Below are 62,416 nucleotides of genomic sequence, written 5' to 3' on the forward strand. Positions count from 1 at the left end.
GCTGTAACTAGGTCTATTCTACTGATATAGATATTAGTGGGTTGTAACTAGGTCTATTCTACTGATATAGATATTAATGGGTTGTAACTAGGTCTATTCTACTGATGTAGATATTAATGGGTTGTAACTAGGTCTATTCTACTGATGTAGATATTGATGGGTTGTAACTAGGTCTATTCTACTGATATATATATTGATGGGTTGTAACTAGGTCTATTCTACTGATATAGATATTAATGGGTTGTAACTAGGTCTATTCAACTGATATAGATATTAATGGGTTGTAACTAGGTCTATTCTACTGATGTAGATATTGATGGGTTGTAACTAGGTCTATTCTACTGATATATATATTAATGGGTTGTAACTAGGTCTATTCTACTGATATAGATATTAATGGGTTGTAACTAGGTCTATTCTACTGATATAGATATTAATGGGTTGTAACTAGGTCTATTCTACTGATATATATATTAATGGGTTGTAACTAGGTCTATTCTACTGATATAGATATTAATGTGTTGTAACTAGGTCTATTCTACTGATATAGATATTGATGGGTTGTAACTAGGTCTATTCTACTGATATAGATATTAATGGGTTGTAACTAGGTCTATTCTACTGATATAGATATTAATGGGTTGTAACTAGGTCTATTCTACTGATATAGATATTAATGGGTTGTAACTAGGTCTATTCTACTGATATAGATATTAATGGGTTGTAACTAGGTCTATTCTACTGATATAGATATTAATGGGTTGTAACTAGGTCTATTCTACTGATATAGATATTAATGGGTTGTAACTAGGTCTATTCTACTGATATAGATATTGATGGGTTGTAACTAGGTCTATTCTACTGATATAGATATTGATGGGTTGTAACTAGGTCTATTCTACTGATATAGATATTAATGGGTTGTAACTAGGTCTATTCTACTGATATATATATTAATGGGTTGTAACTAGGTCTATTCTACTGATATAGATATTAATGGGTTGTAACTAGGTCTATTCTACTGATATAGATATTAATGGGTTGTAACTAGGTCTATTCTACTGATATATATATTAATGGGTTGTAACTAGGTCTATTCTACTGATATAGATATTAATGGGTTGTAACTAGGTCTATTCTACTGATATAGATATTAATGGGTTGTAACTAGGTCTATTCTACTGATATATATATTAATGGGTTGTAACTAGGTCTATTCTACTGATATAGATATTAATGGGTTGTAACTAGGTCTATTCTACTGATATAGATATTAATGGGTTGTAACTAGGTCTATTCTACTATACTGATATAGATATTAATGGGTTGTAACTAGGTCTATTCTACTGATATAGATATTAATGGGTTGTAACTAGGTCTATTCTACTGATATAGATATTAATGGGTTGTAACTATGTCTATTCTACTGATATAGATATTAATGTGTTGTAACTAGGTCTATTCTACTGATATAGATATTGATGGGTTGTAACTAGGTCTATTCTACTGATATAGATATTAATGTGTTGTAACTAGGTCTATTCTACTGATATAGATATTAATGGGTTGTAACTAGGTCTATTCTACTGATATAGATATTAATGGGTTGTAACTAGGTCTATTCTACTGATATAGATATTAATGGGTTGTAACTAGGTCTATTCTACTGATATAGATATTGATGGGTTGTAACTAGGTCTATTCTACTGATATAGATATTAATGGGTTGTAACTAGGTCTATTCTACTATACTGATATAGATATTAATGGGTTGTAACTAGGTCTATTCTACTGATGTAGATATTAATGTGTTGTAACTAGGTCTATTCTACTGATATAGATATTAATGGGTTGTAACTAGGTCTATTCTACTGATATAGATATTAATGGGTTGTAACTAGGTCTATTCTACTGATATAGATATTAATGGGTTGTAACTAGGTCTATTCTACTGATATAGATATTGATGGGTTGTAACTAGGTCTATTCTACTATACTGATATAGATATTGATGGGTTGTAACTAGGTCTATTCTACTGATATAGATATTAATGGGTTGTAACTAGGTCTATTCTACTGATATAGATATTAATGGGTTGTAACTAGGTCTATTCTACTGATATAGATATTAATGGGTTGTAACTAGGTCTATTCTACTGATATAGATATTAATGGGTTGTAACTAGGTCTATTCTACTGATATAGATATTGATGGGTTGTAACTAGGTCTATTCTACTATACTGATATAGATATTGATGGGTTGTAACTAGGTCTATTCTACTGATATAGATATTGATGGGTTGTAACTAGGTCTATTCTACTGATATAGATATTAATGGGTTGTAACTAGGTCTATTCTACTGATATAGATATTGATGGGTTGTAACTAGGTCTATTCTACTATACTGATATAGATATTGATGGGTTGTAACTAGGTCTATTCTACTGATATAGATATTGATGGGTTGTAACTAGGTCTATTCTACTGATATAGATATTAATGGGTTGTAACTAGGTCTATTCTACTGATATAGATATTAGTGGGTTGTAACTAGGTCTATTCTACTAACACAGATATTGTATTTTTCTAAGATACTTTCAACCGTTCTGTCGTTTTATTAATAAATGACGGCTTCTGAAGAATTCTCTGATATTAATTTTAACATTCGGTTTTAGTGCCTCTAAAGGGGGTATGATGGAGGGTGCCAAGCGCACCGGTTAGAGTGCGTCAAGAACTGCCACTCTGCTGGATTTGCCATGCTCAACAGTTTCCTGTGTGTATCATGAATGGTCCACTACACCAAAGGACATCCAGCCAACTTGACACAACTGTGGGAAGCATTGGAGTCGACATGTGGAGGCGTTGTGGTGCCTTCTTCACGACAGATAAAGACATATTTAAGTATTGTATTTTACATAATGGCGCTGCCAGTCCACCAGGTGGCGCCGCTCGAACATTCTTTGGGGAGAACTCTGTGTGTCTGTATGTTACCTCCTCTCTGTCCATCATGTTGCATTGGATCCACTTATTGCCTTGGTTTCTGTGTTGGAGATGGTCTGTTCATTCAGCACTGGATCTGAGGGACACAGAACATGGTAGTCTGGAGACCATCTCTTTCCAATTCACTCTTCATCAGTACAGGTCAAAGTTTAAAGAGATGGTGAGAGATTCACTCTTCATCAGTACAGATCAAGTTTAAAGGGATTGTGAGAGATTCACTCTTCATCAGTACAGGTCAAAGTTTAAAGGGACAGTGAGAGATTCACTCTTCATCAGTACAGGTCAAAGTTTAAAGGGACAGTGAGAGATTCTCTCTTCATCAGTACAGATCAAAGTTTAAAGGGATGGTGAGAGATTCAATCTTCTAAAATTTAAAAAGGAACTTGTTTCAAGATTTTCCTAAAAACAGGAATCTGGTGCGTGCACATGTATTCACCCCTTTGCTATTTATCACCTAAATAAGATCTGATGCAACCAATTACCTTCAGAAGTCACATAATTAGTCAAATAAAGTCCAACAAAGCCCTTTGAAACGAGAGAGAGAGAGAGATGTTATCATTATAATGCCTTAAAGTTATTCAGAAAACATGTTACATTGTATCAGAAAGTCAACCAAGTTGTTACTATCGCAAATATACTTTTTACAAGAGAAATAGTTATGTTTCTCACAGGTCAGATGCCTCAGATCATTTAAAGACTTCATACTGGCAGCGTACAAGATAAAACTATTATGCCATCACACAACAGAACACTACAACTGGAACAACACTCTCAGAAACAGTTGCACACAAAGAAATGGTCAAACCACATTATAAAATACCCTGTTTCTTAATGAACATGTTTGTTATTTACGTGCCAGTTCAGTTACTGTCAGTCCCTCCCTGTTTCCACCAGTAACTCTGTGCAGAACTGTGAACTCTGGCTTCAAGTTATTACAAACATTTTGAGAATGACAATGAGAGAAGAGTGCTGCAGTGTTTGTACTTAGAAAACCTGCAGTCATTTGCATCATACAAAGTTCTGGTGACAGAACGGGGAAGTGAGAGTTAATTAAAAAGAGACGTCTCTCTTTACTTGAATCTTTCTGATCTGAACTGAAACAGGATACTTGGTTCAGTGCGTGTGTCAGCTAAATATGTATCTTCTACTGAACCCTAATAAATTATATAGATAGAGAGACATGGGTCAGTCAGTACAATTATATAGACAGATGGGTCAGTCAGTATGATTGTAGTCAGATGGGTCAGTCAGTACAATTATATAGATAGAGAGACATGGGTCAGTCAGTACAATTATATAGATAGACAGATGGGTCAGTCAGTACAATTATATAGATAGAGAGACATGGGTCAGTCAGTACAATTATATAGATAGAGAGACATGGGTCAGTCAGTACAATTATATAGATAGAGAGACATGGGTCAGTCAGTACAATTATATAGACAGATGGGTCAGTCAGTATGATTGTATAGACAGATGGGTCAGTCAGTATGATTGTAGTCAGATGGATCAGTCAGTACAATTATATAGATAGAGAGACATGGGTCAGTCAGTACAATTATATAGATAGAGAGACATGGGTCAGTCAGTACAATTATATAGATAGAGAGACATGGGTCAGTCAGTACAATTATATAGACAGATGGGTCAGTCAGTTTGATTGTAGTCAGATGGATCAGTCAGTACAATTATATAGATAGAGAGACATGGGTCAGTCAGTACAATTATATAGATAGAGAGACATGGGTCAGTCAGTACAATTATATAGATAGAGAGACATGGGTCAGTCAGTACAATTATATAGACAGATGGGTCAGTCAGTACAATTATATAGACAGATGGGTCAGTCAGTATGATTGTATAGACAGATGGGTCAGTCAGTATGATTGTAGAGCCAGATGGGTCAGTCAGTATGATTGTATAACAGATGGGTCAGTCAGTATGATTGTATAACAGATGGGTCAGTCAGTATGATTGTAGAGCCAGATGGGTCAGTCAGTATGATTGTATAACAGATGGGTCAGTCAGTATGATTGTATAGACAGATTGGTCAATCAGTATGATTGTAGAGCCAGATGGGTCAGTCAGTATGATTGTATATCAGATGGGTCAGTCAGTATGATTGTAGAGCCAGATGGGTCAGTCAGTATGATTGTATAGACAGATGGGTCAGTCAGTATGATTGTAGAGCCAGATGGGTCAGTCAGTATGATTGTAGAGCCAGATGGGTCAGTCAGTATGATTGTATAACAGATGGGTCAGTCAGTATGATTGTATAACAGATGGGTCAGTCAGTATGATTGCATATCAGGCCTACAGGAAGTATTCTGTCATTTTGAATACAGAACATAATGGAATCATTTTTCTATAATTTCTTGAAATTATATTTTACAGTAAAAGGCTGTTTCTGCTGAGTGTGAGTAGAGATAGAGTAGAGAGATAGAGTATACAGTAGTTTAGGGAAGTTGGTGTGAGTGTGGGGAGAGTACAGTAGTCTAGTGAAGTTGGTGTGAGTGTGGGGAGAGATACTGAGTCTACAGTAGTCTAGTGAAGTTGGTGTGAGTGTGGGGAGAGATACTGAGTCTACAGTAGTCTAGTGAAGTTGGTGTGAGTGTGGGGAGAGATACAGAGTATACAGTAGTTTGGTGAAGTTGGTGTGAGTGTGGGGAGAGATACAGAGTATACAGTAGTCTAGTGAAGTTGGTGTGAGTGTGGAGAGAGATACAGAGTATACAGTAGTCTAGTGAAGTTGGTGTGAGTGTAGGGAGAGATACAGAGTCTACAGTAGTCTAGTGAAGTTGGTGTGAGTGTGGAGAGAGATACTGAGTCTACAGTAGTCTAGTGAAGTTGGTGTGAGTGTGGAGAGAGATACAGAGTCTACAGTAGTCTAGTGAAGTTGGTGTGAGTGTGGAGAGAGATACAGAGTCTACTGTAGTCTAGTGAAGTTGGTGTGAGTGTGGGGAGAGATACTGAGTCTACAGTAGTCTAGTGAAGTTGGTGTGAGTGTAGGGAGAGATATTGAGTCTACAGTAGTCTAGTGAAGTTGGTGTGAGTGTGGGGAGAGATACAGTAGTCTAGTGAAGTTGGTGTCAGTGTGGGGAGAGATACAGAGTCGACAGTAGTCTAGTGAAGTTGGTGTGAGTGTGGGGAGAGTACAGTAGTCTAGTGAAGTTGGTGTGAGTGTGGGGAGAGATACAGAGTCTACAGTAGTCTAGTGAAGTTGGTGTGAGTGTGGAGAGAGTACAGTAGTCTTGACCGGTCCATTACTGCCCATAGTATAACAAAACATTTCCTGTCCCTGTTTTTGTGAGAATCCAGGGATGGGTTTGGATAAATGTAACCGCTCTCAAATTCATAGACAGAGCTACGGATGGAAGGACTGACCATCCACGATGTCAACATTATAGTTTTAACCACCTTCTCTGGATATACAGTGGGTGTTTACATTTCCTATGTTTTAAATTATAGTAAAATAAGCTTATATTCTGGGTTCTGATGGGGTATGACAGTTCAACTAAACTCAAGAAGCATTTAGAAGTTATATTCATCAAGATTTCATCAATGCGTGTATATCATTAATTTATTAGTTCAATAATGGATATAGCAACTGTAGAATGTTTTTGTTATAAACTCGACCAGGGATCAAACCACCAACCTTCCAAACTGAGGGAAGACACAAACCACACCACACTAAATCTGAGATTAATTTATAAAATATTATATGATTTAATTTCACTATGATGTAAAGGTTAACAGTATACTACAGGTTTTTAATCAAAATACACACATCCTAAAATCTGCAATTAAAAGTTGAAAGACACATAGTTGATTTCAAGAATGACTTACAAACTAGTTGGTTATGATGTAGAGAACTTAATTTAATCTGAACAGTTGTTGTATTTGATGTAATGTATCATATAGTATATAGTCCACTTTAATATCCTTCCTTTGACATGCAAATCTCCAGTAAATGTATTCTGAGTATTTCAGAAAATAGCAGCTCTGCTGAACATCCTGGAGGAAACAGAGTTACAGAGAATTGAAGAAGAGGAACCTGAAGGGCAGAATGTTGGTTCTTAGAAAGACATTCAGAGTGAATGAAGGAATAGAGGGGAGATTCCCCCGTCAATTGTTAATGGGTCTGATGGACCAGCTCTCTGTATGAAAGACAGTTCAGATCAGACCTCAGACATAGAACCAGAGCATCAGCTAGACTTCTGACACAGAACCAGACCAGAGCATCAGAGACCAGAACATCAGAGACCAGAACATCAGAGACCAGAACATCAGAGACCACAACATCAGAGACCAGAACATCAGAGACCAGAACATCAGAGACCACAACATCAGAGACCAGAACATCAGAGACCAGAACATCAGAGACCAGAACATCAGAGACCAGAACATCAGAGACCAGAACATTAGAGACCACAACATCAGAGACCACAACATCAGAGAACGTCTCAGACAATACAATCTTCAGCATCTCAGCCATCTCTGAACCATGAAGACCCTGACTGCTCTACTCCTCCTGGGACTGCTCTGCTCCCTGCATACGACGTCTGCAGGTGTGTGTTTGTGTGTGTGTGTGTGTGTGTGTGTGTGTGTGTGTGTGTGTGTGTGTGTGTGTGTGTGTAGCAATGCTGTGTAATACGCTGTTGGAGACCTGGAGATCTTTATGTTAACTGTGGTTTGTTTACAGGTGTCATCGCGTTGGAAATAGCACCTGACTGCTGTATGAAATTCAGCGCGAGGATCCCTCTTCAACAAGTAGTTTCTCTCAGAACAACCTCCAGTAGCTGCCCTCGCAAAGCACTGATGTAAGTAAGCATAGTCTACTGTAAACTGTAAACATCTGGTCTAGCCTGGTCCCAGATCTGTTTGTGACTTCACGTCAACTCCTTGTCATGCCAAACAGGACCAGGAGTGACAAGGAGTTGGTATGATAGCACAAACACACCTGGAACCAGGCTACATCCAGGCTACACTGTACAAGACAAGACGGAGCATTCATATTACAGACTGGATGTTCTGAGAGACAATGTGTTGTGTATCTGTTGCAGTTTCACCACAGAGAAAGGGAAGACATTTTGTGTTGACCCTTCTGAAGCCTGGGTCCAGAGTCATGTGACCAAGATTGAGAGCAGATCGACTACTGCCAAGACGACGATGATGTCATCAACCACCATCACCCCCTAACACCCTAACCCTTGTTGGTGCACTTTAAAGGGAATAGGTTGCCATTAGTGACGCAAACCTTGTCATGCATGTCTATACCCTATCTGAGATTGGTATGGATTAGGTTCAATGTTATGTACTAGGTTAATACCCTATCTGAGATTGGTATAGAGGAGGTTCAATGTAATGTACTAGGTTAATACCCTATCTGAGATTGGTATAGAATAGGTTCAGTGTAATGTACTAGGTTAATACCCTATCTGAGATTGGTATAGAGGAGGTTCAATGTAATGTACTAGGTTAATACCCTATCTGAGATTGGTATAGAATAGGTTCAGTGTAATGTACTAGGTTTAGGATATACTAATTGTTTATTTTTCTATAACTGTAAAAATATTTGACATGTAACTATTCAGTAACCTATTTAATATTTTATATTTTGTAAAGCCGTTGAAAATTTCAAACATCCTGCGAAAGAGTGGTTCATATTATTCAATTAATGTATTGATGGATATATATGGGTTGTAACTAGGTCTATTCTACTGATATAGATATTAATGGGTTGTAACTAGGTCTATTCTACTGATATAGATATTAATGGGTTGTAACTAGGTCTATTCTACTGATATAGATATTAATGGGTTGTAACTAGGTCTATTCTACTGATATAGATATTAATGGGTTGTGTACATGTTCTCAATCTGCAGCTGTTTAAATAAATCAAGTACTCTGAATAATTCTCTGACATTCATTTCAGCATTCTTAATGTGTTGAGAATATACATTAAGTTTCCCAAAAATGAGGAACACCTATGTAATATTGAGTCTCCCTTTTGACCCTCAGAACAGCCTCAGTTAGTCAAGGCATGGACTCCACAAAGAGTCTCATGTGTTCCACAGCGATGCTTGACAGTTCTGTCAAGTTGTTATTTTATTTATTTAACTAGGCAGGTCAGTGAAGAACAAATTCTTATTTACAGTAACTGCCTTTTTCAGGGACAGAACGACAGATTGTTACATTGTCAGCTCGGGGATTCGATCCAGCAACCTTTTGGTTACTAGTCCAACGCTCTAACCACTAGGCTACCTGCCACCCCCAAGTTGGCTGGATGTCCTTTGGGTGGTGGACAATTGTTGAGACTCACGGAAAACTGTTGACCGTGAAATGTTCCTAATGTTTTGTACACTCAGTGTATGACTCCCTCTGTCACACGCCATTTCAAATCCCTCGCATCGATCGCATCAAAACTGACTGATGCCATCTACTGGAGCAAAACGGAACTAACTTCCTAGACATTTCATTTTTATTATAGACTGGTATAATGCTGTAGTAACAGTCTGTTACTTTATGAACTGGTATAATGCTGTAATAACAGTCTGTTACTTTATGAACTGGTATAATGCTGTAGTAACAGTCTGTTACTTTATGAACTGGTATAATGCTGTAATAACAGTGTGTTACTTTATGAACTGGTATAATGCTGTAATAACAGTCTGTTACTTTATGAACTGGTATAATGCTGTAGTAACAGTCTGTTACTTTATGAACTGGTATAATGCTGTAATTACAGTCTGTTACTTTATGAACTGGTATAATGCTGTAATAACAGTGTGTTACTTTATGAACTGGTATGATGCTGTAATAACAGTGTGTTACTTTATGAACTGGTATGATGCTGTAATAACAGTGTGTTACTTTATGAACTGGTATAATGCTGTAGTAACAGTCTGTTACTTTATGAACTGGTATAATGCTGTAGTAACAGTCTGTTACTTTATGAACTGGTATAATGCTGTAATTACAGTCTGTTACTTTATGAACTGGTATAATGCTGTAATAACAGTGTGTTACTTTATGAACTGGTATGATGCTGTAATAACAGTGTGTTACTTTATGAACTGGTATGATGCTGTAATAACAGTGTGTTACTTTATGAACTGGTATGATGCTGTAATAACAGTGTGTTACTTTATGAACTGGTATGATGCTGTAATAACAGTGTGTTACTTTAGGGCTGGATCAGAACAGTTGTTCTCCAGGACCCGAAGAGGAAGAACCCTGGTATAAAGTCAATAACAACACAAGGATCATTCACATTTTTTTTATTGGTTAGGTCATCCAGCTACCTTACCGTTCAAATAGTTAAAATTATTTGAAATATAAATCTTCAAGGATAAAAGCCAAACTAAAAGGGAAACTTCAAAAACAAAAAATATTATTTCACGAATGAAAAAAAAACAAAAAAAACCTCAAAAGCTCCTAAACTAATGTAAAGCACAAAACGTCAGACAAAACCAAAACAGTCATTCCAATGTGTATCACTATACATATCATCATCATAATAATAATAATAATAATAATAATATTAATAAATGAGTGTGTACAGCATCGATACAAAACATGTGCAGGAATAGATTAGACAGACTGGTGACACACATCATGATGGTTCTCACTCAACGGATCACTCTCTTCCATCTATTTATTTTTTCTTCTTTTCTCTGGGGTTTCCCAGGGCTTCTCCCAGGGGTTGGGGTGTGTGAGTTAGGGCGGTGGGCGGTGGGCCAGGTGTTGTATTCTGTCGGGTCTAGACGCCGAAGGTGTTCTCTCCGCTGTACGCCACGTATAAAAACCCGTCCTCGTCCTTCTCCTTCTCGTACAGCTGTCCCATGGTGATGCTGCAACGGGAGGTCACAACAAAACACAGAGAGGAGGAGGAGGAGGAAATGGGAGAAGTAAACAGACTGCGGCCCAAACGCCAAGCTATTCCCTATACACGGCTCACCATAGGGCTCTGGTCAAAATGTAGTGCACTATGTAGGGGAGTAGGGTGCCGTTCGGGACACACTCCACATACTACTCAAGTGAACAGAGGGGATGGAATGTTGCAGTAGGTCTAAATGCTGCTTAGTGTTGAGTCACCGTCAACAGAATGAAGCCATGTATCTGAAATACCACGTAGAGTGACTGGTATCAGCTGCAGGCTGTTTGGTAATGTCTGTTCATTGTTTACTGCTGTTGTCTTGATAGGACACTAATAAATCTTTAGGCAGGGATTGAACTCATAGAGCAGCGCGCTGGGCAGCCCACAATGTGGCTTTTAAAAAGGCATTTTACCCAACGTTTGCTGAGATCGCATTGATGGCTCAATCTGAATATACCTTTAAGGATGCTATACCGTGGATCTAACACGTACCAGATTGAATGTTAGCCTTCATTTACAACGCATTCCGAAAGATTTCAGACCCCTTGACTTTTTCCACATTTTGTTACAGTCTTATTCTAACATGTATTAAATAATTTTTAAAAAATACTCATCAATCTACACACAATACCCCATAATGACATCACAATACCCCATAACGACATCACAATACCCCATAATACCACCAAGTAAATACCACAATACCACCAAGTAAATACAGGTTTTAAGAAATTTATGAAAACGTATTTACATAAGTATTCAGATCCTTCACTATGAAACTCCAAACTGAGCTCAGGTGCATCCTGTTTACCTTAATCATCCTTGAGATGTTTCTACAACTTGATTGGAGTCCAACTGTGGTAAATTCAATTGATTGGACATGATTTGGAAAGGCCCTCACACCTGTCTATATAAAAGGTCCCACAGTTGACAGTGCATGTCAGAACAAAAACCAAGCCATGAGGTCAAAGGAATTGTCCATAGAGCTCAGAGACAGGATTGTATCGAGGCACAGATCTGGGGAAGGGTACCAAAACATGTCTACAGCATTGACGGTCCCCAAGAACACAGAGGCCCTAGTTAACCTGGCGTGTCAAGTTTGTAGAGTCATACCGAAGAAGACTCAATGCTGTAATCGTTGCCAAAGGTGCTTCAACAAAGTACTGAGTAAAGGGTCTGAATACTTAGGTAAATAATTATTTTTGATAAATTAGCGAAAATTTCTAACAAAACCTCTTAGCTTTGTCATTATGGGGTATTGCGATGTCATTATGGGGTGTTGTGATGTCATTATGGGGTATTGTGATGTCATTATGGGGTATTATGATGTCATTATAGGGTATTGTGATGTCATTATGGGGTATTGTGTGTAGCTTGATGAAGAAAAAAAACTATTTTTATAAATTTTGGAATAAGGCTGTAAACATCACAAACTGTGGAAAAAGTCAAGGGGTCTGAATACTTTCCGAATGCACTGGATTTGTGTATAACTCAAGCTAAAGGATATCCTGCGGGAGCAGCAAGCCAGTTCTAACCCAGCAGCCACTAGTATCCGTGGGTTCAGACCAGGACCCAGCCCAGCAGCCACTAGTATCGGTGGGTTCAGACCAGGACCCAACCCAGCAGCCACTAGTATTCGTGGGTTCAGACCAGGACCTGGATGCTGTGTCTGGTTAACCCACCAGCGTGTCTATATTTATAACTCATGTCCCCGGTTAACCTGGTTAACCCACCAGCGTGTCTATATTTATAACTCATGTCCCTGGTTAACCCACCAGCGTGTCTATATTTATAACTCATGTCCCTAGTTAACCTGGTTAACCCACCAGCTTGTCTATATCTATACCTCATGTCCCTGGTTAACCCACCAGCGTGTCTATATTTATAACTCATGTCCCTGGTTAACCTGGTTAACCCACCAGCTTGTCTATATCTATACCTCATGTCCCTGGTTAACCCACCAGTGTGTCTATATCTATAACTCATGTCCCTGGTTAACCTGGTTAACCTACCAGCTTGTCTATATGTATACCTCATGTCCCAGGCTAACCTGGTAAAACCTAGCCTCTAGTATATTTGTGCTGTATGGTCAGTGTCTGACAACATCAGTGGCTGAAAGCAGTGTTTTATCTATTTAACTTGGGGAAATATCGTTTTCTAAGGTGCCATTTCAGATTATTCCACTGAGTGCTTAGAGTTCCGACCTGGACTGAGGCACGGTCTTATCGACGAAGAGGAAGATGGCCTTCTCCGAGGGCAGCTGGATGCGTTTCCTGATGATCCACATGAACTGGGCCACCGTGATGTCAGAGGGGACCAAATACTTCCTCTTGTCGATGTCCACAATCTGAGACCCAGACACCTTCTCCACGATCACCTACAAAACAGACAACACAGAGTCATGTCATATTGGATGTTTATAAGTGTTCACATAAATTGCCCTCCTGGAACAATAAAGATTTACTGAATTGAAAGATATGACAGCGTTGGGATGTGCATCTTTCCCTTTCAAGACGATTCGATACACATCTAGATACAGGGACTCCAACACCATAGAGGAACCATATGTATCTAGTTACAGGGACTCCAACACCATAGAGGAACCATATGTATCTAGTTACAGGGACTCCAACACCATAGAGGAACCATGTGTATCTAGATACAGGGACTCCAACACCATAGAATAACCATATGTATCTAGATACAGGGACTCCAACACCATAGAGGAACCATATGTATCTAGATACAGGGACTCCAACACCATAGAGGAACCATATGTATCTAGATACAGGGACTCCAACACCATAGAGGAACCATATGTATCTAGATACAGGGACTCCAACACCATAGAGGAACCATATGTATCTAGATACAGGGACTCCAACATCATAGAGGAACCATATGTATCTAGATACAGGGACTCCAACACCATAGAGGAACCATATGTATCTAGATACAGGGACTCCAACACCATAGAGGAACCATATGTATCTAGATACAGGGACTCCAACACCATAGAGGAACCATATGTATCTAGATACAGGGACTCCAACACCATAGAGGAACCATATGTATCTAGATACAGGGACTCCAACACCATAGAAGAACCATATGTATCTAGATACAGGGACTCCAACACCATAGAGGAACCATATGTATCTAGATACAGGGACTCCAACACCATAGAGGAACCATATGTATCTAGATACAGGGACTCCAACACCATAGAGGAACCATATGTATCTAGATACAGGGACTCCAACACCATAGAGGAACCATATGTATCTAGATACAGGGACTCCAACACCATAGAGGAACCATATGTATCTAGATACAGGGACTCCAACACCATAGAGGAACCATATGTATCTAGATACAGGGACTCCAACACCATAGAGGAACCATATGTATCTAGATACAGGGACTCCAACACCATAGAGGAACCATATGTATCTAGATACAGGGACTCCAACACCATAGAGGAACCATATGCATCTAGATACAGGGACTCCAACACCATAGAATAACCATATGTATCTAGATACAGGGACTCCAAGAACCTATATTGTCGAAACATATTTTTTTTAAATAAATTAAAGCTGAAATGGCTTGAGTCGATAAGTATTCAACCCCTTTACTGGCCAGCCTAAATAAAGTTCAGGAGAAACAATGGGTTGCACAAGTCACATAATAAGTTGCATGGACTCACTGTGTGCAATAATAGTGTTTAACATGATTTCTGAATGAATACCTCATCTCTGTACCCCAAACATACAGATAATTGTAAGGTCCCTCAGTAGAGCAGTGGATTTGAAACACAGATTCAACTACAAAGACCAGGGATGTTTTCCAATACCTAGCAAAGAAGGGCTCCTATTGGTAGATGGGTGTAAAAACATGTTTTTAAATCAGACTATTGAATATCCCTTTGAGCATGGTGAAGTTATTAATAACAGTTTAGATGGTGTATAAATACACCCCGTAACTCCGGGTGGAGTTATAGTTTTGACTAAATCATCTTGAAAATCTATGGAAAAAAAAATGGTTGTCTAGCGATGATCAACAACCAATTTGACAGAGCTTGAAGAATTTTGAAAGAATAACTGGGCAAATATTGTACAATCCAGGTGTGCAAAGATCTCAGAGACTTACCCAGAAAGATACACAGCTGTAATCACTGGCAGACGTGATTCTAACATGTATCAGCGGTGTGAAAACTGTACTTATGTGGAAAACAAATATTTAATCCATTTTAGAATAAGGCTGTAACGTAACAAAACATGTAAAAAGTCCACGGGTCTGAATACTTTACAAATACACTGCATGTCTGTTTTCACTTTGTCATTACGGTGTGTAGATGGGTGAGATTTTTAAAAAAAAATATTCTTTCCATTTTGAATTCAGGCTGGAACAAGAAACTGTGTAATAAGTCAAGGGGTATGAATACTTTCTGAAGGCTCTGTACGTGCAATTTGACACGAAATGATGAGCTGCATTTTCAGAAGATAGAAATAATAGAATATGATGCAACAAAAAATAAATAATACTAATGTGAACCGGCGATTCCTAATGTTTTCTGACCGATGCTATGCTACATTTGGATCGGTTTGGGGTCCACTTGTGTCACTTGTGTTCCTCAAAAGTCGGTCCCTCTCCTTGTTCGGGCGGCGTTCGACGTTCGCCTCACCGGCCTTCTGGCCACCACCGATCCACTTTGTCTTATCACACCTGGCTTCACTCAACCAATCACCTGTTCATTATTTAACCCTCTGTTCCCCCATGTTTTGTTTGTGAGTGATTGTTTATTGTAATTCGGTCCGTCTTTGTGATGTTACTTTGTATATTTGTCTTTTTTGAGTGAAGTACGTTGGTTACTCATATCTGCTGTCCTGCGCCTGACTCTCTACACCAGCTACAAACAGGACCTTTACACCTATTCCCCAATAGGGCTCTGGTGTCATATCTGCTGTCCTGCGCCTGACTCTCTACACCAGCTACACACAGGACCCATTACACCTATTCCCCAATAGGGCTCTGGTGTCATATCTGCTGTCCTGCGCCTGACTCTCTACACCAGCTACACACAGGACCCATTACACCTATTCCCCAATAGGGCTCTGGTGTCATATCTGCTGTCCTGCGCCTGACTCTCTACACCAGCTACACACAGGACCCATTACACCTATTCCCCAATAGGGCTCTGGTGTCATATCTGCTGTCCTGCGCCTGACTCTCTACACCAGCTACACACAGGACCCATTACACCTATTCCCCAATAGGGCTCTGGTGTCATATCTGCTGTCCTGCGCCTGACTCTCTACACCAGCTACACACAGGACCCATTACACCTATTCCCCAATAGGGCTCTGGTGTCATATCTGCTGTCCTGCGCCTGACTCTCTACACCAGCTACACACCTTTACAGAATGCATCTTAAACATTTGAATTGGGGATCGATGTGCATCCATTACAGCCTGATGAGACAGACATAAAAAATTCACTGTTAAATTGTAATAAATATGTTATAACGATGAGTGAAACACTTTTATAAAGTTATTTTAACAAAAAATCCCGCTGTACCTAATATCATTAATAACCCATTAGACGTTAGGAGTTAGCATAGCAGGGCTCAGAGCTAAATGGACATTCCTTCGGTCCCTACAGAGTTAGGTAGTAAATCATTTTCTGTACCTTACCTGAAATAATATGCCTCTAGGGCAATTCAGACTGATTGAGGAGTCTTTTTTACTGAAGAACGTGCTTCGTTTCTATTACAGTGTTTTCGTATATCTGTTTTGCATTTCATATTGATGAGTTTATTTTCATCTGTAAAAGAGACATCGGTCTCAGCATGACTTCCTGTCAAAAAATTAAAAGGTACAACAATACATCCAAAACCCAGTGAAAACCCGTCTCACTCACCGGAACCCTATCTGGGTACTTGCTGCGTATTTTGGCCGACTCTATACACCGATGTTCTGTTGAGAAGAAGAGATGGATTGAGAGACGTTGTGAAGGGTGTTACACTGTCATCGGTACAGTAATACAACATGTTTCAAATCCTCCTGGTTCCCGGGAGGGTAGGCGTTTTGCTCCAGCCTTTACTCTAAACCAGCCGATTCAGCTAATCAAGAACCTTAAGAGCCACTTAGATTAGTAGAATAGGCCGGTGGGTTGCCCCCCTGACCTACTCAGTTCACCAAAAAGCAGGGTTGTGTCCCAACATGCCCCCCCTATTCCCTGTGTAGTGCACTACTTTTAACCAAGGCTCTGGTCAAAAGTAGTGCACTATATAGGGAATAGGGTTCCATTTGGAACTCACACTCTTGGGTGGCTGTGACAGGAGGATCAACATTTGACAAGAGGTCACATGACGTTGCCTGACCCGAGATCCACAGGCATCAGCAGCAGCTGTTGGACACCAGATGCACTCTGGGTAATCACTAGCAAAAGCTGCCAATTCACTGGGCTAAATATGTCAATATTTCCCCTAGGCTACTTCTCTATGTGTCAATCTAACGCATAAGCCATACAGGTGTGGCCTATATCCAAATTATGTAACAAAAGGGAAAAGAAAACTCTGGAATAGACTTTTGTTAAAATATATAAATAATTTTTGCAATGTTATGTAAGAATATTTCAGCAATATATCGTTGTAATGTTATCACAATAATAACCTAATGTTCAGGGGATATGACATGCGTCAGGAGCATAGGATTGAGACAACATTTTGCCAACTGTTTTTTAGAACAGAATAGGCCTAGTTCTATTTGACATTATATATTTACTTTCAATATCACTATCATATCAGTTGTCATGTCAATAGGAACGACATGTTCAGAATCGAGGTGATTCAAAATTAAAACGCATAGCACATTTAACCAATAAAACAACCAATCCATTAGCAATATTTGACTAATGTCTTTTAAACAAGACATTAAGTGACGTCGACATACAATTTCGATTAACTTCGTAGTGTTATTTTGTAGCCAAAGGACTCAACAACATCTGAGCGGCTAGGCCACTACAGTCAGCCAATGTTAGTGCAGAAAAGTGGCCAATCATAATCAGCAAATACCATTTAAAAAAAGAAGAATACAGAGGAGATACATATTTGTTCCTATTTTGACAATTTTGTTATTTGCCTTTTATGAAACAAGTAAGCCCCTTTACCCAGGGAATGATCCTCCTTGAACATCCATTTCATGGTGGCTGATTCCGGGAGAGTTTGCTCGATGCGCAGTAAAATCGTAGAGGGTTGGTGAGGAATCAGACAGTGACAAAAAAAGAAAGAAAGATTGCTATTGCTGTATTCCTAAAACTCAAAACAATGTAAAAATGTTGACCAAGAACGTCAACAATGTAGCAAAACAAGTCTCAGTCGGCCTCAGCGCTTCCCAGGCGATGCCGTCACTATGGGACTGTACCATCGCATCGCAGGGGACGGAGGCTGATTCGAGTGGGTGCGGTTCAGAGGACACACATGCTGCGCTGATTATCAGATCTTTACAACGCCTCGGTGTTTAACGTCTGCGTGTTTAACGTCCAATCACCAAGCCACACGATAAAGACGTAGCTAACAGTCTGCTATAACCTAGAGCAGGTCTGTGCAGAGTTTGTATCTCTGGAACATATCTAGGATCTCAGTCTACTTTCGTTCTTTTTTTTTTAAAGGTACTTGCTGTTCTGGATCATTCCAACTCGAATTTACCCCATTGAATTTACATTTAAAATGGTTAATGTTAGGGTAAGGGCTCTGGTTGTTTTAGGGTAAGGGTTAGGATTTAGGTTATGGACGTCCCAAAGATCCCGGATAGCATTGAATTTTTTTAAAACATTACATTCTGGTCTAGAAGCTGGAGACTCTTACCTCCCTCACTAGCTTTAAGCACCAGCTGTCAGAGCAGCTCACAGATCACTGCACCTGTACATAGCTCATCTGTAAATAGCCCATCCAATCTACCTACCTCATCCCCATTCTGTATTTATTTATTTATCTTGTTCCTTTGCACCCCAGTATCTCTACTTGCACATTTATCTTCTGCACACCCTACCATTCCAGTGTTTAATTGCTATATTGTAATTACTTCACCACCATGGCCTATTTATTGCCTTACCTCTCTTATCCTACCTCATTTACACACACTGTATATTGATTTTTCTACTGTGTTATTGATTGTATGTTTGTTTATTCCATGTGTTACTGTGTTGTTGTATGTGTCGAACTGCTTTGCTTTGCAAATGAGAACTTGTTCTCAACTAGCCTACCTGGTTAAATAAAGGTGTTCTCAACTAGACTACCTGGTTAAATAAAGGTAAAATAAAATAGTTTATGACAGATGCCTGAGCTGATGAGCAAGTGATTTGTCCTAGAAACCCCATTATATCTCCATAAATCCTCTCTATTTTCTCACCCTTTTTCATGGGATAAAGTATGACATTGATTCACATAGGAATATCATAGATATGTTGTTTGGGCGGCATCCCACCAGAGAGTTACATACGGAATCATACATAAGACGGATTGTAATAGGATCCCAGTGGACACACTCGTCATTATTCTGGGCCTTCAAAGTAGGCTTCAGTAACAGCACTATGGGACTGTACCATCAGCTGGTCCTTTATTCAGTCACTCTCACCCCCCCCTCCTTTATTCAGTCACTCTCACCCCCCCTCCTTTATTAAGTCACTCTCTCCCCCCTCCTTTATTCAGTCACTGTCACCCCTCCTTTATTCAGTCACTCTCACCCCCCCTCCTTTATTCAGTCACTCTCACCCCCCCTCCTTTATTCAGTCACTCTCACCCCCCTCCTTTATTCAGTCACTCTCACCCCCCCCTCCTTTATTCAGTCACTCTCACTTTTCCCCTTTACTATTCTCAGATTTCAGCTGGTTATCAGGGAGGAAGGGTTATCAGCCTTCAGCTGGTTATCAGGGAGGGGTTATCAGCCTTCAGCTGGTTATCAGAGGGAGAGGTCATCAGCCTTCAGCTGGTCATCAGGGAGGAGGGGTCATCAGACTTCAACTGGTTATCAGAGGGAGGGGTTGTCGGGGAGGAGGGGTCATCAGCCTTCAACTGGTTATCAGAGGGAGGGGTTATCGGGGAGGAGGGGTCATCAGCCTTCAACTGGTTATCAGAGGGAGGGGTTATCAGCCTTCAACTGGTTATCAGAGGGAGGGGTTGTCGGGGAGGAGGGGTCATCAGCATTCAACTGGTTATCAGAGGGAGGGGTTATCGGGGAAGAGGGGTCATCAGCCTTCAACTGGTTATTTTTGGTTCCAGGTAGAACCATTTTATGAAAAGGTTCTTATTGGAACCAAAAGGGTTCTACCTGGAACCAACAAGCGTTCTTCAAAGGGTTCTCCTTTGGTACTAAATGGTTTTTAGGTTCTAGATAGCACCTTTAAGAGGGTAGCTTTGCTAGATTCCTCCTTTGCTGCAGCTGACCGGACAGTAATCAACATGAGACCAGAGTCTGAACAACTAGTGCAGTTTATTGATGTTTCAAAAAAGCAGAACATCTTTTTATTTATAACAGACATACCTCTCCCCATCTTCACAACAACTCTGTCAATTTGACTTGACCATAATAACTGACCATCCAATGTTATACTTAAGCAATAAGGCGCGAGGGGGGGGATGTGGTTTATGGCCAATTTACGACGGCTAAGGGCTGTTCTTAACCACGACGCAACGCGGAGTGCCTGGATACAGCCTTTAGCCGTGGAATATTGGTCATTTACCACAACCCCCCCCCCCCCCCGAGGTGTCTTATTGCTATTATAAACTGGTTACAAATAAGCAGTTTTTGTCAGGGGGGGGGGTCATCAGCCTTCAGCTGGTTGTCAGGGGGAGGGGTCATCAGCCTTCAGCTGGTTGTCAGGGGGGAGGGGTTTCCCCAGGTGGTGTCCGGTGGTGATGCCGTGGGGGCGGGTGCTCTGCTCCTTCCTGACCTCCGGCCGCAGCACGAAGCCCCCGGGGAAGGTCAGGTCAAACATCTCGCTGGGGGCAAAGGTCAGGGGTCGCTCGACCAGCAGGGTCTTCAGCCTGGCCCTCCAGCCATCCAGCATGGCTGTCCGATTCGCGGGGGGGCTGTGTCCCGGACACCAGAACACCTGGGGGGCTAGCACCTGGAACCCACAGAAGTGAAGCACGCCGTTCTGGAAGGATGGTGGAGGAGAGAGGAGAAGAGTCTGGGTCAAATACATGTACAAATACATGGTTTAGTTTGCACAATATGCTACAATGGAACCAATGAAATAGACCCCCAAAAAAATGCAAACCCAAAACTATATGAAACACATTGGAAAAACGTGTTACTTGGAGGTAACCTTGAAGCATAAAAATGTATGAGGAAACACACAAGTATCCCCAAAGCCACTTGATGGCCTTCTAAATCCACGAGAAGCAAATACAGTGAAATATTATTTTTTTGTGTGTCACATCTTAACTCTTCCCCCCTGGCTGTCTTCCTGCGTTACCTGTAGGGGCCACAGTGTGACGTTAATGTCTCCGTTGAGGCCGTCAGGGCGGTACATAGTCTGCATAGACCCAGTGCTGAACGACAACATGGCTTTCTTGTCCTGTAAAATGATAAAGAGTATGAAGTGTAACTCCCAACAAACACAAGAGGCCCTATTCATTCCACCAAAACACCATTTACCCTTAACCTAGAAGCAATGTAGCCTGAACTGAATAAGAGCAGTGTGTCATTTCATACGGTAGATATTATGTAGGGTGTCCAAACAAAAACACATCTTTTGACCAATGGGTAAAACACTATATTAATTGTGAGGTGATGCTCAAAACAAAAACCAATGGTCCAAACCTCATGTCTCTGTCAAAATCTGTTCAAAATGTTGTTGTTTTTTTACCCTTGTAGGATGTTTTTACCCGTGTAGGATGGACAAAAATCAGGGTGATTAAATCAATTGAGGCCAGAGAAAAAAAAAGTGGTGAAAAATCAGGAAAAGAGCATTAGGTCAGCTAGACTAGAGGATGTTAGAGAATAGCATTAGGTCAGCTAGACTAGACGATGTTAGAGAATAGCATTAGGTCAGCTAGACTAGAGGATGTTAGAGAATAGCATTAGGTCAGCTAGACTAGAGGATGTTAGAGAATAGCATTAGGTCAGCTAGACTAGAGGATGTTAGAGAATAGCATTAGGTCAGCTAGACTAGACGATGATAGAGAATAGCATTAGGTCAGCTAGACTAGAGGATGTTAGAGAATAGCATTAGGTCAGCTAGACTAGACGATGATAGAGAATAGCATTAGGTCAGCTAGACTAGAGGATGTTAGAGAATAGCATTAGGTCAGCTAGACTAGACGATGTTAGAGAATAGCATTAGGTCAGCTAGACTAGAGGATGTTAGAGAATAGCATTAGGTCAGCTAGACTAGACGATGTTAGAGAATAGCATTAGGTCAGCTAGACTAGAGGATGTTAGAGAATAGCATTAGGTCAGCTAGACTAGAGGATGTTAGAGAATAGCATTAGGTCAGCTAGACTAGAGGATGTTAGAGAATAGCATTAGGTCAGCTAGACGATGATAGAGAATAGCATTATGTCAGCTAGACTAGACGATGTTAGAGAATAGCATTAGGTCAGCTAGACTAGAGGATGTTAGAGAATAGCATTAGGTCAGCTAGACTAGACGATGTTAGAGAATAGCATTAGGTCAGCTAGACTAGAGGATGTTAGAGAATAGCATTAGGTCAGCTAGACTAGAGGATGTTAGAGAATAGCATTAGGTCAGCTAGACTAGAGGATGTTAGAGAATAGCATTAGGTCAGCTAGACGATGATAGAGAATAGCATTAGGTCAGCTAGACTAGACGATGTTAGAGAATAGCATTAGGTCAGCTAGACGATGATAGAGAATAGCATTAGGTCAGCTAGACTAGAGGATGTTAGAGAATAGCATTAGGTCAGCTAGACGATGATAGAGAATAGCATTAGGTCAGCTAGACTAGACGATGTTAGAGAATAGCATTAGGTCAGCTAGACTAGACGATGTTAGAGAATAGCATTAGGTCAGCTAGACTAGAGGATGTTAGAGAATAGCATTAGGTCAGCTAGAGGATGTTAGAGAATAGCATTAGGTCAGCTAGACGATGTTAGAGAATAGCATTAGGTCAGCTAGAGGATGTTAGAGAATAGCATTAGGTCAGCTAGAGGATGTTAGAGAATAGCATTAGGTCAGCTAGAGGATGTTAGAGAATAGCATTAGGTCAGCTAGACGATGTTAGAGAATAGCATTAGGTCAGCTAGACTAGACGATGTTAGAGAATAGCATTAGGTCAGCTAGACTAGACGATGTTAGAGAATAGCATTAGGTCAGCTAGAGGATGTTAGAGAATAGCATTAGGTCAGCTAGACGATGTTAGAGAATAGCATTAGGTCAGCTAGAGGATGTTAGAGAATAGCATTAGGTCAGCTAGAGGATGTTAGAGAATAGCATTAGGTCAGCTAGAGGATGTTAGAGAATAGCATTAGGTCAGCTAGACGATGTTAGAGAATAGCATTAGGTCAGCTAGACGATGTTAGAGAATAGCATTAGGTCAGCTAGACTAGACGATGTTAGAGAATAGCATTAGGTCAGCTAGACTAGAGGATGTTAGAGAATAGCATTAGGTCAGCTAGACTAGAGGATGTTAGAGAATAGCATTAGGTCAGCTAGACTAGAGGATGTTAGAGAATAGCATTAGGTCAGCTAGACTAGAGGATGTTAGAGAATAGCATTAGGTCAGCTAGACTAGACGATGATAGAGAATAGCATTAGGTCAGCTAGACTAGAGGATGTTAGAGAATAGCATTAGGTCAGCTAGACTAGAGGATGTTAGAGAATAGCATTAGGTCATCTAGACTAGACGATGATAGAGAATAGCATTAGGTCAGCTAGACTAGACGATGTTAGAGAATAGCATTAGGTCAGCTAGACTAGACGATGTTAGAGAATAGCATTAGGTCAGCTAGAGGATGTTAGAGAATAGCATTAGGTCAGCTAGAGGATGTTAGAGAATAGCATTATGTCAGCTAGACTAGACGATGTTAGAGAATATCATTAGGTCAGCTAGACTAGAGGATGTTAGAGAATAGCATTAGGTCAGCTAGACTAGAGGATGTTAGAGAATAGCATTAGGTCAGCTAGACTAGACGATGTTAGAGAATAGCATTAGGTCAGCTAGACTAGACGATGTTAGAGAATAGCATTAGGTCAGCTAGACTAGAGGATGTTAGAGAATAGCATTAGGTCAGCTAGACGATGTTAGAGAATAGCATTAGGTCAGCTAGACTAGACGATGTTAGAGAATATCATTAGGTCAGCTAGACTAGAGGATGTTAGAGAATAGCATTAGGTCAGCTAGACTAGAGGATGTTAGAGAATAGCATTAGGTCAGCTAGACGATGTTAGAGAATAGCATTAGGTCAGCTAGACTAGAGGATGTTAGAGAATAGCATTAGGTCAGCTAGACTAGAGGATGTTAGAGAATAGCATTAGGTCAGCTAGACTAGACGATGTTAGAGAATAGCATTAGGTCAGCTAGACTAGATGATGTTAGAGAATAGCATTAGGTCAGCTAGACTAGACGATGTTAGAGAATAGCATTAGGTCAGCTAGACTAGACGATGTTAGAGAATAGCATTAGGTCAGCTAGACTATACGATGTTAAGCATTAGGTCAGCTAGACTAGACGATGTTAGAGAATAGCATTAGGTCAGCTAGACTAGAGGATGTTAGAGAATAGCATTAGGTCAGCTAGACGATGTTAGAGAATAGCATTAGGTCAGCTAGACTAGACGATGTTAGAGAATATCATTAGGTCAGCTAGACTAGAGGATGTTAGAGAATAGCATTAGGTCAGCTAGACTAGACGATGTTAGAGAATAGCATTAGGTCAGCTAGACTAGACGATGTTAGAGAATAGCATTAGGTCAGCTAGACTATACGATGTTAAGCATTAGGTCAGCTAGACTAGACGATGTTAGAGAATAGCATTAGGTCAGCTAGACTAGAGGATGTTAGAGAATAGCATTAGGTCAGCTAGACGATGTTAGAGAATAGCATTAGGTCAGCTAGACTAGACGATGTTAGAGAATATCATTAGGTCAGCTAGACTAGAGGATGTTAGAGAATAGCATTAGGTCAGCTAGACTAGAGGATGTTAGAGAATAGCATTAGGTCAGCTAGACGATGTTAGAGAATAGCATTAGGTCAGCTAGACTAGAGGATGTTAGAGAATAGCATTAGGTCAGCTAGACTAGATGATGTTAGAGAATAGCATTAGGTCAGCTAGACTAGAGGATGTTAGAGAATAGCATTATGTCAGCTAGACTAGACGATGTTAGAGAATAGCATTAGGTCAGCTAGACTAGACGATGTTAGAGAATAGCATTAGGTCACCTAGACTAGACGATGTTAGAGAATAGCATTAGGTCAGCTAGACTATACGATGTTAAGCATTAGGTCAGCTAGACTAGAGGATGTTAGAGAATAGCATTAGGTCAGCTAGACTAGACGATGATAGAGAATAGCATTAGGTCAGCTAGACTAGAGGATGTTAGAGAATAGCATTAGGTCAGCTAGACTAGAGGATGTTAGAGAATAGCATTAGGTCAGCTAGACTAGACGACGTTAGAGAATAGCATTAGGTCAGCTAGACTAGAGGATGTTAGAGAATAGCATTAGGTCAGCTAGACTAGAGGATGTTAGAGAATAGCATTATGTCAGCTAGACTAGACGATGTTAGAGAATAGCATTAGGTCATCTAGACTAGAGGATGTTAGAGAATAGCATTAGGTCAGCTAGACTAGAGGATGTTAGAGAATAGCATTAGGTCAGCTAGACTAGATGATGTTAGAGAATAGCATTAGGTCAGCTAGACTAGAGGATGTTAGAGAATAGCATTAGGTCAGCTAGACTAGAGGATGTTAGAGAATAGCATTAGGTCAGCTAGACTAGAGGATGTTAGAGAATAGCATTAGGTCAGCTAGACTAGAGGATGTTAGAGAATAGCATTAGGTCAGCTAGACGATGTTAGAGAATAGCATTAGGTCAGCTAGACTAGAGGATGTTAGAGAATAGCATTAGGTCAGCTAGACGATGATAGAGAATAGCATTAGGTCAGCTAGACTAGACGATGTTAGAGAATAGAATTAGGTCAGCTAGACGATGTTAGAGAATAGCATTAGGTCAGCTAGACTAGAGGATGTTAGAGAATAGCATTAGGTCAGCTAGACTAGAGGATGTTAGAGAATAGCATTAGGTCAGCTAGACGATGTTAGAGAATAGCATTAGGTCAGCTAGACTAGAGGATGTTAGAGAATAGCATTAGGTCAGCTAGACTAGACGATGTTAGAGAATAGCATTAGGTCAGCTAGACTAGAGGATGTTAGAGAATAGCATTAGGTCAGCTAGACGATGTTAGAGAATAGCATTAGGTCAGCTAGACTAGAGGATGTTAGAGAATAGCATTAGGTCAGCTAGACTAGAGGATGTTAGAGAATAGCATTAGGTCAGCTAGACTAGAGGATGTTAGAGAATAGCATTAGGTCAGCTAGACTAGACGATGTTAGAGAATAGCATTAGGTCAGCTAGACGATGTTAGAGAATAGCATTAGGTCAGCTAGACTAGACGATGTTAGAGAATAGCATTAGGTCAGCTAGACTAGAGGATGTTAGAGAATAGCATTAGGTCAGCTAGACTAGACGATGTTAGAGAATAGCATTAGGTCATCTAGACTAGAGGATGTTAGAGAATAGCATTAGGTCAGCTAGACTAGAGGATGTTAGAGAATAGCATTAGGTCAGCTAGACTAGATGATGTTAGAGAATAGCATTAGGTCAGCTAGACTAGAGGATGTTAGAGAATAGCATTAGGTCAGCTAGACTAGAGGATGTTAGAGAATAGCATTAGGTCAGCTAGACTAGAGGATGTTAGAGAATAGCATTAGGTCAGCTAGACTAGAGGATGTTAGAGAATAGCATTAGGTCAGCTAGACGATGTTAGAGAATAGCATTAGGTCAGCTAGACTAGAGGATGTTAGAGAATAGCATTAGGTCAGCTAGACGATGATAGAGAATAGCATTAGGTCAGCTAGACTAGACGATGTTAGAGAATAGAATTAGGTCAGCTAGACGATGTTAGAGAATAGCATTAGGTCAGCTAGACTAGAGGATGTTAGAGAATAGCATTAGGTCAGCTAGACTAGAGGATGTTAGAGAATAGCATTAGGTCAGCTAGACGATGTTAGAGAATAGCATTAGGTCAGCTAGACTAGACGATGTTAGAGAATAGCATTAGGTCAGCTAGACTAGAGGATGTTAGAGAATAGCATTAGGTCAGCTAGACTAGACGATGTTAGAGAATAGCATTAGGTCAGCTAGACTAGAGGATGTTAGAGAATAGCATTAGGTCAGCTAGACGATGTTAGAGAATAGCATTAGGTCAGCTAGACTAGAGGATGTTAGAGAATAGCATTAGGTCAGCTAGACTAGAGGATGTTAGAGAATAGCATTAGGTCAGCTAGACTAGAGGATGTTAGAGAATAGCATTAGGTCAGCTAGACTAGACGATGTTAGAGAATAGCATTAGGTCAGCTAGACGATGTTAGAGAATAGCATTAGGTCAGCTAGACTAGACGATGTTAGAGAATAGCATTAGGTCAGCTAGACTAGAGGATGTTAGAGAATAGCATTAGGTCAGCTAGACTAGACGATGTTAGAGAATAGCATTAGGTCATCTAGACTAGAGGATGTTAGAGAATAGCATTAGGTCAGCTAGACGATGTTAGAGAATAGCATTAGGTCAGCTAGACTAGACGATGTTAGAGAATAGCATTAGGTCAGCTAGACTAGAGGATGTTAGAGAATAGCATTAGGTCAGCTAGACGATGTTAGAGAATAGCATTAGGTCAGCTAGACTAGAGGATGTTAGAGAATAGCATTAGGTCAGCTAGACTAGAGGATGTTAGAGAATAGCATTAGGTCAGCTAGACGATGTTAGAGAATAGCATTAGGTCAGCTAGACTAGAGGATGTTAGAGAATAGCATTAGGTCAGCTAGACTAGACGATGTTAGAGAATAGCATTAGGTCAGCTAGACGATGTTAGAGAATAGCATTAGGTCAGCTAGACTAGAGGATGTTAGAGAATAGCATTAGGTCAGCTAGACGATGTTAGAGAATAGCATTAGGTCAGCTAGACTAGAGGATGATAGAGAATAGCATTAGGTCAGCTAGACTAGAGGATGTTAGAGAATAGCATTAGGTCAGCTAGACTAGAGGATGTTAGAGAATAGCATTAGGTCAGCTAGACTAGAGGATGTTAGAGAATAGCATTAGGTCAGCTAGACTAGAGGATGTTAGAGAATAGCATTAGGTCAGCTAGACTAGAGGATGTTAGAGAATAGCATTAGGTCAGCTAGACTAGACGATGATAGAGAATAGCATTAGGTCAGCTAGACTAGAGGATGTTAGAGAATAGCATTAGGTCAGCTAGACTAGAGGATGTTAGAGAATAGCATTAGGTCAGCTAGACGATGATAGAGAATAGCATTAGGTCAGCTAGACTAGACGATGTTAGAGAATAGCATTAGGTCAGCTAGACTAGACGATGTTAGAGAATAGCATTAGGTCAGCTAGACTAGAGGATGTTAGAGAATAGCATTAGGTCAGCTAGACGATGTTAGAGAATAGCATTAGGTCAGCTAGAGGATGTTAGAGAATAGCATTAGGTCAGCTAGACGATGTTAGAGAATAGCATTAGGTCACCTAGACTAGAGGATGTTAGAGAATAGCATTAGGTCAGCTAGACTAGAGGATGTTAGAGAATAGCATTAGGTCACCTAGACTAGACGATGTTAGAGAATAGCATTAGGTCAGCTAGACTAGAGGATGTTAGAGAATAGCATTAGGTCAGCTAGACTAGAGGATGTTAGAGAATAGCATTAGGTCAGCTAGACTAGAGGATGTTAGAGAATAGCATTAGGTCAGCTAGACGATGTTAGAGAATAGCATTAGGTCAGCTAGACTAGAGGATGTTAGAGAATAGCATTAGGTCAGCTAGACGATGTTAGAGAATAGCATTAGGTCAGCTAGACTAGACGATGTTAGAGAATAGCATTAGGTCAGCTAGACTAGAGGATGTTAGAGAATAGCATTAGGTCAGCTAGACTAGAGGATGTTAGAGAATAGCATTAGGTCAGCTAGACTAGAGGATGTTAGAGAATAGCATTAGGTCAGCTAGACTAGAGGATGTTAGAGAATAGCATTAGGTCAGCTAGACTAGACGATGTTAGAGAATAGCATTAGGTCAGCTAGACTATACGATGTTAAGCATTAGGTCAGCTAGACTAGACGTGCTCATTCAGGCTGGCACACTTTCAATCTGCGTAATCTAGAACATCCTGCTGTCACGCAGAAACGCAAACTAGCGGTAAATTAACGTGAACAAAACGGAATCAGGAAATGAATGCCCACTGTCCATTGCTATTCAATTGCAGGTCCCGACTTCATTCCGCTTTGATTAACCATTCAGAACATGAAGAATAATATTTGTCTTGGTAAAATGTATTTTATAGCATATGGAAGTTACATTTCATCACCAACGCGCGTGTTGACCCAGTTCGGGCAGAGTGGCGGACCCTCTACATTATGGCTATTTTAAACTGCGTAGGGTAGTAAGGGGGTAACTAGCTGTAATTCACATAAAGACCACAAGATGTCACCAAATTATTTTCTTAACACTTTACCTGGCTGTCACTGTTCTTGCTGAACAAAAAAAAAAATGTCCTCAATGTCGCCACAATTTTGAGACAATTGAACAAAACGATTGTGGTAAATTGAGGAATTTTTTTGAAATGTTGAAAAAGTTGTAGATATATTCCAATGAAGTTAGATCTCTATTTGTGTGTGTGTATATATATATATATATATATATACACACACACACGTAAGAAAGCCTTAAATAATCCATTTGTTTAGAGAGAAAAATGCAGATAATTTTTTTGTAAAGTAGTAAAGTAATAAGATGTTGGTTGAGTGTGTTGGGAGCTAGTTACCCCTTTATGGTTATGAATGTGGTTCTACCTGTCATTTAGACAATGACTAGCCCAGTTAGCGCTCGTTTATGATAACTTGCTAGCTAGCAAATTCACTAGCAGTTAGCTAGTTAGCATAAACTACTAGGAGTTCTAGCTATTCTAGCATTTTATGTCATATAGCCAGCTATCTACGTTTCTAACAGAGAGCTTTTCAATTGGCATCTCTACCCTTGTTTTCAGTCACAAGTGGGGGACTTGATTAGGTGGGAGCATTGCATTGACATCAAAACCTCCTGGTTCGGGCCCATACATGGCATGAACTCTTCCTGCTCATTGTCAAATGGGTATGACACTAACACAGGCTACTGGAACTAAAGACATTAACAGAAGGGTCAAAAGGTCAAACCTTGAATATTCCATTGCTGTACATCTTCTGCAGCGAGAAGGCAAAGCCTTGAGTCAGGACTCTGTCTATCCAGCCCTTCATGATGGCTGGAACGCTGAACCAGTACATAGGGAACTGATGAGGGAGAGAGAGAGATGGTTGACACTCCATCTACAACAATCCAACGATTGTTAAACTATGATGGGGAGTGTAGGCTTAAATACTTTGGGGAGAAAGGTGGAGAATTTAAAACGCAGCAGGGCACAGTCGAAGAAGAGACAGAAAGAGAGGTTGGGGGAGGGGAGTGAGACAGAAAGAGAGAGAGGGGAAAGAGAGGGAAAGGGGGGAGAGAGAGAGAGAGAGAAAGTGAAAGAGAGAGAGAAAGAGGGGAAGAGAGAGAGGGGGGAAGAGAGAGGAGAGGAGAGAGAGAAGAGAGAGGGGGGGGAGAGAGAGAGGGGGAGAGAAGGAGGGGGAGAGAGAGAGATGGGGAAGAGTGTGTGACCTCTGACCTGGAAGATGACGAGCTCCGCCGCCTCCACTTTCCGCTGCTCAGCTATGATGTCATCACTGAGTCGACCCTCCTTCCAGGCATGCATGGTCTCCTCTCCGTACTTGAAGTGCTCGGGGTTCTTCACCTCACCTGGCAAAGAGACAGAACAGCAGCAACGTCAAGCGTGTGTGTAGTTTGTTTGGCACGTGTGTTGGCGTGTGTGAGCCTGTGTGTGTGTGTGTGTGTGTGTGAGCATGTGTGTGTGTGTGTGTGTACCTGTGATATCCTCCATTGTGGCGGAGGCTCTGAAGTTCATGGCGTAAAGGTCAGACACAACAACCTTGTAGCCCTGCTGTCTGAGGGTTTCCACGGCAACATCCTTCGCTGCCGAGTTAAAGGACCCCCCACTCTGATGGGCGTACACAATCAGCACTGTCTTCTGAGCTGGTACACACACACACACACACGTATGATAAGGTGGTGGATGGATCAGTCATAATTATTTCCCTAAAACAACACTACACATCAAGTTACATTTCATTATGAATGTGTTATCATCTGGTTTTTCCTCAATCTTTGAAAAAAAAGAGTTACAAAAGGGTTCCGCCCGGAACCAAAAAGGGTTCCGCCCGGAACCAAAAAGGGTTCTACCCTGAACCCAAAATGTTTTTGTTTTTTTTCAAAAGGGTTATTCTATGGGAACAGCTGAAAACCCCTTTTTGGTTCTTCTTTTCTAAGAACGTATTACTGTATTATTACTGTGTTATTGTAGTGCTATTGTAGTAGTGTTATTGTGCACTACTTTGGACCAGGGTCCAATAGGGTAGTGCACTACTGTTGACCAGGGTCCAATAGGGTAGTGCACTACTGTTGACCAGGGTCCAATAGGGTAGTGCACTACTGTTGACCAGGGTCCAATAGGGTAGTGCACTACTGTTGACCAGGGTCCAATAGGGTAGTGTACTACTGTTGACCAGGGTCCAATAGGGTAGTGTACTACTGTTGACCAGGGTCCAATAGGGTAGTGTACTACTGTTGACCAGGGTCCAGTAGGGTAGTGTACTACTTTTGACCAGGGTCCATAGGGTAGTGCACTTTATAGGACAGTGTTTCCCAGCTCCAGTCCTCCCAACAGGACAAACTTCCCTGGTTCAACTCACTGAGGGTTGACACGTTGAATCAACTAATCATCAAACCCTCAGTGAGTTGAATCAGGGGTGATTTGGATGTATGAGTGGGCTATTACCCAGGATAAACAGGAAACGTCATGAACACATTCTAGGTTTGTTTGCAGCAACGACAATTTCACATTTCGTCTCAATGAGCAGTAGACGGCTTGTACATTCCTAATGTTCTGGACCTGTGTACAGCAATCAGTCGTCACATACATTCAGAGAGGATCGCGACGGGAAAACAGGTCTGGTGAGTGTGCCATTTGGGTGGGATACAAAAACAATATCCTATTTCACACAGCACTGACTGTAGGCTGGCCAGGAGGCTCCACACCATCCTCTTACTACAGTGAGAGGGGGAAAAAAGTATTTGATCCCCTGCTGATTTTGTACGTTTGCCCAATGACAAAGAAATGATCCGTCTATAATTTTAATGGTAGGTTTATTTGAACAGTGAGAGATAGAATAACAATAAAAATATCCAGAAAAACGCATGTTAAAAATGTTAGAATTTTATAAAGCATTTTAATGAGGGAAATAAGTATTTGACCCCTCTGCAAAACATGATTTAGTGGCAAAACCCTTGTTGGCAATCAGAGAGGTCAGACGTTTCTTGTAGTTGTTCACCAGGTTTGCACACATCTCAGGAGGGATTTTGTCCCACTCCTCTTTGCAGATCTTCTCCAAGTCATTAAGGTTTCAAGGCTGACGTTTGGCAACTCGAACCTTCAGCTCCCTCCACAGATTTTCTATGGGACTAAGGTCTGGAGACTGGCTAGGCCACTCCAGGACCTTAATGTGCTTCTTCTTGAGCCACTCCTTTGTTGCCTTGGCCGTGTGCTTTGGGTCATTGTCATGCTGGAATACCCGTCCACAACCCATTTTCAATGCCCTGGCTGAGGGAAGGAGGTTCTCACCCAAGATTTGACGGTACATGGCCCCGTCCATCGTCCCTTTGATGCGGTGAAGTTGTCCTGTCCCCTTAGCAGAAAAACACCCCCAAAGCATAATGTTTCCACCTCCATGTTTGACGGTGGGGATGGTGTTCTTGGGGTCATAGGCAGCATTCCTCCTCCTCCAAACACGGCGAGTTGAGTTGATGCCAAAGAGCTCCATTTTGGTCTCATCTGACCACAACACGTTCACCCAGTTGTCCTCTGAATCATTCAGACGGGCATGTATATGTGCTTTCTTGAGCAGGGGGACCTTGCGGGCGCTGCAGGATTTCAGTCCTTCACGGCGTAGTGTGTTACCAATTGTTTTCTTGGTGACTATGGTGACTATGGTCCCAGCTGCCTTGAGATCATTGACAAGATCCTCCCGTGTAGTTCTGGGCTGATTCCTCACCGTTCTCATGATCATTGCAACTCCATGAGATGAGATCTTGCATGGAGCCCCAGGCTGACGGAGATTGACAGTTATTTTGTGTTTCTTACATTTGCGAAAAATCTTTACTGTTGTCACCTTCTCACCAAGCTGCTTGGTGATGGTCTTGTAGCCCATTCCAGCCTTGTGTAGGTCTACAATCATTTCCCTGATATCCTTGGAGAGCTCTTTGGTCTTGGCCATGGTGGAGAGTTTGGAATCTGATTGATTGATTGCTTCTGTGGACAGGTGTCTTTTATACAGGTAACAAACTGAGATTAGGAGCACTCCCTTTAAGAGTGTGCTTCTAATCTCAGCTTGTTACCTGAAAAAAAGACACCTGGGACCCAGAAATCTTTCTGATTGAGAGATGATCAAATACATATTTCCCTCATTAAAATGCAAATCAATTTCAAAAATTTTTGACATGCATTTTTCTTGATATTTTTGTTGTTATTCTGTCTCTCATTGTTCAAATAAACCTACCATTAAAATTATAGACTGATCATTTCTTTGTCATTGGGCAAACGCACAAAATCAGCAGGGGATCAAATACTTTTTTCCCTCACTGTAGATAGCTAGGGGCTCACGTCAAGACTATCTGTAAATAAAAAAACTAGAAAATAGGAGGATGTTTGAAATGATTTATACTTTTTACTTTTGATAATGAAGTATTATTATTTTATTATTTTTAGCGATTACATATACTTTTGATACTTAAGTATATTTAAAACAAAATGCTTTAAAACTTTTTCAAGTAGTATTTTAGTGGTGACATTTCAATTTTACTTGACTCATTTTCTATTAAGGTATATTGGACTGTTTCCACAACTGACAACACATCCATTGTGTTTGTTAAACTACAACGGAACTATTGTATAAAGCTGTCCAAGTTCAATAATGCAGATCACAATAATCTGAAAAAAAAACGGAGTGGTTTTGTCATTATAGCGTTTGCATAAATCTTAACGCAGTACAGCAACACAAAGTACTAAGGCATCAGCACAAAAATCACACCACTTGTTGGCTATTTCCTCAAACACTGGACAAATGCATGACAACTTTAAATTCAGATGAACAAGCCAGCAGGATAATGAAATATAAACCGAAGTACCTGAAAGCAGAGATATTGTAAATGCACTAATATCTTACCGGTGACACTTACCCATGACGCGAGTTTATGATCGGTCCTTCCCCGGATCTGGACGCTCCCTCTTCTGCAACTGGAGGGGAAAACCAGCGTCTTTGTCCGGTGCCGCAGCTCTTATCACTATGGAACCGCCCGCTGATATTCGCGTGAGAAACATTGTGTGATTGAAACTGAGATTGAGAGTTACATAACACCCGAGTCTCTAGTCACACGTACACAAAGAAGAAAAGAAGAAAGAAATAAACGTCCCGTAGCCTCGACAGCCATGGGACCGACTAAAGTCTATCCAGGCGTGTTTTAATGTCGGGAGATGTTACAGCCAGTTTACTGGTTGAGAGAATGATTGGTTCACTACCTTTGGCTTTAGGAAAAGTGTTTTGTGGTATTTTTTGTCTGTATTAGGCCATTAAATGGGTACCATGAGTTTATACGATGTAAGTGCTCTTCATTAGCATTCCTCCGTAAAGAAACATTGGCAAGTCATAAATCACCATCTATTCTGGAACTCTTTGACATGTAAAAGTTGTTCCAACACGGGACTCTCTAAATCACGGTACTTCACCGGAAGTGAATTTCGTAGCATGTTAGGAAAGAATTTCGCAAACCCTAACTCTTTTCCTAACCGTAACCTAATTTCCCGAACATGATACGTTTCTTCTCCAAACCTGCTGCGTAAATTCTTCTAACCTGCTACGAAAAAAAATCAACTTTCGGTTGTAGCTGTATCAAAGTGGCGTGTTTTCAGACCGTCCCGTTCCAACACACAGTACACCTATTGTGCTGCGTGCCGCCTCACTATTTGCGTTAGGTGCGGTGCCGTGCAGGAATGCGCCATGACAGGACTAGTCTAAAAACTAAGACTTCACTGGTCTGACCAGTCTTCGGGCTGTTTTGAATGTCACTTGCACACTTTTGTCACCCCTCACTGGAACGACAGACAGACGTTGGGACAGCTAATATACTGCAATTCTAATTCAACCATAGATCAAGATGAACTTGCTGTCTTTATCTAGCAGCACAATAATGACATAGCCCACATTCTACCAGTAGGACACACACAGGTGTCCCACGAACATCAGAAACTTTGACCCATAGAGTCAATGTATTATTTTATATAAACAGCTAATTGCAGGCCAAGTTTCTGCACAGTAATTCATTCTACAATGTGTCATAATGGGCCCAGTTTCCTGGTCTATAGTAGTACCACTATATAGGGCTCTGGTCTATAGTAGTACCACTATATAGGGAATATGGCTCCGGTCTATAGTAGTACCACTATATAGGGAATAGGGCTCTGGTCTATAGTAGTACCACTATATAGGGAATAGGGCTCTGGTCTATAGTAGTGTACTATATAGGGAATTGGGCTCTGGTCTATAGTAGTACACTATATAGGGAATAGGGCTCTGGTCTATAGTAGTACCACTATATAGGGAATAGGGCTCTGGTCTATAGTAGTGTACTATATAGGGAATAGGGCTCTGGTCTATAATAGTACACTATATATAGGGAATAGGGCTCTGGTCTATAGTAGTACCACTATATAGGGAATAGGGCTCTGGTCTATAGTAGTACACTATATAGGGAATAGGGCTCTGGTCTATAGTAGTGTACTATATAGGGAATTGGGCTCTGGTCTATAGTAGTACACTATATAGGGAATAGGGCTCTGGTCTATAGTAGTACCACTATATAGGGAATAGGGCTCTGGTCTATAGTAGTACCACTATATAGGGAATAGGGCTCTGGTCTATAGTAGTACCACTATATAGTGAATATGGCTCTGGTTAAAAGTAGTACCACTATATAGGGAATAGGGCTCTGGTCTATAGTAGTACCACTATATAGGGAATAGGGTTCTGGTCTATAGTAGTACCACTATATAGGGAATAGGGCTCTGGTCTATAGTAGTACCACTATATAGGGAATAGGGCTCTGGTCTATAGTAGTACCACTATATAGGGAATAGGGCTCTGGTCTATAGTAGTGTACTATATAGGGAATTGGGCTCTGGTCTATAGTAGTACACTATATAGGGAATAGGGCTCTGGTCTATAGTAGTACCACTATATAGGGAATAGGGCTCTGGTCTATAGTAGTGTACTATATAGGGAATAGGGCTCTGGTCTATAATAGTACACTATATAGGGAATAGGGCTCTGGTCTATAGTAGTACCACTATATAGGGAATAGGGCTCTGGTCTATAGTAGTACACTATATAGGGAATAGGGCTCTGGTCTATAGTAGTACACTATATAGGGAATAGGGCTCTGGTCTATAGTAGTGCACTATATAGGGGATAGGGCACCATTTGGGATGCATTCAGATGTTCATGTGGAATGGATGGATTATGTATTAGAATGTAAACCTCCTGGTTAATATACTAACACACATGAGTATAACCCTGGACCACACGATACTTCAGCCTATGTATTAGAATGTAAACCTCCTGGTTAATATACTAACACACATGAGTATAACCCTGGACCACGATACTTCAGCCTATGTATTAGAATGTAAACCTCCTGGTTAATATACTAACACACATGAGTATAACCCTGGACCACACGATTCTTCAGCCTATGTATTAGAATGTAAACCTCCTGGTTAATATACTAACACACATGAGTATTACCCTGGACCACAATACTTCAGCCTATGTATTAGAATGTAAACCTCCTGGTTAATATACTAACACACATGAGTATTACCCTGGACCACGATACTTCAGCCTATGTATTAGAATGTAAACCTCCTGGTTAATATACTAACACACATGAGTATAACCCTGGACCACACGATTCTTCAGCCTATGTATTAGAATGTAAACCTCCTGGTTAATATACTAACACACATGAGTATTACCCTGGACCACACGATACTTCAGCCTATGTATTAGAATGTAAACCTCCTGGTTAATATACTAACACACATGAGTATAACCCTGGACCATGATACTTCAGCCTATGTATTAGAATGTAAACCTCCTGGTTAATATACTAACACACATGAGTATAACCCTGGACCACGATACTTCAGCCTATGTATTAGAATGTAAACCTCCTGGTTAATATACTAACACACATGATTATAACCCTGGACCACACGATACTTCAGCCTATGTATTAGAATGTAAACCTCCTGGTTAATATACTAACACACATGAGTATTACCCTGGACCACGATACTTCAGCCTATGTATTAGAATGTAAACCTCCTGGTTAATATACACATGAGTATTACCCTGGACCACGATACTTCAGCCTATGTATTAGAATGTAAACCTCCTGGTTAATATACTAACACACATGAGTATTACCCTGGACCACGATACTTCAGCCTATGTATTAGAATGTAAACCTCCTGGTTAATATACTAACACACATGAGTATTACCCTGGACCACGATACTTCAGCCTATGTATTAGAATGTAAACCTCCTGGTTAATATACTAACACACATGAGTATTACCCTGGACCACGATACTTCAGCCTATGTATTAGAATGTAAACCTCCTGGTTAATATACTAACACACATGAGTATAACCCTGGACCATGATACTTCAGCCTATGTATTAGAATGTAAACCTCCTGGTTAATATACTAACACACATGAGTATAACCCTGGACCACGATACTTCAGCCTATGTATTAGAATGTAAACCTCCTGGTTAATATACTAACACACATGAGTATTACCCTGGACCACGATACTTCAGCCTATGTATTAGAATGTAAACCTCCTGGTTAATATACTAACACACATGATTATAACCCTGGACCACGATAATTCAGCCTATGTATTAGAATGTAAACCTCCTGGTTAATATACTAACACACATGAGTATAACCCTGGACCACGATACTTCAGCCTATGTATTAGAATGTAAACCTCCTGGTTAATATACTAACACACATGAGTATTACCCTGGACCACACGATACTTCAGCCTATGTATTAGAATGTAAACCTCCTGGTTAATATACTAACACACATGAGTATAACCCTGGACCACGATACTTCAGCCTATGTATTAGAATGTAAACCTCCTGGTTAATATACTAACACACATGAGTATAACCCTGGACCACGCGATACTTCAGCCTATGTATTAGAATGTAAACCTCCTGGTTAATAAACTAACACACATGAGTATTACCCTGGACCACGGTACTTCAGCCTATGTATTAGAATGTAAACCTCCTGGTTAATAAACTAACACACATGAGTATTACCCTGGACCACGATACTTCAGCCTATGTATTAGAATGTAAACCTCCTGGTTAATATACTAACACACATGAGTATAACCCTGGACCACGATACTTCAGCCTATGTATTAGAATGTAAACCTCCTGGTTAATATACTAACACACATGAGTATTACCCTGGACCACGATACTTCAGCCTATGTATTAGAATGTAAACCTCCTGGTTAATATACTAACACACATGAGTATAACCCTGGACCACGATACTTCAGCCTATGTATTAGAATGTAAACCTCCTGGTTAATATACTAACACACATGAGTATAACCCTGGACCACGGTACTTCAGCCTATGTATTAGAATGTAAACCTCCTGGTTAATAAACTAACACACATGAGTATTACCCTGGACCACGATACTTCAGCCTATGTATTAGAATGTAAACCTCCTGGTTAATATACTAACACACATGATTATAACCCTGGACCACGATACTTCAGCCTATGTATTAGAATGTAAACCTCCTGGTTAATATACTAACACACATGAGTATTACCCTGGACCACGATACTTCAGCCTATGTATTAGAATGTAAACCTCCTGGTTAATATACTAACACACATGATTATAACCCTGGACCACGATACTTCAGCCTATGTATTAGAATGTAAACCTCCTGGTTAATATACTAACACACATGATTATAACCCTGGACCACGATACTTCAGCCTATGTATTAGAATGTAAACCTCCTGGTTAATATACTAACACACATGAGTATTACCCTGGACCACGATACTTCAGCCTATGTATTAGAATGTAAACCTCCTGGTTAATATACTAACACACATGAGTATTACCCTGGACCACGATACTTCAGCCTATGTATTAGAATGTAAACCTCCTGGTTAATATACTAACACACATGATTATAACCCTGGACCACACGATACTTCAGCCTATGTATTAGAATGTAAACCTCCTGGTTAATATACTAACACACATGAGTATTACCCTGGACCACGATACTTCAGCCTGTATTAGAATGTAAACAGAATCTGTGTGCTGTTGCCAACGCCCATTGCCTGTTGTCAAAGCAAACATGTTTGGCATGACAAGGAGTCACCTGGAGTGACCTAGAGTTGGCGTTATGGCACAGACTGTGACTCGGGCTATTGTTGTATCCATGTATCACTATAAAAAGGTGACATACTGCACTTCTGAATGTCCAAACGGTTTGCTTAGTCGTCTCCAACTGTTGTTCTTGGGGGGGAAAATGACGTCATGGCTTTAGAAGCTTCTGATAGGCTAATTGACATCATTTGAGTCAATTGGAGGTGTACCTGTGGATGTATTTCAAGGCCTACCTTCAAACTCAGTGCCTCTTTGCTTGACATCATGGGAAGATCAAAAGAAATCAGCCAAGACCTCAGACCTCAGATGAACGCGGTACCTCCAGGCGTTTGGATACTTCCTGGCCTTGGTGACAAACCAGTCACTGGTAATCAATCCAGAATCAATTTGTCCACTAATGTTTACTCTCCTGTCAAGTGGACTTGACACAACATTGCCATTGTAGCTGATTCAGTTGAAGTGGGAAGTTAACATACACCTTAGCCAAATATATTTAAACTCAGTTTTTCACAATTCCTGACATTTAAACCTAATAAAAATTCCCTGTTTTAGGTCAGTTAGGATCACCACTTTATTTTAAGAATGTGAAATGTCAGAATAATAGTAGAGAGAATGATTTATTTCAGCTTTTATTTCTTTCATCACATTCCCAGTGGGTCAGAAGTTTACATACACTCAATTCGTATTTGGTAGCATTGCCTTTAAATGGTTTCACTTGGGTCAAACGTTTTAGGTAGGCTTCCACAAGCTTCCCCACAATAGTTGGGTGAATTTTGGCACATTCCTCCTGACAGAGCTGGTGTAACTGAGACAGGTTTGTAGGCCTCCTTGCTCGCTCATGCTTTTTCACCATCCCAGCACGGTTGGGACGGTGTTCTTCAGCTTGCAAGCCTCCCCCTTTTTCCTCCAAACATAACAATGGTCATTATGGCCAAACTGTTCTGCCTGTGATTATTATTATTTGACCATGCTGGTCATTTATGAACATTTGAACATCTTGGCCATGTTCTGTTATAATCTCCACCCGGCACAGCCAGAAGAGGACTGGCCACCCCTCATAGCCTGGTTCCTCTCTAGGTTTCTTCCTAGGTTTTGGCCTTTCTAGGGAGTTTTTCCTAGCCACCGTGCTTCAACACCTGCATTGCTTGCTGTTTGGGGTTTTAGGCTGGGTTTCTGTACAGCACTTTGAGATATCAGCTGATGTACTGTATAAATACATTTGATTTGATTTAGTGTGCTAAATAGGGAATAGGGCTCTGGTTTATAGTAGTGCACTATATAGCGAATAGGGTGCCATTTGGCATTCCCCTCCTGCTCTCAATCTTCATGACATGACTCTGGACCCGGGGATCTCATGACAGACAATTGGTTCTTTGTTCAGAATTCCTGGATTTGGGGAATAGTTACCTCAGTACAATAGAACACTAGATTTGGGGCCGAGTTACCTCAGTACAATAGAACAATAGATGTGGGGCCCTTGTTAGTCCAGTACAATAGCTTTGGGGCCTAGTTAGTCCAGAACAATATATTTGGGGCCTAGAAACCCAAGTACAATAGAACAATAGATTTGGGGCCTAGTTAGTCCTCTACAATAGAACAATAGATTTGGGGCCTAGTTACCCCAGTACAATATAACAATAGTTTTGGGGCCTAGTTAGTCCTCTACAATAGAACAATAGCTTTGGGGCCTAGTTAGTCCAGAACAATAGATTTGGGGCCTAGTTACCCAAGTACAATAGAACAATAGATTTGGGGCCTAGTTACCCCGGTACAATAGAACAATAGATGTGGGGCCTAGTTATCCCAGTACAATAGAACAATAGATTTGGGGCCTAGTTACCCCAGTACAATAGAAGAATAGATTTGGGGCCTAGTTACCCAGTACAATAGAACAATAGATGTGGGGCCTAGTTAGTCCAGTACAATAGATGTGGGGTCTAGTTAGTCCTCTACAATAGAACAATAGATTTGGGGCCTAGTTACCCCAGTACAATAGAACAATAGATTTGGGGCCTAGTTACCCAGTACAATATAACAATAGTTTTGGGGCCTAGTTAGTCCTCTACAATAGAACAATAGATTTGGGGCCTAGTTACCCAGTACAATAGAACAATAGATTTGGGGCCTAGTTACCCAGTACAATAGAACAATAGATTTGGGGCCTAGTTACCCAGTACAATAGAACAATAGATGTGGGGCCTAGTTACCCCAGTACAATATAACAATAGATTTGGGGCCTAGTTAGTCCTCTACAATAGAACAATAGATGTGGGGCCTAGTTAGTCCAGTACAATAGAACAATAGATGTGGGGCCTAGTTACCCAGTACAATAGAACAATAGATGTGGGGCCTAGTTAGTCCAGTACAATAGAACAATAGATGTGGGGCCTAGTTACCCCGGTACAATATAACAATAGATTTGGGGCCTAGTTAGTCCTCTACAATAGAACAATAGATTTGGGGCCTAGTTACCCCGGTACAATATAACCTAAATACCTTGTCTCTATGGCATGGAAATGATGACGAGATTATTGGAAACATGATTTCACTGGTTATGCCACAGTGGTATCTATTGTTTTTAGATACTGTATAAGGTTAACAACCTCTTTCTGTCTCAGTCTAACAGAACATCCTTGGTGTCCTGAGACATATGGATACTGGGCCACCTGGTGTCAACTCGGGGTATGAGAGGCAGAGAGGTTTGAAACGTATTTGTGAAAGGTAATAGGACTTGCAATTACATATCGATCCAGCAGATGGCAGCAGTGGCTGTAGCAGATATATAGGAATACATGGCGTTCAGAAAGTATTCTTACCCCCCCTGTCTTCTTCCACAGTACGTTGTGATAAGGCCGGAATTCATATTTGGTCAACTTGAGATTTTGTGTCACTGGTCTACACACAATACCCCATAATGTCAAAGTGGAATTATGTTTTTAGAATTTTTCTTCTGTGATTAATAAAAAAAATAAAAAAGCTGAAATGTCACTAAATATTCAAGCCCTTTTTATGGCTATTCTAAATAAGTTCAGGAGTAAACATTTGCTTAACAAGTCACGTAATATAAATTGCATCGATTCACTCTGTGTGCAATAATAGTGTTTAACATGAGTTTTGAATGACTACCTCATCGCTGTACTCCATACATACCATTATGTGACAGGGTAGCCTAGTGGTTAGAGCGTTGGACTAGTAACCGAAAGGTTGGAAGTTCAAACCCCCTAGCTGACAAGGTACAAATCTGTCATTCTAACCCCACTGTTCCCTGGTAGGCCATCATTGAAAATAAGAATTTGTTCTTAACTGACTTGCCTAGTTAAATAAAAAAACTAAAAAATCTTTACGAGTCCCTAAGTTGAGCAGTGGATTTCAAACACAGATTCACCCACAAATACCAGGGAGGTTTTCCAATGCCTCGTAAAGAATGGCACCTATTGGTAGATGGGTAAACAAACAAAACATACATTGAATATCCCCTTTGAGCCTGGTGAAGTTATTAATTACACTTTGGATGATGAATAAAAACACAAAGTCACAACAAAAACTAACTCATTTGCAATGAGGTCTTTAAAACAGTTACAGAGTTTAATGGCTGTGATTAGGAGAAAACTGAGGATGGGATCAACAACATTGTAGTTACTCCACAACACGAACCTAACTGACAGAATGAAAAGAAGGAAGTCAGAATAAAAATATTCCAAACATGCATCCTGTTTGCAACAAAAAAACAAAGTAAAACTGTGAAAAAAATGTGGCAAAGAAATGAATTATGTCCTGAATACAAAGCAAATCCAACACATCACATCATATTTTCCAACACTGTGGCGGCTGCATCACGTTATGGGTATGCTTGTCATCGGCAAGGACTTGGGAGTGTTTCTTGGGATAAAAAGAAACGGAATAGAGCTAAGCACAGGCACAATCCCAGAGGAAAACCTGGTTCAGTCTGCTTTCCACCAGACACGGGCAGAAAAATGTACCTTTCAGCAGGACAATAATCTAAAACACAAGCTCAAATATACACCGTAGTTGCTTACCAAGACGACGTCGAATGTTTCTGAGTGGCCGAGTTACAATTTTGACTTAAAAAAAAAAATCGGCATTAAAATATAGGGCAAGACTTGAACATTGCTATATAGCGATAATCAACAACCAACTCTATGAAGCTTTAAGAATTAGAAAAAAAAAGAATAACGTGAAAATATTGGACAAAATCTAGGTGTGAAAAAAATACTCACGGCTGTAATTGCTGCCAAAGGGAATTCGAACACGTGTTGATTCAGGAGTGTGACTTTACACTACCGGGAAAACGTTAGGGGTCACTTTATACTGCAATGGACAGAGGACCACCAGGAGACCCTCTGAAGGATTGATCCGTTGGTACAAATCCCAACTACAAAATCTAATTTGATCCACTCAAAATGGGTAAATATCACATTTGGTTAAAACTGGAAAAAAAAAAAACTTGTACTGACAGAATCCCCATATTACCCCCTGAGGAAGAGACGTGCCATTTCCAAGCCAAGGGGACTGTCTGTGGGGATACAAATACGTTCACAGGAACACTACCTGATCTAACGACCACACGAGGGGACAGCTTTATTACAGGCCAAACTGTTTCTAACTGTCTTCGTCTCCCCCATAGAAACAACAGTGACAGACCACACGAGGGGACAGCTTTATTACAGGCCATACTGTCTCTAACTGTCTTCATATCCCCCATAGAAACAACAGTGACAGACCACATGAGGGGACAGCTTTATTACAGGCCAAACTGTTTCTAACTGTCTTCGTCTCCCCCATAGAAACAACAGTGACAGACCACACGAGGGGACAGCTTTATTACAGGCCATACTGTCTCTAACTGTCTTCATATCCCCCATAGAAACAACAGTGACAGACCACACGAGGGGACAGCTTTATTACAGGCCATACTGTCTCTAACTGTCTTCGTCTCCCCCATAGAAACAACAGTGACAGACCACACGAGGGGACAGCTTTATTACAGGCCATCATAGTGTCTCTAACTGTCTTAATCTCCCCCATAGAAACAACAGTGACAGACCACAAGAGGGGACAGCTTTATTACAGGTCATAGTGTCTCTAACTGTCTTCATCTCCCCCATAGAAACAACAGTGACAGACCACACGAGGGGACAGCTTTATTACAGGCCATACTGTCTCTAACTGTCTTCGTCTCCCCCATAGAAACAACAGTGACAGACCACACGAGGGGACAGCTTTATTACAGGCCATACTGTCTCTAACTGTCTTCGTCTCCCCCATAGAAACAACAGTGACAGACCACACGAGGGGACAGCTTTATTACAGGCCATACTGTCTCTAACTGTCTTCATCTCCCCCATAGAAACAACAGTGACAGACCACACGAGGGGACAGCTTTATTACAGGCCATCATAGTGTCTCTAACTGTCTTAATCTCCCCCATAGAAACAACAGTGACAGACCACAAGAGGGGACAGCTTTATTACAGGTCATAGTGTCTCTAACTGTCTTCATCTCCCCCATAGAAACAACAGTGACAGACCACACGAGGGGACAGCTTTATTACAGGCCATACTGTCTCTAACTGTCTTCGTCTCCCCCATAGAAACAACAGTGACAGACCACACGAGGGGACAGCTTTATTACAGGCCATACTGTCTCTAACTGTCTTCATCTCCCCCATAGAAACAACAGTGACAGACCACACGAGGGGACAGCTTTATTACAGGCCATACTGTCTCTAACTGTCTTCGTCTCCCCCATAGAAACAACAGTGACAGACCACACGAGGGGACAGCTTTATTACAGGCCATACTGTCTCTAACTGTCTTCATCTCCCCCATAGAAACAACAGTGACAGACCACACGAGGGGACAGCTTTATTACAGGCCATACTGTTTCTCACTGTCTTCGTCTCCCCCATAGAAACAACAGTGACAGCACCGTCAACAACAACAGAAGGGATCTGTTGCAGCTCTGTAGAAGCCTGGGTCTGTACTTTGTCAATGGTAAGTTACAGGGGGGGGACTCTTTGGGGAGATTCACCTACTGCTCACCTCTTGGCCACAGCACAGTAGACTGACTATATGATTACAGACATTGACCCTTTCTCTCTCAGCTCATTCATGGTCAAGCCACTAACACCTCTGTCTGATCACAGCCAAATTACGTTGTTCCTCAAAAGAACAGACATGGAAACAACCAGACATTCACAGCCCAGTCAGCTGTACAACATCAGACATTCACAGCCCAGTAAGCTGTACAACATCACAGCCCAGTAGGCTGTACAACATCACACATTCACAGCCCAGTAAGCTGTACAACATCACAGCCCAGTCAGCTGTACAACATCACAGCCCAGTAGGCTGTACAACATCACAGCCCAGTAAGCTGTACAACATCACAGCCCAGTAGGCTGTACAACATCACACATTCACAGCCCAGTAAGCTGTACAACATCACAGCCCAGTAGGCTGTACAACATCACACATTCACAGCCCAGTAAGCTGTACAACATCACAGCCCAGTAGGCTGTACAACATCACACATTCACAGCCCAGTAAGCTGTACAACATCACAGCCCAGTAAGCTGTACAACATCACAGCCCAGTAGGCTGTACAACATCACACATTCACAGCCCAGTAAGCTGTACAACATCACAGCCCAGTAGGCTGTACAACATCAGACATTCACAGCCCAGTAAGCTGTACAACATCACAGCCCAGTAGGCTGTACAACATCACACATTCACAGCCCAGTAAGCTGTACAACATCACAGCCCAGTAGGCTGTACAACATCAGACATTCACAGCCCAGTAAGCTGTACAACATCACAGCCCAGTAGGCTGTACAACATCAGACATTCACAGCCCAGTAAGCTGTACAACATCAGACATTCATACAGATGGGCCCAAAACAGCACAGAAGAATACCAGAAAGCAACCAAAATAGTAACCAAAATATCCAACACTGTCACGCACTGACCTTAGTTCCTTTTTTATGTCTCTATTTTGGTTGGTCAGGGCGTGAGTTGGGGTGGTCGGGGCGTGAGTTGGGGTGGTCGGGGTGTGAGTTGGGGTTGGTCGGGGCGTGAGTTGGGGTGGTCGGGGCGTGAGTTGGGGTGGTTGGGGCGTGAGTTGGGGTTGGTCGGGGCGTGAGTTGGGGTGGTCGGGGCGTGAGTTGGGGTGGTCGGGGCGTGAGTTGGGGTGGTCGGGGTGTGAGTTGGGGTTGGTCGGGGCGTGAGTTGGGGTGGTCGGGGCGTGAGTTGGGGTGGTCGGGGCGTGATTTGGGGTGGTCGGGGCGTGAGTTGGGGTGGTCGGGGCGTGAGTTGGGGTGGGCATTCTATGTGTTTTTTCTATGTTTCCTATGTGTTTGGCCTGGTACGGTTCCCAATCAGAGGCAGCTGTCTATTGTTGTCTCTGATTGAGAACCATACTTAGGTAGCCTTTTTCCCACCTGGTGTTTGTGGGTAGTTGTTGTCTCTGATGGAGAACCATACTTAGACAGCCTGTTTCCCCACTGTTAGTTGTGGGTAGTTGTTGTCTCTGATTGAGAACCATACTTAGGTAGCCTTTTTCCCACCTGGTGTTTGTGGGTAGTTGTTGTCTCTGATGGAGAACCATACTTAGACAGCCTGTTTCCCCACTGTTAGTTTTGGGTAGTTGTTGTCTCTGATGGAGAACCATACTTAGACAGCCTGTTTCCCCACTGTTAGTTGTGGGTAGTTGTTGTCTCTGATGGAGAACCATACTTAGACAGCCTGTTTCCCCACTGTTAGTTTTGGGTAGTTGTTGTCTCTGATGGAGAACCATACTTAGGTAGCCTTTTTCCCACCTGGTGTTTGTGGGTAGTTGTTGTCTCTGATGGAGAACCATACTTAGACAGCCTGTTTCCCCACTGTTAGTTGTGGGTAGTTGTTGTCTCTGATTGAGAACCATACTTAGGTAGCCTTTTTCCCACCTTGTCTCTGATGGAGAACCATACTTAGACAGCCTGTTTCCCCACTGTTAGTTTTGGGTAGTTGTTGTCTCTGATGGAGAACCATACTTAGGTAGCCTTTTTCCCACCTGGTGTTTGTGGGTAGTTGTTTCCTGTTTTGTCACCTTTCAGGACTGTTTCAATTTTTGTTGTTTTGTATTTTTGTATTTCGTGTTCAGTTCTATTAAATTAACATGGACACTTACCACGCTGTGTTTTGGTCCGATCTTTCCTGTTCCTCAGATGAAGGAAGATCGTTACACATTCTTAGATAACTTTCAGGATACCACAGTCAGTCACAGTGAAGAAGGCATCGATCTAGAGGATAAAACATCAACTATATATTTAGGCGAACCGCAAAAGAAGGATCTAGAAGAAAAAGAAACGCACACCTATTAAGACGAGGTGCTGGCTAGCGGAGTAGAACACCTATTAAGACGAGGTGCTGGCTAGCGGAGTAGAACACCTGTTAAGACGAGGTGCTGGCTAGGGGAGTAGAACACCTGTTAAGACGAGGTGCTGGCTAGGGGAGTAGAACACCTATTAAGACGAGGTGCTGGCTAGCGGAGTAGAACACCTGTTAAGACGAGGTGCTGGCTAGGGGAGTAGAACACCTATTAAGACGAGGTGCTGGCTAGGGGAGTAGAACACCTGTTAAGACGAGGTGCTGGCTAGCGGAGTAGAACACCTGTTAAGACGAGGTGCTGGCTAGGGGAGTAGAACACCTGTTAAGACGAGGTGCTGGCTAGCGGAGTAGAACACCTGTTAAGACGAGGTGCTGGCTAGAGGAGTAGAACACCTGTTAAGACGAGGTGCTGGCTAGGGGAGTAGAACACCTATTAAGACGAGGTGCTGGCTAGCGGAGTAGAACACCTGTTAAGACGAGGTGCTGGCTAGCGGAGTAGAACACCTGTTAAGACGAGGTGCTGGCTAGCGGAGTAGAACACCTGTTAAGACGAGGTGCTGGCTAGAGGAGTAGAACACCTATTAAGACGAGGTGCTGGCTAGCGGAGTAGAACACCTGTTAAGACGAGGTGCTGGCTAGGGGAGTAGAACACCTATTAAGACGAGGTGCTGGCTAGCGGAGTAGAACACCTGTTAAGACGAGGTGCTGGCTAGGGGAGTAGAACACCTATTAAGACGAGGTGCTGGCTAGCGGAGTAGAACACCTGTTAAGACGAGGTGCTGGCTAGAGGAGTAGAACACCTGTTAAGACGAGGTGCTGGCTAGGGGAGTAGAACACCTATTAAGACGAGGTGCTGGCTAGCGGAGTAGAACACCTGTTAAGACGAGGTGCTGGCTAGAGGAGTAGAACACCTGTTAAGACGAGATGCTGGCTAGGGGAGTAGAACACCTATTAAGACGAGGTGCTGGCTAGCGGAGTAGAACACCTGTTAAGACGAGGTGCTGGCTAGGGGAGTAGAACACCTATTAAGACGAGGTGCTGGCTAGCGGAGTAGAACACCTATTAAGACGAGGTGCTGGCTAGGGGAGTAGAACACCTATTAAGACGAGGTGCTGGCTAGCGGAGTAGAACACCTGTTAAGACGAGGTGCTGGCTAGGGGAGTAGAACACCTATTAAGACGAGGTGCTGGCTAGCGGAGTAGAACACCTGTTAAGACGAGGTGCTGGCTAGCGGAGTAGAACACCTATTAAGACGAGGTGCTGGCTAGCGGAGTAGAACACCTATTAAGACGAGGTGCTGGCTAGAGGAGTAGAACACCTATTAAGACGAGGTGCTGGCTAGCGGAGTAGAACACCTGTTAAGACGAGGTGCTGGCTAGCGGAGTAGAACACCTGTTAAGACGAGGTGCTGGCTAGCGGAGTAGAACACCTATTAAGACGAGGTGCTGGCTAGCGGAGTAGAACACCTATTAAGACGAGGTGCTGGCTAGAGGAGTAGAACACCTATTTAGACGAGGTGCTGGCTAGCGGAGTAGAACACCTATTAAGACGAGGTGCTGGCTAGCGGAGTAGAACACCTGTTAAGACGAGGTGCTGGCTAGCGGAGTAGAACACCTATTAAGACGAGGTGCTGGCTAGGGGAGTAGAACACCTGTTAAGACGAGGTGCTGGCTAGCGGAGTAGAACACCTATTAAGACGAGGTGCTGGCTAGCGGAGTAGAACACCTGTTAAGACGAGGTGCTGGCTAGCGGAGTAGAACACCTGTTAAGACGAGGTGCTGGCTAGCGGAGTAGAACACCTATTAAGACGAGGTGCTGGCTAGCGGAGTAGAACACCTGTTAAGACGAGGTGCTGGCTAGCGGAGTAGAACACCTATTAAGACGAGGTGCTGGCTAGCGGAGTAGAACACCTGTTAAGACGAGGTGCTGGCTAGGGGAGTAGAACACCTGTTAAGACGAGGTGCTGGCTAGCGGAGTAGAACACCTGTTAAGACGAGGTGCTGGCTAGGGGAGTAGAACACCTGTTAAGACGAGATGCTGGCTAGCGGAGTAGAACACCTGTTAAGACGAGGTGCTGGCTAGGGGAGTAGAACACCTATTAAGACGAGGTGCTGGCTAGCGGAGTAGAACACCTGTTAAGACGAGGTGCTGGCTAGGGGAGTAGAACACCTATTAAGACGAGGTGCTGGCTAGCGGAGTAGAACACCTGTTAAGACGAGGTGCTGGCTAGAGGAGTAGAACACCTGTTAAGACGAGGTGCTGGCTAGGGGAGTAGAACACCTATTAAGACGAGGTGCTGGCTAGCGGAGTAGAACACCTGTTAAGACGAGGTGCTGGCTAGGGGAGTAGAACACCTATTAAGACGAGGTGCTGGCTAGCGGAGTAGAACACCTATTAAGACGAGGTGCTGGCTAGGGGAGTAGAACACCTATTAAGACGAGGTGCTGGCTAGCGGAGTAGAACACCTGTTAAGACGAGGTGCTGGCTAGGGGAGTAGAACACCTATTAAGACGAGGTGCTGGCTAGCGGAGTAGAACACCTGTTAAGACGAGGTGCTGGCTAGCGGAGTAGAACACCTATTAAGACGAGGTGCTGGCTAGCGGAGTAGAACACCTATTAAGACGAGGTGCTGGCTAGAGGAGTAGAACACCTATTAAGACGAGGTGCTGGCTAGCGGAGTAGAACACCTGTTAAGACGAGGTGCTGGCTAGCGGAGTAGAACACCTGTTAAGACGAGGTGCTGGCTAGCGGAGTAGAACACCTATTAAGACGAGGTGCTGGCTAGCGGAGTAGAACACCTATTAAGACGAGGTGCTGGCTAGAGGAGTAGAACACCTATTTAGACGAGGTGCTGGCTAGCGGAGTAGAACACCTATTAAGACGAGGTGCTGGCTAGCGGAGTAGAACACCTGTTAAGACGAGGTGCTGGCTAGCGGAGTAGAACACCTATTAAGACGAGGTGCTGGCTAGGGGAGTAGAACACCTGTTAAGACGAGGTGCTGGCTAGCGGAGTAGAACACCTATTAAGACGAGGTGCTGGCTAGCGGAGTAGAACACCTGTTAAGACGAGGTGCTGGCTAGCGGAGTAGAACACCTGTTAAGACGAGGTGCTGGCTAGCGGAGTAGAACACCTATTAAGACGAGGTGCTGGCTAGCGGAGTAGAACACCTGTTAAGACGAGGTGCTGGCTAGCGGAGTAGAACACCTATTAAGACGAGGTGCTGGCTAGCGGAGTAGAACACCTGTTAAGACGAGGTGCTGGCTAGCGGAGTAGAACACCTATTAAGACGAGGTGCTGGCTAGCGGAGTAGAACACCTATTAAGACGAGGTGCTGGCTAGCGGAGTAGAACACCTATTAAGACGAGGTGCTGGCTAGCGGAGTAGAACACCTGTTAAGACGAGGTGCTGGCTAGCGGAGTAGAACACCTGTTAAGACGAGGTGCTGGCTAGAGGAGTAGAACACCTATTAAGACGAGGTGCTGGCTAGGGGAGTAGAACACCTATTAAGACGAGGTGCTGGCTAGGGGAGTAGAACACCTATTAAGACGAGGTGCTGGCTAGGGGAGTAGAACACCTATTAAGACGAGGTGCTGGCTAGCGGAGTAGAACACCTATTAAGACGAGGTGCTGGCTAGGGGAGTAGAACACCTGTTAAGACGAGGTGCTGGCTAGCGGAGTAGAACACCTGTTAAGACGAGGTGCTGGCTAGCGGAGTAGAACACCTATTAAGATGAGGTGCTGGCTAGGGGAGTAGAACACCTATTAAGACGAGGTGCTGGCTAGCGGAGTAGAACACCTGTTAAGACGAGGTGCTGGCTAGCGGAGTAGAACACCTGTTAAGACGAGGTGCTGGCTAGGGGAGTAGAACACCTGTTAAGACGAGGTGCTGGCTAGCGGAGTAGAACACCTGTTAAGACGAGGTGCTGGCTAGCGGAGTAGAACACCTATTAAGACGAGGTGCTGGCTAGGGGAGTAGAACACCTATTAAGACGACGTGCTGGCTAGCGGAGTAGAACACCTGTTAAGACGAGGTGCTGGCTAGGGGAGTAGAACACCTGTTAAGACGAGGTGCTGGCTAGCGGAGTAGAACACCTATTAAGACGAGGTGCTGGCTAGGGGAGTAGAACACCTGTTAAGACGAGGTGCTGGCTAGCGGAGTAGAACACCTATTAAGACGAGGTGCTGGCTAGAGGAGTAGAACACCTGTTAAGACGAGGTGCTGGCTAGCGGAGTAGAACACCTGTTAAGACGAAGTGCTGGCTAGCGGAGTAGAACACCTATTAAGACGAGGTGCTGGCTAGCGGAGTAGAACACCTATTAAGACGAGGTGCTGGCTAGAGGAGTAGAACACCTATTAAGACGAGGTGCTGGCTAGCGGAGTAGAACACCTATTAAGACGAGGTGCTGGCTAGCGGAGTAGAACACCTGTTAAGACGAAGTGCTGGCTAGCGGAGTAGAACACCTATTAAGACGAGGTGCTGGCTAGCGGAGTAGAACACCTATTAAGACGAGGTGCTGGCTAGAGGAGTAGAACACCTATTAAGACGAGGTGCTGGCTAGCGGAGTAGAACACCTATTAAGACGAGGTGCTGGCTAGGGGAGTAGAACACCTATTAAGACAAGGTGCTGGCTAGCGGAGTAGAACACCTATTAAGACGAGGTGCTGGCTAGCGGAGTAGAACACCTATTAAGACGAGGTGCTGGCTAGGGGAGTAGAACACCTATTAAGACGAGGTGCTGGCTAGGGGAGTAGAACACCTATTAAGACGAGGTGCTGGCTAGGGGAGTGGAACACCTATTAAGACGAGGTGCTGGCTAGCGGAGTAGAACACCTATTAAGACGAGGTGCTGGCTAGCGGAGAAGAACACCTGTTAAGACGAGGTGCTGGCTAGAGGAGTAGAACACCTATTAAGACGAGGTGCTGGCTAGCGGAGTAGAACACCTGTTAAGACGAGGTGCTGGCTAGCGGAGTAGAACACCTATTAAGACGAGGTGCTGGCTAGCGGAGTAGAACACCTATTAAGACGAGGTGCTGGCTAGCGGAGAAGAACACCTGTTAAGACGAGGTGCTGGCTAGCGGAGTAGAACACCTGTTAAGACGAGGTGCTGGCTAGGGGAGTAGAACACCTGTTAAGACGAGGTGCTGGCTAGCGGAGTAGAACACCTATTAAGACGAGGTGCTGGCTAGGGGAGTAGAACACCTGTTAAGACGAGGTGCTGGCTAGCGGAGTAGAACACCTATTAAGACGAGGTGCTGGCTAGAGGAGTAGAACACCTGTTAAGACGAGGTGCTGGCTAGCGGAGTAGAACACCTGTTAAGACGAAGTGCTGGCTAGCGGAGTAGAACACCTATTAAGACGAGGTGCTGGCTAGCGGAGTAGAACACCTATTAAGACGAGGTGCTGGCTAGAGGAGTAGAACACCTATTAAGACGAGGTGCTGGCTAGCGGAGTAGAACACCTATTAAGACGAGGTGCTGGCTAGCGGAGTAGAACACCTGTTAAGACGAAGTGCTGGCTAGCGGAGTAGAACACCTATTAAGACGAGGTGCTGGCTAGCGGAGTAGAACACCTATTAAGACGAGGTGCTGGCTAGAGGAGTAGAACACCTATTAAGACGAGGTGCTGGCTAGCGGAGTAGAACACCTATTAAGACGAGGTGCTGGCTAGGGGAGTAGAACACCTATTAAGACAAGGTGCTGGCTAGCGGAGTAGAACACCTATTAAGACGAGGTGCTGGCTAGCGGAGTAGAACACCTATTAAGACGAGGTGCTGGCTAGGGGAGTAGAACACCTATTAAGACGAGGTGCTGGCTAGGGGAGTAGAACACCTATTAAGACGAGGTGCTGGCTAGGGGAGTGGAACACCTATTAAGACGAGGTGCTGGCTAGCGGAGTAGAACACCTATTAAGACGAGGTGCTGGCTAGCGGAGAAGAACACCTGTTAAGACGAGGTGCTGGCTAGAGGAGTAGAACACCTATTAAGACGAGGTGCTGGCTAGCGGAGTAGAACACCTGTTAAGACGAGGTGCTGGCTAGCGGAGTAGAACACCTATTAAGACGAGGTGCTGGCTAGCGGAGTAGAACACCTATTAAGACGAGGTGCTGGCTAGCGGAGAAGAACACCTGTTAAGACGAGGTGCTGGCTAGAGGAGTAGAACACCTATTAAGACGAGGTGCTGGCTAGCGGAGTAGAACACCTATTAAGACGAGGTGCTGGCTAGGGGAGTAGAACACCTATTAAGACGAGGTGCTGGCTAGAGGAGTAGAACACCTATTAAGACGAGGTGCTGGCTAGCGGAGTAGAACACCTATTAAGACGAGGTGAGGGCTAGCGGAGTAGAACACCTATTAAGACGAGGTGCTGGCTAGCGGAGTAGAACACCTATTAAGACGAGGTGCTGGCTAGCGGAGTAGAACACCTATTAAGACGAGGTGCTGGCTAGGGGAGTAGAACACCTATTAAGACGAGGTGCTGGCTAGCGGAGTAGAACACCTATTAAGACGAGGTGCTGGCTAGCGGAGTAGAACACCTATTAAGACGAGGTGCTGGCTAGCGGAGTAGAACACCTATTAAGACGAGGTGCTGGCTAGGGGAGTAGAACACCTATTAAGACGAGGTGCTGGCTAGCGGAGTAGAACACCTATTAAGACGAGGTGCTGGCTAGCGGAGTAGAACACCTATTAAGACGAGGTGCTGGCTAGGGGAGTAGAACACCTATTAAGACGAGGTGCTGGCTAGCGGAGTAGAACACCTATTAAGACGAGGTGCTGGCTAGGGGAGTAGAACACCTATTTAGACGAGGTGCTGGCTAGCGGAGTAGAACACCTATTAAGACGAGGTGCTGGCTAGAGGAGTAGAACACCTATTAAGACGAGGTGCTGGCTAGCGGAGTAGAACACCTATTAAGACGAGGTGCTGGCTAGCGGAGTAGAACACCTATTAAGACGAGGTGCTGGCTGGTGGAGTAGAACACCTATTAAGACGAGGTGCTGGCTAGCGGAGTAGAACACCTATTAAGACGAGGTGCTGGCTAGCGGAGTAGAACACCTATTAAGACGAGGTGCTGGCTAGCGGAGTAGAACACCTGTTAAGACGAGGTGAGGGCTAGGGGAGTAGAACACCTATTAAGACGAGGTGCTGGCTAGCGGAGTAGAACACCTATTAAGACGAGGTGAGGGCTAGGGGAGTAGAACACCTATTAAGACGAGGTGCTGGCTAGCGGAGTAGAACACCTATTAAGACGAGGTGAGGGCTAGGGGAGTAGAACACCTATTAAGACGAGGTGCTGGCTAGCGGAGTAGAACACCTATTAAGACGAGGTGAGGGCTAGGGGAGTAGAACACCTATTAAGACGAGGTGCTGGCTAGCGGAGTAGAACACCTATTAAGACGAGGTGCTGGCTAGCGGAGTAGAACACCTATTAAGACGAGGTGCTGGCTAGCGGAGTAGAACACCTATTAAGACGAGGTGCTGGCTAGCGGAGTAGAACACCTATTAAGACGAGGTGCTGGCTAGGGGAGTAGAACACCTATTAAGACGAGGTGCTGGCTAGTGGAGTGGAACACCTATTTAGACGAGGTGCTGGCTAGTGGAGAAGAACACCTATTAAGACGAGGTGCTGGCTAGTGGAGTGGAACACCTATTAAGACGAGGTGCTGGCTAGCGGAGTAGAACACCTATTAAGACGAGGTGCTGGCTAGCGGAGTAGAACACCTATTAAGACGAGGTGCTGGCTAGCGGAGTGGAACACCTATTAAGACGAGGTGTTGGCTAGTGGAGTGGAACACCTATTAAGACGAGGTGTTGGCTAGTGGAGAAGAACACCTATTAAGACGAGGTGTTGGCTAGTGGAGAAGAACACCTATTAAGACGAGGTGCTGGCTAGCGGAGTAGAACACCTATTAAGACGAGGTGCTGGCTAGCGGAGTAGAACACCTATTAAGACGAGGTGCTGGCTAGCGGAGTAGAACACCTATTAAGACGAGGTGCTGGCTAGCGGAGTAGAACACCTATTAAGACGAGGTGCTGGCTAGCGGAGTAGAACACCTATTAAGACGAGGTGTTGGCTAGTGGAGAAGAACACCTATTAAGACGAGGTGCTGGCTAGCGGAGTAGAACACCTATTAAGACGAGGTGCTGGCTAGCGGAGTAGAACACCTATTAAGACGAGGTGCTGGCTAGCGGAGTAGAACACCTATTAAGACGAGGTGCTGGCTAGCGGAGTAGAACACCTGTTAAGACGAGGTGCTGGCTAGGGGAGTAGAACACCTATTAAGACGAGGTGCTGGCTAGGGGAGTAGAACACCTATTAAGACGAGGTGCTGGCTAGCGGAGTAGAACACCTATTAAGACGAGGTGCTGGCTAGCGGAGTAGAACACCTATTAAGACGAGGTGCTGGCTAGCGGAGTAGAACACCTATTAAGACGAGGTGCTGGCTAGCGGAGTAGAACACCTATTAAGACGAGGTGCTGGCTAGCGGAGAAGAACACCTATTAAGACGAGGTGCTGGCTAGCGGAGAAGAACACCTATTAAGACGAGGTGCTGGCTAGCGGAGTAGAACACCTATTAAGACGAGGTGCTGGCTAGCGGAGTAGAACACCTATTAAGACGAGGTGCTGGCTAGCGGAGAAGAACACCTATTAAGACGAGGTGCTGGCTAGCGGAGAAGAACACCTATTAAGACGAGGTGCTGGCTAGCGGAGTAGAACACCTATTAAGACGAGGTGCTGGCTAGCGGAGTAGAACACCTATTAAGACGAGGTGCTGGCTAGCGGAGTAGAACACCTATTAAGACGAGGTGCTGGCTAGCGGAGTAGAACACCTATTAAGACGAGGTGCTGGCTAGCGGAGTAGAACACCTATTAAGACGAGGTGCTGGCTAGCGGAGTAGAACACCTATTAAGACGAGGTGCTGGCTAGCGGAGTAGAACACCTATTAAGACGAGGTGCTGGCTAGCGGAGTAGAACACCTATTAAGACGAGGTGCTGGCTAGGGGAGTAGAACACCTATTAAGACGAGGTGCTGGCTAGGGGAGTAGAACACCTATTAAGACGAGGTGCTGGCTAGGGGAGTAGAACACCTATTAAGACGAGGTGCTGGCTAGCGGAGTAGAACACCTATTAAGACGAGGTGCTGGCTAGCGGAGTAGAACACCTATTAAGACGAGGTGCTGGCTAGCGGAGAAGAACACCTATTAAGACGAGGTGCTGGCTAGCGGAGTAGAACACCTATTAAGACGAGGTGCTGGCTAGCGGAGTAGAACACCTATTAAGACGAGGTGCTGGCTAGGGGAGTAGAACACCTGTTAAGACGAGGTGCTGGCTAGCGGAGAAGAACACCTATTAAGACGAGGTGCTGGCTAGCGGAGTAGAACACCTATTAAGACGAGGTGCTGGCTAGGGGAGTAGAACACCTGTTAAGACGAGGTGCTGGCTAGCGGAGTAGAACACCTATTAAGACGAGGTGCTGGCTAGCGGAGTAGAACACCTATTTAGACGAGGTGCTGGCTAGCGGAGTAGAACACCTATTAAGACGAGGTGCTGGCTAGCGGAGTAGAACACCTGTTAAGACGAGGTGCTGGCTAGCGGAGTGGAACACCTGTTAAGACGAGGTGCTGGCTAGCGGAGTAGAACACCTATTAAGACGAGGTGCTGGCTAGCGGAGAAGAACACCTATTAAGACGAGGTGCTGGCTAGCGGAGTAGAACACCTATTAAGACGAGGTGCTGGCTAGCGGAGTAGAACACCTATTAAGACGAGGTGCTGGCTAGCGGAGTAGAACACCTATTTAGACGAGGTGCTGGCTAGCGGAGTAGAACACCTATTAAGACGAGGTGCTGGCTAGGGGAGTAGAACACCTATTAAGACGAGGTGCTGGCTAGCGGAGTAGAACACCTATTCAGACGAGGTGCTGGCTAGCGGAGTAGAACACCTATTAAGACGAGGTGCTGGCTAGCGGAGTAGAACACCTATTAAGACGAGGTGCTGGCTAGCGGAGTAGAACACCTATTAAGACGAGGTGCTGGCTAGCGGAGTAGAACACCTATTAAGACGAGGTGCTGGCTAGCGGAGTAGAACACCTATTAAGACGAGGTGCTGGCTAGCGGAGTGGAACACCTGTTAAGACGAGGTGCTGGCTAGCGGAGTAGAACACCTATTAAGACGAGGTGCTGGTTAGCGGAGTAGAACACCTATTAAGACGAGGTGCTGGCTAGCGGAGTAGAACACCTATTAAGACGAGGTGCTGGTTAGCGGAGTAGAACACCTATTTAGACGAGGTGCTGGCTAGCGGAGTAGAACACCTGTTAAGACGAGGTGCTGGCTAGCGGAGTGGAACACCTGTTAAGACGAGGTGCTGGCTAGCGGAGTAGAACACCTATTAAGACGAGGTGCTGGTTAGCGGAGTAGAACACCTATTAAGACGAGGTGCTGGCTAGCGGAGTAGAACACCTATTAAGACGAGGTGCTGGTTAGCGGAGTAGAACACCTATTTAGACGAGGTGCTGGCTAGCGGAGTAGAACACCTATTAAGACGAGGTGCTGGCTAGCGGAGTAGAACACCTGTTAAGACGAGGTGCTGGTTAGCGGAGTAGAACACCTGTTAAGACGAGGTGCTGGCTAGCGGAGTAGAACACCTGTTAAGACGAGGTGCTGGCTAGCGGAGTAGAACACCTATTAAGACGAGGTGCTGGCTAGCGGAGTAGAACACCTGTTAAGACGAGGTGCTGGTTAGCGGAGTAGAACACCTATTTAGGAGAGGTGCTGGCTAGAGGAGTAGAACACCTATTAAGACGAGGTGCTGGCTAGCGGAGTAGAACACCTGTTAAGACGAGGTGCTGGCTAGCGGAGTAGAACACCTATTAAGACGAGGTGCTGGCTAGCGGCGTAGAAAACCTATTAAGACGAGGTGCTGGCTAGAGGAGTAGAACACCTATTAAGACGAGGTGCTGGCTAGCGGAGTAGAACACCTATTAAGACGAGGTGCTGGCTAGCGGAGTAGAACACCTATTAAGACGAGGTGCTGGCTAGCGGAGTAGAACACCTATTAAGACGAGGTGCTGGCTAGCGGAGTAGAACACCTATTAAGACGAGGTGCTGGCTAGGGGAGTAGAACACCTATTAAGACGAGGTGCTGGCTAGGGGAGTAGAACACCTATTAAGACGAGGTGCTGGCTAGCGGAGTAGAACACCTATTAAGACGAGGTGCTGGCTAGCGGAGTAGAACACCTATTAAGACGAGGTGCTGGCTAGCGGAGTAGAACACCTATTAAGACGAGGTGCTGGCTAGCGGAGTAGAACACCTATTTAGACGAGGTGCTGGCTAGCGGAGTAGAACACCTATTAAGACGAGGTGCTGGCTAGCGGAGTAGAACACCTATTAAGACGAGGTGCTGGCTAGCGGAGTAGAACACCCATTAAGACGAGGTGCTGGCTAGCGGAGTAGAACACCTATTAAGACGAGGTGCTGGCTAGCGGAGTAGAACACCCATTAAGACGAGGTGCTGGCTAGCGGAGTAGAACACCTATTAAGACGAGGTGCTGGCTAGGGGAGTAGAACACCTATTAAGACGAGGTGCTGGCTAGCAGAGTAGAACACCTATTAAGACGAGGTGCTGTCTAGCGGAGTGGAACACCTATTAAGACGAGGTGCTGGCTAGCGGAGTAGAACACCTATTAAGACGAGGTGCTGGCTAGCGGAATAGAACACCTATTAAGACGAGGTGCTGGCTAGCGGAGTAGAACACCTATTAAGACGAGGTGCTGGCTAGCGGAGTAGAACACCTATTAAGACGAGGTGAGGGCTAGCGGAGTAGAACACCTATTAAGACGAGGTGCTGGCTAGCGGAGTAGAACACCTATTAAGACGAGGTGCTGGCTGGTGGAGTAGAACACCTATTAAGACGAGGTGCTGGCTAGCGGAGTAGAACACCTATTAAGACGAGGTGCTGGCTGGTGGAGTGGAACACCTATTAAGACGAGGTGCTGGCTAGCGGAGTAGAACACCTATTAAGACGAGGTGCTGGCTAGCGGAATAGAAACTTGAAAATAAAAGAGAGCCGCTAGGAGCTCAGATCCAAAAAATGTATACCAACGTTTAGCAAAAGAAGCACAACTGAAATTGTTAAAAAACAACCCAAAAAAGATCACAGATGACGACAGGTTTGATGCAGATTGTAAAATTATAAGGAAAAAAACTTAGAACACTTTCCAACCAAAAGCACAGAGACCCAAATAATGGTGAATTATGCCTTCATTACTGTGAGACTTTAAAACTATATAAACGTACACTCAGAACCATAAAGCACAGAGACTCAAATAATGGTGAATTACGCCTTCATTACTGTGAGACTTTAAAACTCTATAAACGTACACTCAGAACCAAACAAATTCACAGTACAACAGCAAACAGCTGACACTAATTGAAGAAATAATATAAGAAACTTCAGGCCCTCAAATATATATATATATTTTTTAAAGCAGACCTGATGACATCCTAAATGAGATGCTCAAATTCACTTGCACAAAATTGCAATTGGCTATATTAAAACTGTTTAATTTGATCCTGGGTGTATTCCTTTCCCTGACATCTGGAATCAGGGACTCATAACCCCAATCTTTAAGAGCAGAGACAAATTTGACACTAACAATTACAGAGGGCATTTGCGTGAACAGAAACCTGGGGAAGGTTCTGTATGTAAGAGTTCTTAACAAGCACAATGTCTTGAGTAAAAGCCTAATTGGATTTATACCAAAACATCACACGACTGATCATATTTACACCCTACACACCCTGATAGATAAACATGTCCACCAAAATAATACCAAAATATACGCTTGCTTTATCGACTTCCAAAAAGCATTTGATTCTATTTGACATACAGGACTGTTCTACAAAGTTATTGAAAGTGGTGTAGGGGGTAAAACATATGACATAATTAAATTAATGTATACTGGCAGTACGTGCAGCATCAAAATTGGCAAGAAAATAACAGAAGTATTTAACCAGGGGCGGGGCCTTCGCCAGGGTTGCAATCTGAGCCCTGCACCCTTCAATAGTTACATCAACAAATTGGTTATATTCTAGAAAAATCCTCAGCCCCTGGTGTTAGTCTCCACAATACAGAGGTTAAATGCCTGCTTTTCGCAGATGACCTATGCCTGCTGTCACCCACAGCACATGGCCTACAGCAGAGCCTGGACCTGCTAGAGCAGTACTGCCAGACCTGGGCCCTGACAGTAAATAATGATTTATAGAGTATAGAGTACTGCACACAATACAATTACTAAAGTTAAAACTGGACACCTTAATGAGGCAGTGAATGAACTGAGAGAGAAAGCACGCAGGGCATTCTACACCCTTAAAAAAATAATTTAAATTGAAATACCTATTAAACTTTGACTAAAACAAATTGAAAGATTCATTCAACCAATTGCACTTTATGGCAGTGAGGTGTGGGGGTCCACTTGCAAAACAAGATTTCACCCAATGGGATAAACACCCCATTGAAACACTGAATGCAACATTCTGTAAGATTCTCCTACATGTCCAGAGGAAAACTACAAACAATACACGCAGGGCAGAATTAGGCCAATATCCACTAATAATAAAAACTCAAAAAAGAACAATTGAGTTTTGGAAACATCGAAAATACAGGGACCCACCCACCCATATCATTACCAAGCCCTGCAATATCAAGAGCTGGCAAAGAAAAGAGTCCTCTCATCCAGCTGGTCCTGGGGCTGAGTTCACAAACCTGTTCTACTAACACGCTGAAGCCTCAGTCCCCTCATCCAGCTGGTCCTGGGGCTGAGTTCACAAACCTGTTCTACTAACACACTGAAGCCTCAGTCCCCTCATCCAGCTGGTCCTGGGGCTGAGTTCACAAACCTGTTCTACTAACACACTGAAGCCTCAGTCCCCTCATCCAGCTGGTCCTGGGGCTGAGTTCACAAACCTGTTCTACTAACACACTGAAGCCTCAGTCCCCTCATCCAGCTGGTCCTGGGGCTGAGTTCACTAACCTGTTCTACTAACACACTGAAGTCTCAGTCCCCTCATCCAGCTGGTCCTGGGGCTGAGTTCACAAACCTGTTCTACTAACACACTGAAGCCTCAGTCCCCTCATCCAGCTGGTCCTGGGGCTGAGTTCACAAACCTGTTCTACTAACACACTGAAGCCTCAG

The 62,416-nt window shown here is 43.1% G+C and overlaps 2 protein-coding genes across 2 annotated transcripts; both read right to left on the minus strand.

The window, feature by feature from the left end:
- Positions 1–10,267: 10,267 nt before the first annotated feature.
- LOC110513840 (gamma-aminobutyric acid receptor-associated protein-like 2) lies at positions 10,268–18,430 on the minus strand. Its single transcript, XM_036981620.1, has 4 exons — positions 18,055–18,430; positions 16,804–16,859; positions 13,086–13,258; positions 10,268–10,855 (listed from the first exon to the last, which is right to left on the minus strand). Exons 1-4 carry the CDS (start codon positions 18,086–18,088, stop codon positions 10,765–10,767), a joined length of 354 nt encoding a protein of 117 aa, XP_036837515.1. The 5' UTR covers positions 18,089–18,430; the 3' UTR covers positions 10,268–10,764.
- Positions 18,431–20,351: 1,921 nt separating this feature from the next.
- nqo1 (NAD(P)H dehydrogenase, quinone 1) lies at positions 20,352–34,667 on the minus strand. The gene is made up of 6 exons (XM_036981621.1): positions 34,504–34,667; positions 31,078–31,245; positions 30,821–30,951; positions 30,333–30,446; positions 21,364–21,465; positions 20,352–21,042 (listed from the first exon to the last, which is right to left on the minus strand). Exons 1-6 carry the CDS (start codon positions 34,505–34,507, stop codon positions 20,728–20,730), a joined length of 834 nt encoding a protein of 277 aa, XP_036837516.1. The 5' UTR covers positions 34,508–34,667; the 3' UTR covers positions 20,352–20,727.
- Between the last annotated feature and the right edge of the window lie 27,749 nt (positions 34,668–62,416).

The sequence above is a fragment of the Oncorhynchus mykiss genome, chromosome 6, assembly GCF_013265735.2.
Source record: "Oncorhynchus mykiss isolate Arlee chromosome 6, USDA_OmykA_1.1, whole genome shotgun sequence".
Classification (NCBI taxonomy): domain Eukaryota; kingdom Metazoa; phylum Chordata; class Actinopteri; order Salmoniformes; family Salmonidae; genus Oncorhynchus; species Oncorhynchus mykiss.

Excerpts from the sequence above, each read along its gene's own strand:
- LOC110513840 (XM_036981620.1), bottom strand. The coding sequence starts at position 18,088 with ATGAAATGGATGTTCAAGGAGGATCATTCCCTGG. Across the intron at positions 16,860-18,054 it reads CAAGGAGGATCATTCCCTGG|AACATCGGTGTATAGAGTCG; the intron begins GTAAAGGGGCTT and ends TCTTCTCAACAG. Across the intron at positions 10,856-13,085 it reads AAGACCGTGCCTCAGTCCAG|CATCACCATGGGACAGCTGT; the intron begins GTCGGAACTCTA and ends CTCCCGTTGCAG.
- nqo1 (XM_036981621.1), bottom strand. Across the intron at positions 30,952-31,077 it reads CACAATGGAGGATATCACAG|GTGAGGTGAAGAACCCCGAG; the intron begins GTACACACACAC and ends TCTCTTTGCCAG. Across the intron at positions 21,043-21,363 it reads TCACACTGTGGCCCCTACAG|AACGGCGTGCTTCACTTCTG; the intron begins GTAACGCAGGAA and ends CCATCCTTCCAG.